The sequence below is a fragment of the Dipodomys merriami genome, unplaced genomic scaffold (genome assembly GCF_024711535.1).
Source record: "Dipodomys merriami isolate MVZ:Mamm:240054 unplaced genomic scaffold, mDipMer1.0.p SCAF_17, whole genome shotgun sequence".
NCBI classification, from domain to species: domain Eukaryota; kingdom Metazoa; phylum Chordata; class Mammalia; order Rodentia; family Heteromyidae; genus Dipodomys; species Dipodomys merriami.
Genome location: NW_027203048.1, coordinates 9455938 through 9507052, shown reverse-complemented (window position 1 = coordinate 9507052; position 51115 = coordinate 9455938). Strand labels below are relative to the sequence as shown.

At 46.5% G+C, this 51115-nt stretch overlaps 2 protein-coding genes and 1 pseudogene across 3 annotated transcripts; all 3 read right to left on the bottom strand.

Annotated features, from left to right (window-relative positions):
• Positions 1 to 3191: 3191 nt before the first annotated feature.
• On the bottom strand, positions 3192 to 11616 carry Cenpa (centromere protein A). 2 transcript variants are annotated; one of them, XM_070025189.1, is made up of 5 exons: positions 11228 to 11616; positions 6106 to 6203; positions 5307 to 5384; positions 4895 to 5045; positions 3192 to 4585 (listed from the first exon to the last, which is right to left on the bottom strand). In XM_070025189.1, the coding sequence occupies exons 1-4, from the start codon at positions 11316 to 11318 to the stop codon at positions 4911 to 4913; spliced, it is 402 nt and encodes a 133-aa protein (XP_069881290.1). In that variant the 5' UTR covers positions 11319 to 11616; the 3' UTR covers positions 3192 to 4585; positions 4895 to 4910. The 2 variants fall into 2 exon arrangements, with proteins under 2 accessions (XP_069881290.1, XP_069881291.1); XM_070025190.1 differs by having other exon boundaries at positions 4895 to 4988.
• A 1066-nt stretch (positions 11617 to 12682) lies between these two features.
• On the bottom strand, positions 12683 to 36464 carry Slc35f6 (solute carrier family 35 member F6). Its single transcript, XM_070025188.1, has 6 exons — positions 36305 to 36464; positions 25080 to 25152; positions 24208 to 24379; positions 23686 to 23898; positions 22896 to 23006; positions 12683 to 21063 (listed from the first exon to the last, which is right to left on the bottom strand). The coding sequence occupies exons 1-6, from the start codon at positions 36379 to 36381 to the stop codon at positions 20594 to 20596; spliced, it is 1116 nt and encodes a 371-aa protein (XP_069881289.1). The 5' UTR covers positions 36382 to 36464; the 3' UTR covers positions 12683 to 20593.
• LOC138829052 (DNA replication complex GINS protein PSF2 pseudogene) lies at positions 28123 to 30854 on the bottom strand (annotated as a pseudogene).
• Positions 36465 to 51115: the final 14651 nt, after the last annotated feature.

Genomic DNA, 51115 nt, shown 5'->3' with positions numbered 1-51115 from the left:
ATCATAATGATGCTGCAGAATGCCAGGAACAAGGGCAAATCTTTTAAGATTAGATAAATCAGAGAAATAATATTAGTTTCAAAGGAGTAACAGTGGGACCAACATTTCAATAACAAAACCAGAGCCCAACAAATCATGGAATCAGCTTTCTCATGTGAAGAAAGAAAATTGCCAATATACAATTTTGTACAGAGTAAGAAAATCAGCATAAATTCACAAAATTGAGATGTATGAGAGGCAAAAGCAGCAACAATTTTTTTGAAAGTTAAAATGCAGTTGGACAAGTAGACACTGATTCAGACCTAAGTTAGCAGTGAGAAAAACTCAGCACCATTGCAATCTACACTGAACAATTTTCACACAGTTCAGAAACCAACACCAAATACTTGTGTAACTCAGGGGATGGGCACTGGCTAAAATACATGGCTGCTTGCAAGCTATCTAGGAAAAAAACAAATCCTTAGATGGTTCTCTCACTGATGGCCACCTTTCCCATCCCAACATTTACTTATTCTTGGCAGAACACAATGGAGGATTATGTTGTCCTGAGGGCAAAGCTAAGGATTTTGAACAGTCTTGTGCATATGCAATTTTGGATCTGGGTATCCATAGATCTCATAGAAGTAAGCTAGGTGACTGTCTTTACGGCATGTGTCTAGCCTGAGAAGGCTAGCCCTTAAAAGGCTTGTTTGACCATTGTGCTGAAAAGTTCAGTATCTTTAGAATTGAAGCTCTTTGGTCTCCCCCTTAAATATAAGGATTGGAAAAAAACCTCAGCAGTCAGACTAGAACAATCGCTGGGCGCAGAAAACAATCTGGAGAAAAGTTAATTAATTATACAATCATATAGTACAGAACATTTTAATGACTATCCTTAAAATATTGCAGCTGGAGATATGGCTTAGTGGTAGTGTGCCTGCCCAGCAAACAGAAGGCTCTGAATTCAAACCCCAGTACTGACAAAAAAAACACGAAGGAAAAAAAAAACACCCCAAAACAACATAGAGGGCACCAGTGGCTTATGCTTGTAATCTTAGCTACTCAGGAGGTCAAGATCTGAGGATCGCAGTTGGAAGCTAGCCCAAGCAGGAAAGTCCATGAGCCTCTTCTCTCCAATTAACTTCAAAAACACCAGTAGTGGAGCTGTGGCCCAAGTGGTAGAATACTAGCCTTGAACAAAAGCTCAGGGACAGTGCCCAGGTCCTGAGTTCAAGCCCTAGAAAACCAGCACCACACACACACACACACACACACACACACACACACACACAGATCCTGAGTTCAAGCCCTAGAAAACCAGCAACACACACACACACACACACACACACACACACACACACACACACACACACACACACACACACACACACACACACACACACACACACACACACACACACACACACACACACACACACACACACACGCTTTGAACAAAAGCTCAGGGACAGTACCCAGGTCCTGAGTTCAAGCCCTAGAAAACCAGCACACCCCCCCCCCCCACACACACACCCATGAAACAAGGCTGGGACATATGCTGATTCTATTGGCCCCAGACTCCAATAGACAACTCTTTTTAAGTTCTCTGGAACACAAGGGGTTTAAAAGCCCACCAGTCACATTCCTAGACTCCCTTGCAGTTGTTTTTGGTTGGGTTCTGCCTCTGGTAGCAGAAGCAGCAGTGGGTGATGGTGTTTTCAGCTTTGGCCAAAACAGCATTGACAGTTGAGTGCAATGAGGGCAGGGCCAGGATTCCTGCAGAGTTGCAATGAGGATGGTTCAGCCAGCCCTCCTGATGTGGTTCTAGCCAAACACCCATCAACGCCCCCTGTGCTTGAAATAGCTGGAGGTTTCCAGCTATTTTTGAATAAACACTGCAACACTGTAAAATATAGAAATATTTTTTTAAAAAAACAAGAAAAATTTCCTGCATATTAAAAACAGAAATAAAAAAATTGAATGGAAAGGTTAAAAAACAGTATTGACTGTACCAATGTTGACTGAATTAGAGAAAGGCGAAGTTCAGACAGGGAAGGTAGTATAAACCTGAAATTCCAGCACTTGGAAGACAGAAGCAGGAGAATTAGGAATTTGGATTCTTGGATATGGCAAAACTAAAAAATGGAAAAACAAAACCAAAAACCTAGATACAAAAGCAAAAAAAAAAGCGTAAACACCATTAAGTGCTCAGAATTTAGTTACCAAGAGGAGGTAACTCATGGGCATCTGGCCTGGCATTTGCATGTAACTCACATGCATTGTAGCGATTGTACTGGGAAGTTTTTTGTTTGTTTGTTTTTAAGAAAGTAACTAAAAGGTACATGTATTTAGGATTATAAAATTAAACTTCCTTTAGATTCATGGCATAATCTGGTTCTTTCCAGTAAGGCAAGTACTTAAGATAGTTAACAAAAGCTGGGAGTCAGTGGCTCAGGTCTGTAATCCTAGCCACTCAGGAGGCTGAGATCTGAGGATCACAGTTCAAAGCCAGCCCAGGATGACAGGAAAGTCCATGAGACTTTTTTTTTTGTCAGTTGTGAGGCTTGAACTCTGGGCTTGGATGCTGTCCTTGCGCTCTTCAGCTCAAGGCGAGTGCTCTACCCCTTGAGCCACAGTGCCACTTCTGGTTTTCTAGTGGTTTATTGGAGATAAGAGTCTCACGGACTTTACTGCCCGGGCTGGCTTTGAATAGTGATCCTCAGATCTCAGCCTCCTGAGTAGCTAGCATTACAGGCATGAGCCACTGGTGCCCGGCTTTCTATGAGACTCGTATCTCCAATAAACCACCAGAAAACCAGAAGTGGCACTGTGGCTCAAGTGGTAGAGCTCTGGCCTTGAGCTGAAGAGCTGAGGGACAGCGCCCAGGCCCAGAGTTCAAGCCCCACCACCACCACCAAAAAATAGTTAACAAAAGCTTCATCTTTGAAGTTACCTCTTTGGGCAAGAAAATTTAGATAATCTGGGTTGGCTAAACAAGGTACAAATTCCAACTCCAACTAAAACCGAAGTCCAGTTCCAGCATCATCTGTCTCCTTCATGATGGTGGTGGCCATAACCAGTGAGGACACCAGCCCCACACAACAGATACCCAAAGTGGTTAAAACAGCTTTCAGAGAAATAAGTACCCATTTGGAGAAAACTAGAGAAAGACTATGACCTTCTTATTAATGACACTCTGAGAACACTAAACATATTCATAGGATAAGCTTTATTTAAACATCTACAGAAATACAACTTGATGTCAAAATGCAAGTGTTTCCAAAGTGTTAAAATGATTATTCAATGCTAGAACTCGGCTCTTTCCTTTAGTCTGTCTCTGAATTTGGTAGTGGACATCATTGTGAAGGGTCTCTTTTCCCTGCTCATTTTCATTGTCTTCCTCTCTCTGGTCTTTGAGCGGCATGTTCCAGTTCTCTGGAAACTTCTCACATTGTTTTCATTTCCAACAGAGGGCAAGGGCATTTATCTCTACTCTATCATGGGAATCTATACCCCTCAATTCTCTTGTTCAAATTGTGGCTGTATAAACAGTGTCATGAGGAACTTCACATTACCAAAAAAAAACCACTTATTATTTCTTTTTTTTTTTTTTGGTCGGTCGTGGGCTTGCACTCTGGGCTTGGGCACTGTCCCTGTGCTTTTCAGCTCAAGGTGAGCACTCTACCACTTGAGCCACAGTGCCACTTCCGGTTTTCTAGTAGTTTATTAGAGATAAGAATCTCACAGACTTTCTTGCCCAGGCTGGCTTTGAACCGTGATCCTCAGATCTCGGCCTCCTGAGTAGCTAGGATTATAGGTGTGAGCCACCCGAGCCCGGCTTATAATTTCTTTATGCTGTAACAGTAACCTTGTTTTTAATTAAAAAATGTTTTTATTACTTCTCTACAAAGCTATAAAATATTTTAAAAGATAAAATATTTTAAAAAACACTGAAAAAGCACTTTATAATCCTAAACTGACATGATATACCTTGTATGATTTACAACTAAGAAATAAGATAGCATACCCTCTGCATTTAAATTTCTGTATGATTTCAATAGGAATTTGTAAGATGGAGCTGGAAAGACTTAAAAAAAAAGATTTTCAATTTCAACTCCAATTAAGTTTTGAAAAGCTACACACTTGCTGATAAGCACTAATGACAAGAAGAATCTGGAAGATTCATACCTAAGATTTGTATGCTAGGCATGCCAAGCGCTTCCCTGTAACTGATTGAAGTATTTTTCCCTCATTTTCCCCTTATATTTTAAATAAAAGTAGAAATATACATATGGTAAAAAAAAATGCACATAGTACAGAGAGATCTAAAGGAACAATATGCTTCTCCCATAGCAGATTTATGCCTTCAGTCATATGAGTAATTCACAAAATATTGGCTTTGGAGTCTTCTATCTGCACATACTTTTCAAGCTGTTGGAACTGTCTTGACTTGTCTTCTCTTATACCTCTCTTATAGAGGCAAGTCCTGCAGTCTTCCCCTTCATAAAGAAAGTTTAAAAGGCAACATGCACACGGCTGAGTTCACACAGCACTTCTGACACCACTGGATCTAGTCACATCTCCACAATGTCCCAGGGGATCATTCCTAAAATTCAGGAATAACGTTTACTAGCAAGGCATTTCCAGCAACAAGAAAACCTTCTCTCCAACTAAATGAGGGGATCTGATCCTTGTAAAATAGAGAGACTTGCTCTCTGTTAGACATTTGGGGACATGATAATAGAAAATCTTTAAAAATTTAAAATTGTACCTGAAGAAAAAAAAAAACAAACCCTAGCCAGCAGCCAGGTGAAGGTCAAATCTTCACAGGGGAGCAAAGGGCAGGGGAGATGACACTGGAGTCTCTAGCTAAGACTACTCTAGCTGTCCCGAGAGGCTGGCGGGAGAGACTTACAGACATACTGTAGCACTCAGCCGAGTCCTTCCTGAATGCCGCGGATCCTTCTGGCCAGCTGCACATCCTTGGGGAAGAGAGTGACTCGGCCAGCATGTAAAGAGAGGAGATAGGCATCTTCAAAAAGGTGAACCAGAAATGCTTCTGCCGCCTGGGACAGAAAGAGAAAAACACTGACACAGAGGAAGAGCAGACACTGCATTTTCTTGGAGACATGGTAACTTTAATCTGAGGCCTCAAAGGACTGAAGGGAAGTGTTAAGGAACCAGGTTGAACTCTGTCACCACACAGAAGCTCTTTATAAATGCTCACCTGGTGCTTTTCAGGGGCCCAGATCCAGCCGCACACTCCTCAGGTAGCCCCGGAATCCTAAAATTCCACCCACTCTGTCTCCAACCTCACTGTACCTTACCTCTTGAAGGGCCAACAGGGCCTGTGCTTGCCAACTGAAGTCAAAACCTCGAGTGAATTTACTGCATATTTCTCTTGCCTGGTGGAGAATGGGGTTGGGCAGGGGGTGAGTAGAGAACAATATTCAACCGAGATGGACCCTCCAAAGTTCTTCAGAAATCTTCCTGTCATCATTCCATCCAGGCCCTGCATCTTAGGGTACGGCAGGGAGCCAGTGTCACCTCCTGTGAGCTTTGGGACTGACATCTCTCTTGGGAACAGCAATGATGAGGAGGCAAATTCCAGGGTAGGAAAAGGGATCAAAGGGTGGAGTCATGAGGGGTTTTACTTATGCAAACAAAGGGCACCATTGCAAAGGAAATGGGAGAAACCAATTCCATAAAGAATTTCAAGGTGCTTCTGGAGAGCTCATGTTTTCAGAAAAGGAAGAGCTCCCTCTCGGTTAGAGATGTCCCTCAGCCATATGGATCATAGTAGGTAGGGAACCTTTCTCTGGGAGATTTAAAGAAAGGGGGGGCCGGGAGCCGGTGGCTCATGACTGTTATTCTAGCTACTCTGGAGATCTGAGGATTGTAGTTCAGAGCCAGCCGAGGCAGGAAAAGTCCATGAGACTCTTATCTCCAATTAACCACCAGAAAACCAGAAGTGGCACTGTGGCTCAAGTGGTAGAGTGTTCGCCCTGAGCTGAAATGCTGAGGGACAGGGCCCAGACCCAGAGTCCAAGACTCACGACCAGCAATAAAATAAAAAACAAAACAAAGGAGAGAAGCATGGGTGACAGAAAATTCTCTGGAGCTTACCAGGCGAGCAAAGGGTGCCTTCCTTAACAAGAGGTATGTGCTCTTCTGCAGCTTCCGGACCTCTTTAAGCCAGGCGTATCTCCGCCGGAGGGTAGTGCCTGAGCACAAGAGAATTGGCTCATGAAGAGACAGTGCAGTGTATAGGTGGTGCCTTGCAGCTTGGGTCAGATGAAGATAGCTAGACACTCAAGTCATTAGACTTGACTTGTAATGGCTTTTCCATTATTTCCATTGGCTGGCACTCAATCACTTGGAGCCACATCTCCAGTTCTGGATATTTTTCTGGTTCACTTGAGATGGTCCAATCCAATCAGATCTCAGTCTCCTGAGTAGCTAGGATTACAGGTATGAGCCACTGGCACCCAGCAAAAGCAAGGAATTTTCTCTACTGTATTCATTGTTATTTGCAGGAACTAGAAAATGATAGATAAGATCTAAAGAAATATTTGTTCGGGCTGGGAAGGTGGCTCAGTGGTAGAGCGCTTGCCTTGCATGCCTGAGGCCCTGGGTTCGATTCCTCAGCACCACATAAGCAAAAAGAAAAAAAGCCGGAAGTGGCGCTGTGACTCAAGTGGTAGAGCGCTAGCCTTGAGCTGAAGAGCTGAGGGACAGCGCCCAGGCCCAGAGTTCAGGCCCCACGACTGGACCCAAAAAAAAAAAAGAAATATTTGTTCAATGAACGGATGAGCCTTTGAGGTTTTATGTGTTAATTCATCAGTCAGGGGCTGGGAAGGTGGCTCAGTGGTAGAGCGTTCCTTGCATGCATGAGGCCCTGGGTTCAATTCCTCAGCACCACATAAGCAAAAAGAAAAAAGCCAGAAGTGGCGCTGTGGCTCAAGTGGTAGAGCACTAGCCTTGAGCTGAAGAGCTGAGGGACAGAGCCCAGGCCCAGAGTTCAGGCCCCATGACCGGACCCAAAAACAAACAAACAAACTCATCAATGAGTCCTTCCTTTCCCCACACACCTCCCTACTGACAAGTTGCACCCCTCCACTGGGCCCCATAGTACCAGTCTATCTCTTATCTTTCTCATTTATACTGCAAACTTGTTATCTAGCACAATCCCCTTGTCTTGATTATTCTAGGGTGCAGAGAAGTAAAGGCAAGTTTGATACAGTTTACCACAGACCAAGGTGGGACACTGCAAGTAGAATAACTCAGTGCTAGTGCTATGAGATTACAGTTTTTGGTTCAAATTCTAGTTTCAACAGCAAAAGAAAAACAAAATCCTTAAAAATAGAAAATATCTAGAAGTAAAAAGTTAAGGCCAGGTGCTAGAGGTTCATGCCTGTAATCTTTGCTACTCAAGAGGCTAAAATCTGAGGATTGAGGGTCTAAGCTAGTCTGGGCAGAAAATCTGAGTTTTTTTTTTTTTTTTTGTCGGCCGTGGGGCTTGAACTCTGGGCCTGGGCACTGTCCCTCAGCTCTTCAGCTCAAGGCGAGCGCTCTACCACTTGAGCTACAGCGCCATTTCCGGTTTTCTGGTGGTTTATTGGAGATAGGAATCTCACGGTCTCTCTTGCCCGGGCTGGCTTTGAACCGCAATCCTCAGATCTCAGCCTCCGAGTAGCTAGGATTACAGGCGTGAGCCACCAGCGCCCGGCTGGGGTTTTTTTGCAGGTCATGGAGCTTGAACTCAGGGCCTGGGTGTTGTCTCTGAGCTCTTCAGCTCAACTTGAGCCACAGAGCTCTTTCATGCCTGGGCTGACTTGAACAGCAATCCTTGTATCTCAGCCTCCTGCTGTAGTTAGGATTACAGGCGTGAGCCACCAGCGCCTGGTCTGAGGCTCTTATCCCCAGTTTACTAGCAAAAAGCTGTGTGGCTCAAATGGTAGGGCGCTGCCTTGAGCAGAAAAAAAAAATCTCTGCTAAATTGAACACAAGGCTCAAAAAGGGAAAAACCCCATACAACGATTGAAGAATTAAATGAGCTACAGCTATTCAAAGGTCAGCCAAGAGAACAGAATTCTCACTAAGCAGCAGAAAGAAAAGCCAAGAGTTTCGGGGAAAGGGAGGCAACCCAGAAATGGCTGGGGCCGGGCAGCTGGCAGTACAGACTTTATCCTGGATGATGTGAGGCAGCAGAGCCAAAGACACATGGTAGTATCCAGGGGACTAGTGGCATTTAAGAGAGGAGGCAGTACTGACTTAGGAGATAAGCTATGGGTATGGGCTGCAATCTCCCTTCCCATATCCAGTTGTCAACCCCAGTCTCTGGAGGCCACAGCGCCACTTCTGGTTTTCTGGTGGTTTATTGGAGATAAGAGTCTCACAGACTTTCCTGCCTGGGCTGGCTTTGAACCGTGATCCTCAGATCTCAGCCTCCTGAGTAGCTTGGGTTATAGGCGTGAGTCACTGGTGCCCGGCTGGTTTTTTCTTTTTAAATCTCTTGCCTTTCTAGGGTATTATCTATGTTTCAGTCTATGTCCCTTCCCTCTGTTAATTCAAATTCCTCTGATCCAGGTTATTTTGATACTTGAATTTGGTTCCTTTCTTTTGTGGTATTGGTCTTGTTTCTGGTAATTAATTGTACTCATTTTTACATTTTCTGTGACTGCTTATCAAGGGTGGTCTCCACACCACACGCACAGTCATTCCAGGCTTAGTGGCTGGTTAGGACGCTCCAACTCTGTGTGTGGGAATGGGTGTATGAAAGAGGTTTGTGAGGAAGAGATGTCAATGGCACATTAAGTATGCAATCTGGAAATAGGATTGTATAAATTTGCATTTGGTTGATATTGAGTTATGGAAAAGGAACTTAGTTCTGGCTCCAACAGTGGTGTTCAAGGCTGTAACATTTACTGAAATGGGGAGTAGAGAAAAAGAAGTTGGAGGAAAGCAATCAGAGGTTCAGTTTGGGAAGTGCTAGTCTGACAAACCCAAAAGATTCATATACACAGTCAACTGGCAGAGGAGAGGTCTGGGTACATACAGAAAATATTGAGCTGTCAGGGCTGGGAAGGTGGCTCAGTGGTAGAGCGCTTGCCTTGCATGCTCAAGGCCCTGGGTTCGATTCCTCAGCACCACATAAGCAAAAAGAAAAAGCCGGAAGTGGCGCTGTGGGCTCAAGTGGTAGAGCGCTAGCCTTGAGCTGAAGAGCTGAGGGACAGCACCCAGGCCCAGAGTTCAGGCCCCACGACCGGACCCAAAAAAAAAGAAAAAGAAAAAAAAAATATTGAGCTGTCAATATGAGTGGTATTTAAGACACAAGGATGGAAAAAATCCCTTCAAAGGGGGTAGAAGGGATAAGGACACCAAGGAAGTTCAACATCATTGAGCAGGAGAGATGACACAGCAGTCAAAACCATCAAGCAGGAACTGCCCAGATACATGGTACCAGGAAAGCCAAGAGCAAAGCACTGTTCCAAACAGAGAAAGTGGCTCATGGTTTAACATGTTTCTCAGAGGCAGAGAAAAATAAGACTACAATCCCACCTATTGGATTCAACAACATGAAATTTGTTGACAGGAGTAATTCAAATAAGGATAGTGACTGCAAGAGTAGGATTGGAATGGATGGGCAACTGGAAGTGAGGAATAGACAGTATGTATAGACTTAACAATTCTGGCTGGGTGTAGTGGCCTTCTGTGAACCCAGCTACTCAGGAGGCTAAGGAAAGAAGATAGAGTTTGAAGCTACCCTGGTGAAGCCCATTCACTTAAAATAGGATTTAGGTGATAATGGAAGGCATCACATTGATCAAGAAGTATTGTATTCAAGACCTGAGTTAAGTTGTAATCTCTTTGTATAACTACTTAATAATAACAATAATAAAGAGGAGTCAAGAAAGAAAATAGGGAGATGGCCATGTGGAGTCAAGGAAACACACCTGCTTTTCATTTTGTCGTTGTGAGGCTGGAACTCAAAGCTTGGGCACAGTCTCTGAGTCTGTGCTCAAGATTAGTGATCAACCACTTTGAGCCACAGCTCCACTTCTGGTTTTGTGATGGTTAACTGGAGAAAAGAGTCTTACAGACTTTCCTGTGTGGCTGGCTTCGAATCATGATCCTCAGATCTCACTCTCCTAAACTGCTAGGATTACAGAAATAAGAAACTAGTATCTGGCTTTTTTTTTGTTTTTTTGTTTTTTGCTTATAAATACTGGAGCACATTTGCTCTACTTTGGATTTTTTGCTAACTGCAGCAGAAAGGGGAAAAAAGCATATGACTCAGCCCACATTAAAGAGAGTGGGGGCTGGGAAGGTGGCTCAGTGCTAGAGCGCTTGCCTTGCATGCATGAAGCCCTGGGTTCGATTCCTCAGCACCACATAAGCAAAAATAAAAATGCCGGAAGTGGCACTGTGGCTCAAGTGGTAGAATGCTAGCCTTGAGCTGAAGAGCTGAGGGACAGCGCCCAGGCCCAGAGTTCAGGCCCCACGACAGGACCCCCAACAACAACAAAAAAAGAGAGTGGCTTTTGATAGGAAAGGGGGTATCAGTGGCTCAAACCTGTAATCTTAGCTACCGAGGAGGCTGTGATCTGAGTATTGAAGTTCGAAGCCAGCCTAGACAGGAAAGTCTGTGAGATTCTGATCTCCAATTAACCACCAAAAGGCCAGGGTGGAGGTATTGCTCAAGTGGTAGAGTGCTAACTTTGAGCAAAAAAGCTAGGGACAGGACCCAGGCCCTAAGTTCAAGTCTCAGGACCATCATAAATAAATGCTAATAAGCCATGTGCAGTTCAGGCACCTGCCACCTCCAGTCTCCATTCAGAGATTCAGTTTCTGCACCACAAGCTCTTCCCTCTTCCCCCGAGGACCAGAACCTCAGGAAAGCAGGATGGCCAACCCAGACACCCACTGAAGAGAACGAGCCTGGAAAGACACCTCTTAAAGAGTAGGATTGTCTTTTGAAATCATCATAAAAAGGCAGGCAATAATGAACAATTAAATAGAAAAAAAAAGACACAAATAATGCTGTTTTTATCCCCTGCAGGTTCCAGAATCTGTCACAGGACTTTGCTCCTAGGACCGGCCAGTCTGGGCCTCAGTTTCTCACTGCTGCATGATACAAAGTGGCGAGAGTGCAGCAGGTTCAACACCAGGCCGAACGACGGCCAGCCCTTCCCCTGCCGGCGCCCTGGCTCTGCAGAGCCGCAGGTTCGCGCCGCGGACACATTACCTCGGGAGGAGCTGCGCCCGGACGTGCTGCGGGTCCGGGTCGGGCTCGCGCTGCGCCTCCTCGGGGTCTCGGGCTTGCGGCGCGGGCCCATGGCGGGCCGCGAGGGTCCCGGCGTCCGATCCTAGGGACCAGAGGCCGGCGGCCGGAAGGCAGGGAGCGCGACCCCACCTCGTGCTCCGGAGAAGCGCAGGCTAGCGTTCAAACCGCCCGCGTTGACTGCTCAGTCGCCAGCGTTTTTTAAAACCCCAATGCAGAGGCTTCTAGTGGTTGACTCTGATGCCAGAGCGAAGAGCGATCGCGGGCAGGACCAATGACATAACAGACTAAGAGACAGACGGCGGCGGTGATACGGCGAGAGTCAGGAGAGGGCGTAGCCACCGCGGAATCAGCCAATGAGCACCTGTAGGCGGAAGGAAACTATCTTAGCTTGCGATTGGGAGATGGGGAGCTCCGGGGAAGGGGAGCTCCCGGGAAGGGGGAACTCCGGGGAGGGGGAGCTCCCGGGCTGGGGGCGTGGCGCACTCAGGTGGTACCCAGCCAGCCTAGTAAGCTTCAGGCTCTGAGTTCAAACCTCATAAGGAAAGAAGAGGAAAAAAAATAAGGAAAGCTAAGTTATGAAGCTGTGGATGGTGCATTTGTATTGGCAAATCACGTCCCTCATTTTGTTGCCCCAACAACTCAGAAGGGGCTTTAAAGATGAGGAAACAGACCCATATAGGGCCTGGGGGAGGGGGATGTTACACTTTCGAAGACAACCCACAAATATTCTAGAATCTGTTAAGTGTTTACAGACGATTAGGGGCGTGGGAACAGCCAGGATGGAGGGTTCTAAAGAGAAATCCCAGGGAGGGTAGGCATTGTGGATTATGCTGTCAAGTATAAGTTTAAGAAATTGCCCCGAGGGCTGGGAAGGTGGCTCTGTTGTAGAGTGCTTGCCCCTCACGCATGAGGCCCTGGGTTCGATTCCTCAGCACCACATAGACAGAAAAAGACAGAATAATATGGATTCAGGTCATGTCTGGGGACTGACCTGATCATTTAGTAAATATTCTACTTGAATTTGTACTGTAATCAGGAAAATCCTTAATTACAAAATCAGTGATTTCAAGGAATGGATTGTGCAGGGCTGAGGGGAATGTAATATAGTACAGCTGCTAACAAAAAAAAAAAAATGGTTTGGATCTGAAATGTTTTCCCCAAAGCTCTAATGTTCAGAGGGGGGACGGGGGCTTCAGGAGGTGATTAGTTCTCTGTCCTGATGTTTATCCATTAAGGAATTCACACCTTGAAGGGTTTGGGGGCTGAGCTTTGTTAGAAAAGGCAAAACTTTATGATTCTTGGTCTCCAGAGGTAAGTAGCTTTTCCCTACACCTCCCAGCCAAGATGTTCTGCTCAAACAGCCTAGGTGAGCTTGAACTAAAATGTATGAGGCAAAAAAATAAATAAAAATAAAAATTTCCACTAAATTGAGTTTATTATGGGCCCAGGGCACCTGGAGAACATCTTGGCCTGGAAACGGATGGCAAAAGATACATAGTTTCAAAAGAAATTGCAACAAGAAACAAAACATCCTGCTTCTATCCTTCCATGCTTCTCAAGTTAATTACCTTGGAGAGAGGCACTTCAGGGCATGGACCTGATTGAGAATTCACAAGCAAAAAAGCATTGAAGGAACTGATCAATAAATGTAACATTCCAAACACCTAATAGTGTGGAAAAGCCACATCCAAATTAAGATTAGTCTGTTGTACTGTGCCTCATCTGCATAGAGGCAACCAATCAGAGAACAGCCCTGTGTATAACCAACCCCCTTCCCCAGACTCAGCTGATTTAGAGACATCAGGTGAAAATGTTCTATCAAGATACTTCTGAATAAAGTTTATCACACTAACACTTCCTCTGTGTGTGTACACTTTGTGAGACAAGAATCCAAGAAGACAATTGTAGGAGCAGTCACCAGTAAAACTGCAACACTAACCACGGTTGACTGCTAGTATTCTCACTGCTAAGAGATTCAAAAGGAACCACAAAGGTTCTAACTCAAAGGAGCTGCCCAGTGAGAAGAGCCAAGGAAATCCCTATCAATTCATTCTACTTTAGACAGCCCTTTGTTCAAAAACAAATACCAAAAGAAGCCGAAGTTCATAAGAAATAGGAATGGCTCCCTATGAAGTAGTAGGTGGATGGAGACAGAGGAGGGAATAGTGTTTATGGACGTATACATTTTTATGTATCTTTTTTTTCAGTGTGGTGCATGTTAGGCAATCACTCTAACACGGAGACAAATCTTCTGCCCTCCTATTATTTATTGTACTAGGCTTGAACTCAGGGCCTGGAGCTCCCTCAGCTTGCATGGTTGGCAGGTACTTTTTCACTTGAGCCACAACTTCTAGCCTGGCTTTTTGGATCTTATGTTGGCGGTGGAGTTTAGTAGACTTTTTTTTTTTTTTTGGTCTGGGCAGATTTTGAACTGTGATCCTACAGATCTCAGCTTCATAAGTGACTAGGATTAGAGGTGTAGGCCACTGGTGCCAGGCTAAATTTTGATTTTTGATCCAGTTGAATTGGTAACCTGTTTTACAAATGAAATGAAATAAATTTTTAAATGGGTTGAGGAAGTTGAAGGAAAATACTAAACCTCCTTGGAGTGCCAGAAGATTTGAATGGAAAATGATAGATCCTGGGGCAATGGGTAGCCCAATATAGGAGAAAGAGAAGGAAGATTAGTTGTTGTGCCATCATGTCTGAGAGACCTCAGCAAAGTCCTGATGGAACTATTCCAAGGTCTTCTTGAAAAGCAAAATTAGAGTTTAGAAGAGACATACCTGAGTTTTCTTGCAGGCTCTGAACCTGAAATTCTAGTGCAATTCTAGCATCCTTGCTGCAATTCTAGCATCCTTGATTTTTTTTTTTTTGTTCCTGTCCTGGGGTTTGAACTCAGGGACTTAGGACTGTCTCTGAGCTTTCTGGTTCAAGGTGAGTGCTCTACCATTTGAACCAAAGCTTTACTTCTGGCTTTTTTTTTTGGGGGGGGGAGTAATTTATTGGAGATAAGAATCTCACAAACTTTCCTTCTCCAGGCTGGCTTTGAACCTTTATCCTCAGAGCTCAGCCTTCTGAGTAACTGGGTACAGGGCATGAACTACCGATGCCTAGCTTATCCATGATTTTTATAAGATTCTTTGGCATACCTGTGTTTAAGGCCATATCCACAGAGATGAAAATGAAAACTAGAAGAGAAATTGAAACATAAAATGGAAATAGATTCTGTCTTGGGTGACCTAGCAGCCCACTCTGCTGTCTTGGATGAATGCAATGTCCTTTCTGACTCAGGAGAATCTAGATGGTTCCTAGTAAATATGTTTCTCCTGGCTCCCCAGCCAGCCTTTGCACAATGGTTCACAACTTCTGTTCTGCTTGGCAAATGAATGACAGAGAAATGAGAGATGAAAATGGTCAGGGCAATTAATTCTGCTGGTTTCTGGGCCTGAAGACAAGCAGAGCTCCAGAAACTCATCTGACCCTGGATTTTTGGAGGAGATTTTGTGGTAACTTTAGCTCCATGCAAGCCATAAAATGAAGTCTCCTACTTTCTGCCAGTGGTTTGCAGGCATGTCTCTTCAGAGCTGTCTATAGGGAAGTGAATGGCTTTCTGTTCTGTCTTGCTTCTCCCCCATGACTTATTGCTGGTACTGGCACTATGTCTGTGGCCTCTTGGCTTTGTACACACAACCCTTAAGGAGACCTAGAAGAAGAAGAGGATGATAATGCGAGGTGTCAGAATTCAGAAGAGGCCTGATAAGAACAAGAAAAATAGATTCTTTCCATTCAATGACTGCTCAGACTGCCACCCTCGGGGCTAAAGAAAGCACTGCCCCCTCTGAATTCTTATTCTCTCTGATTGCCTTTATCTTTTAACCAATATCCCATTTTGGTTTGCTATCTTCTGTCCAGCCTCCCACAATCCAATCTATTTCCCCCTAATGATTATAGAGGTCTTCTATGAATCTTCATCCTTCCTTTTCTGTTACGTTCTTGGAAATGTCCTTATTAGTTAACCTGAGCTCATTTTTTTGTGTGTGTGTGTGGGGGTCTGTCATAGGGCTCGAACTATGGGCCTGGGTGCTATCAGCTCAAGGGGAGTACTCTACCACTTGAGCCACAGTGCTACTTCCAGTTTTCTGGGGGTTAATTGGAAATAAGAGTCTCATAGACTTTCCTGTCCTGGCTGGCTTTCAACAGCAATCCTCAGATATCAGCCGCCTGAGTTGCTAGGATTACAGGTGTGAGCCACCAGTGCCAGGCTTTCATTGTGTGTGTGTGAGTGATGAGGCTTGAACTCAGCCTGGTCACTATCCCTAAGCTCTTCTGCTCAAGGCTAGTGCTCTAACACTTTGAGCTATAGCACCACTTCTGGGTTTTTTGGTGGTTAATTGAAGAGTCTCATGGACTTTCCTCCCAGGGCTGGCTTTGAACCTCGATCCTCAGATCTCAGCTTCCTCTGCAACTAGGATTATAGGCATTAGCCACCAGCAACTGGTGTTGAGCTTCTTTTTTTTTTTGTCGGTCGTGGGCTTGAACTCTGGGCCTGGGCGCTGTCCCTCAGCTCTTCAGCTCAAGGCGAGCGCTCTACCACTTGAGCTACAGCGCTACTTCTGGTTTTCTGGTGGTTTATTGGAGATAGGAGTCTCACGGTCTCTCCTGCCCGGGCTGGCTTTGAACCGCGATCCTCAGATCTCAGCCTCCTGAGTGGCTAGGATTACAGGCGTGAGCCACCAGCGCCCAGCAGCTTTTTTTTTTTTTTTAAAGCTTTACTTCCTGTTTATTGTTGCCTGCTGTTTTTCATTTCTCTCTTAAAACTTAAGAAGGGAAACTATGTTTCCTCTGAAACCTGAGTGACAGGAAATTTGGGGGACTGCTTTTGTGTGTTTTGGATTCATCACTGGCAAGTCTTTTTTTTTTAATCAGTCATGGGGCTTGAACCCTGGGCCTAGGCGCTGTCCCTGAGCTCTTCAGCTCAAGGCAAGCACTCTACCATTTGAGCTACAGAGCCACTTCCGGTTATCTGGTAGTTAATTGGAGGTAAGAGTCTCACAGACTTTCCTGACCAGGCTGGCTTTGAACTGCGATCCTCAGGTCTCAGCCTCCTGAGTAGCTAGGATTACAGGCATGAGCCACTGGTGCCAGCCATCATTGGTAAGTCTTGATGGTGTGGGGATCCTTACTCTTCTACAGCCATTGACGGGATGATTGGGGGATGGAAATGATGTCCCAGTAAGTAGAGAGGCTGGGGTGTGGTGTATGGTGTGGTGTATGTGTGTGTGTTGGTAAGCCAGCAGCTGGAGGACATAGACAGTGAGGAGGTAGGCACAACATTTTACTGGATGGAGCAGATTGAAGGAGCTGAGCCTGGGTTCTGGGACGGGTGGTGGTGGTAGTGGTGGTGATGACTCTTTCCTACTAAGGCTAACAGCAAGAAAACAAGGAGTATATGAAGAATTCCACCAACAGAAATTCTCCCCTTCACCTTGAGGATGATAATGCATCTGACACAGCAGGGACAGCAAGATGTGGCTTGATATTCCAGCACAGGGGACAATTCCAGGTTAGTCTAAGGCTTGGAACTAACTTCCATCTGCTCTAGCCCTCCAGTTGGCGTGGGCCCACTCAACTGAATTTTTAGTTGATCACCTGCCCTCTTTTTCCTGTTTTTTTTCTTTTTCTTTTTTTTTTTGGGGGGGGGGGTCCGGTCGTGGGGCCTGAACTCTGGGCCTGGGCACGGTCCCTCAGCTCTTCAGCTCAAGGCTAGCGATCTACCACTTGAGCCACAGCACCACTTCTTTTTGCTTATGTGGTGCTGAGGAATCGAACCCAGGGCCTCAGGCATGCAAGGCAAGCGCTCTACCATTGAGCCACCTTCCCAGCCCCTTTTTCCTGTTTGATCTTTTTTGGTTTGTCTATCTGCAGTGCTAGGGACCAAACTCAGGGCCTTGCTGATGCTAGCTCACTGCACCACAGAGCTGTATTCCTAGCTAAAGTGATACTTAATGACTACAGCAAAATTCAAAACCAGAATCTCTGCACTTAATGGGAGGAAGCACGTTGATAGCTAATTTATAAGGCTATCTATGAAAACCCGTGCATTCAACTGGTTGAGAGCACATTGAACACCTGTTATGAAAGGAACCAGAGGTGAGTGGAGGCTTAAGGTGTGGCTCCCTATCCTCTTCAGTTTGGGGAAAACATGCCATATACATGTCATATACACATATATATCCTATATTCCAGTATAGAGTACGGAGCTAATCAGAGTTAACATGTTCTTTTCTAAGTACTTCAGATAGAATTAACTCATCTAATCCTCTCAACAACCCTGAGGTAACACATATGTCTGTTTTACAAATAAGGAAAACAAGGCCCCAGGTAGTCAATCAGGTAGGAAGTAGGTGAGTCAGGACTTGAACCTACCATCTGGCTGTAGAGTCTATGCATCCGTGGTGGAATGGAATGGGCAAGGAAATCTACTATGCCTGTAACTGGCTGTGACTGTGGAGAAATTCCTTCCACTCTTTGCACTCTAGGGTCTTCATCTGAATGAGTGGGGGAGTAGGAAATCTTTACGCATTTAGATGATACTCCCACATGCCCTCTTGTGCCTCTGCCACTAAAAAAGAAACGAAGCAAGGAAGTCCAATACTGCCAACTTTTCATTTCTTCTTTAAAAAATAAAGTACAAACAATATTTTTATGCAAGGCAACTGTCACATTGTCTCCACCATCCTCCACAAATGACCATTACTTCCTTCTGGTTCTTGGCATTTTTTTTGTTGTTGTTGGTGGTGGGGTTTTTTTTGGGTCCGGTCGTGGGGCCTGAACTCTGGGCCTGGGCGCTGTCCCTCAACTCTTCAGCTCAAGGCTAGTGCTCTACCACTTGAGCCACAGCGACACTTCCGGCTTTTTTCTTTTTTGCTTATGTGGTTCTGAGGAATCGAACCCAGGGCCTCAGGCATGCAAGGCAAGTGCTCTATCACTGTGCCACCTTCCCAGCCCCCAACTTGGCATTTTTGTGTGTGTGTTTTGTTTTTTGTTGGTCGTAGGGCTTGAACTCTGGGCTTGGGTGCTGTCTCTGAGCTCTTCAGCTCAAGGCCAGCCACAGAGCCACTTCTGGTTTTCTGGTGGTTTATTATAGATAAGAGTCTCATGGACTTCCCTGCCTGGGCTGGCTTTGAATCATGATCCTCGTATCTCAGCCTCCTGAGTAGCTAGGATTACAGGTGTGAGCCACCAGCACCTGGCCTGGTTCTTGTTTCCAGACAGATTCTCAATATATGGTCGAGGCTGGCCTCAAACTCATCTCCTGACTGCTGGGATTGCCAGCATGCACTGCCATACATAGCTTTCTTTTGCACTCTAGTAGAGGGGAGAGGTCCCTCTCTTGACACCCTGTAATAACCCATTGGAATCAAACGCAACTTGAGGTCTCCCTCTTCAAAGGCCTCCTTCCCACACATTCTACTTTAAGGAAGGTATTAGGTGTCTTATGACTGAGCTGTTGCTCAATCAATCCAGTGAGCAAAACTGGAATTAAGGCTGCCAGTGCCCTGCCATTCTAGATGTCGCTTCTCCATATCAGGGTGAGGGCACAAGCCATAGAGCCAGCTACAGAAACACATCCTGAAAATTCCAGAGGCCCAAATGGTAGGTGGAGCTCCAGGTCTGGAATGAGTCAAACCTGAGCTCCAGGAGGAAGGCACTGAGCCGCCTTCTCCAGGCCTTGTTTTTTCTATCCACCTCTGAAGCTATTATGGGAAAAAGAAAGCACCTCACCCAATGCCCAAGATGCTGGAGTCACTCTTAAGTGAAAGAATGGTGGCAAATCCATTATCCCGGAGGCTTTGTGAAGTCAGGAGCCAGAGGTGTTTTAGGTCTCATCCAGCAGTCATGAAGCTGCCTAGATTGGGAGGGTCTTCCAGATTCTCAGCCAGAGCTGATCGTAGCAGACCCCTCTTTTCAACCAACCTGTAACTCTGTGTCTATCTTCTCACGTTTAAAACAACAGAAGTTCAGCTGGGTGCCAGTGGCTCAGGAGAATGAGATGAGGATTGTGGTTCAAAGTCAGTCCAGGCAGGAAAGTTCATGAGACTCTTATCTCCAACTAACCAACAACAACAAAAAAAGCTAGAAGTGGAGCTGTGACTCACATGGGATAGCACTAGCTTTGAGAAAAAACGTAAGGGATAGAGCCCAGGCCCCGAGTTCAAGCCTCAGGACATGCATTAAAAAAAAGTTCTGCCAGTCATCTTAATGCTTGCTTGTAATCCTAGCAGCTGGGAGGCAGGAGGTATGAGTTTGAAGCCAGCTGGCTACCATGTCTCAAAACGTAAGACAGAAAGAGAAGAGAGATGAAGAGGAGAGAGAGAAGAGAGAAGAGAACAGAAAGAGTAGAAAGGAGAGAGAGATTCATAGAAAGATGATTCCAGGATGCCTGGAACTCCGTTTACAGTCTCTCAGGCAGGGAGGTCTTGCGAATGAGGATGATACTATGAGCATGAGGAGGGAGGCTTACAGAGCTGCTCTTCTTTTCTCACATGGGTCACAACCAGAGGCACACAGAATGCTGGATTGGAAGGTATCCAGACCATAGTATGGTCTCATATGTTCCAGAGCAGACAGATGGAAGACACATGGAGTTTGCAGGGGAGTCTGGGAGGACAGCCAGGTCTTCTGCCAGGTTTACGGAATATCTTCTAGGTTTTAGAAAATACAATGACTGCCGTGTGCCGTGCCTCCTACCTGAAATTCTAGCTACTCAGGAGGCTAAGACCTGGAAGAACACAGCTTGAAGCCAAACCAGGCAGAAAAGTTCAAGAGACTATCTCCAATTAACCTGCAAAAAGATGCCATACTGGAAGCTTGGCTCAAGTGGTAGTGCAAGCCAGGAGTAAGGAAGCTCAGAACTAGTACAAGACCCTGAGTTCAAGTCCTGGTACTGAAAATAAAAAAAACAAACCAACCAGTGGTTAGCTCTGGTTTAAATCTGCACACTGATTCAATGACTTTTCTTCTGGAAGCTTATAGTTCATAAACTAGATAATCTATCATGGCAGTCTAGTTTATGATTCAGACATATTAGGATTGTAGAGCTGAGGGGAGTCACTATGCACAGGCTTGTGGGGGCTGGGTCCCACACCTGTGGTCCCTGGGGACAAAAAAGGACCTGGGTGTTATCTTCTCTGACAGCAGCTGCCCTGGGAGGAGGGCAGTAAGCGGGAGCAGGGTGAGGCCTTGGGGATGGGGCACTAAAGCCCACCAGTCCTCATGGCCTCAGCCTTCAGGCGAAGGAGCAGCAGAGGCCCAAAGGGAGGCTCAGCTGGCTTCATTGATGGGAGTCCGGCTGTCACCCAGCAGTCTCTCATGTTCACCCTCTTGGGTGGGGCGCCAGCCCCTGGACAGGCAGGATAGCAGTGGGCGGTGCAGCCCATTGTAGAGGGCAGTGCCGGTGAGGAGGATGAGGAAGCCAAGGATCTGCAGTGGGTGGAAGGTCTCCCAGCCCAGTGCCAGGCTCACGGCCCAGATGACCACGGTGCGCAAGCTGTCCAGCACCATGCGGGTAGTGGCGCTCATTTCCTTGGTGACGCTGATGCCGGCAAAGTTGAAGAAGGCAATGCTGCTGATGTTGCCCAGCAATGCCACAGCGATTAGAGGTTGCCGGCCCACCTGGCAGAAGGCATCCAGAGCGTCCTCCAGCGTCCCTTGAGGGTTTCCACTGAAGGAGCCAGCGGGGATGTAGTACATGGGGACCAGGCACAAGGAGAGGATCACGAAGCCAAAGAAGCCTGGGGGAGTGAAGAAGCTAGTCAACGTCTACCCCGCCCCCCTCCTCACAGCACAGCCCGCAGGCCCAGCATCTTTGACCTCAGGCTACTCTTGACTGGTATCCACAATCTACTTGGGATCCATCCTCTACCTCTCCAGGACCCTTGGGCCTGAGCAATGGACTCTGACTGTTCTCTCTACCTCAACCAGAAGCTTTTTGTTGTTATTGTTGTTGTTGGTGGTGTTGGGGCTTGAACACAAGACCTTGTGCTCTTCACTTATTAGTTTTTCACAGAAGGCTAGCCCTCTACCACTTGGGCCATAACTCCAGTTTCATAAGTGGCTCATTACTTTCTTTTTTAATTGGAGATTAAGAGTCTCTCACATTTGTCTGCCTGGGCTGGCTTTGAACCATGATCCTCAGGTCTTAGCCTCCTGAGTATCTAGGATTAAAGGCATGAGCCATCACTTTCTGACTTAGAAGTTTTTGACTGGATCACAAGTAGGCAATACATTTTAGGTTGTGACCTAGTATAGCGTGCATTCACTCCCAAGACAACAGTTACCCTTACAATGTACCATACTTGCTCACATTTAAATTCTGTGCTTCAGGAAAAAGCAAAAAGAAACCCCCCAAACCCCACAGCCCTGCTGGTTCCAGCTCACTGCATTGTTTTCACCAAGTAGGAAAACAGCTCTCTAGTCCAGCACATGGCTGGTCTGAGATAAGAAGTCTGTGCTAGGATGTAAGTCAATACACTGTTTCACACAGTTCTGCTAGAAGAAGAAAATGAATGGCAACCAGGGGTTGGTGGATCATATCTATTACCTTAGTTATGCAGGAAGCTAAGATCTGAGAAATGAGGCTTGATGGAAGCCAGCCAGGAAGGACAATTCTAAGAGACTCTTATCTCTGATTAAGCTGCAAAAAAAGCCAAGGGAGAGCATGTGGCCTAGAGTTCAAATCCCAGTAATAGCACCAAAACCTGGTGCTCACGCTTATAATCCTAGCAACTCGGGAGGCTGAGATCTGAAGACCACAGTTCAAAGCCAGCCCGGGCAGGAAAATCTGTGATCTCCAATTAAGTAATTAATTAATCTCCAATTAATCACAGAAAAAGCTGGACGAAGTGCTGAAGAGAGTGCTAGCCTTAAGCAAAAGGAGCGTAGGGACAGTGCCCAGGTCAAGGTCAAGGTCAAGGCCCAGGACCAGCAAAAAAAAAAAAAAAGTAAATAAAAGGGAGCGGACTTGTTTTATTTACGTTCAGTTGCCAGTCTCTGTTTACTGGGTCAGATACAATCTCTAACAGGTACTTGTCTCTGGGCCACTCTGGCAGCACAGCTGTAATCTATATTGCTAATCCTTTATTTTTCAAGCAAAATTTTGATGGTTGCTTGCCTAGTAACAACCTTCATTGGCTCCTCTTGTTACCTAGTTTAAGTCTACTTACCTAAGGTTCTCCATCAAACTTCATTCCTCATTATTTCCCCACAGCAAGCCTATACTGTATATTATTTCTATTTTGCTCCCCAGGCTTTTGGTTCTGTTTTGAGGTCCCTCCTTTCCATTCTTGCCTGTTGGAAATGTGGCTCTGACATCACTTTCAAGACATCACTTGAAGACATTACTTGAACGTTAGTGGTCCAAGCCCAGTGTACTGCCTGGCCCTTGCCACCTGCTGCCTCCCCAGCCTGACCTACCAGCTGTCAGGACCTGTCAGCTCCTATTTGGGAAAAAAGGAAGGTGTGGATTGGACAGTTTAACTTCCTGTAGGGCTGCTAGCACCTGCCCTGTGTGTGGCCGATACAGTTCACACCCCTTGCTGCCCCTGGTCCCTGTGACAAGATGTACCTTCAGTGCCCACTGCCCGAAGTGGGTGCACGTTGTGTTTGTAGATGAACTTCTCCTCAAGCACCATCTGGATGGCAACGATGATCTGGGCCATGATGATCAACAGGTCCCCTGAGGAAAGGAGGTCCAGGTGAAACCAGGGCTGCACTATGAATAGGGGTTGGTGACAGGAAGGCCCCAGGAACACAAGAACTGCCAGCTTATAACTTTTTGGGATACCACATGGCAGTTACAATTCCATTCCCTGGCTCCCTGGCCTGAGGGGCAGGTGGAGGCTCCAGAAGGTCTAGCGACCTGTGTGGACTGGAGAGTTGCGCAACTGGCCAAGCAGGTCGTGTAAAGAGCAACAGGCTTAAAACAAGCCATCTCTGGCTTAATCTTGACTGAGTGACCGAGGGCAGTCATCCCATTATAAAGTGGTTCCTTTGGGAAGGCTACTGTGATGGGGAACACACAGACCTGAGCTCGAGGCTAGGCCTGAGGCAAGTGCTCCATAATGTTCTTCCCACCTCTTACCCAGACCAGCAATTTGCATGTACATTTATGAATCACAACACCAAACAGCCTCTTCCTTGGACCTTCCATTCTTTACCTACTCTTCTCATGCTGTGCCTCTTCTTTGGCCATCATGCCCCTCTTTGCTCTCCCTTACTTTCTCCATCCCTTTAAGAACAGGTGTGTGCCCTTATCCTGTACTACATAGGGCAGAGGTTGTCTAAATCTATGGGACAAATCTGGGCAAGATCCCTAGGGAGGGGACAGGACAGGACAGGCAGCCTGGGATACCTACCTGTGATCACTTCACTGAGCTTGTGCTGACTGTCGTCCTTGCTCAGAAGGTCAGCCAGGCCCACGACAACTAGACCTGCGATAGTGGCCAGGATACCCAGCCACTGGCTTGGTGCCAGCCTCCTGCCCAAGAAAGCCACTGAAAACAGGCCGGTAAAGATGATCACAGCACCTCGTAACATCTGGAAGCTGGAGGCACTGGTCATGTTCAGGGCTAGGAGAGGAAAGACAGGATAGTTAGGTTTGGAGGGCAAAGGCTGGCTGCTACTGAGGGCTCTGCAGGACTGAAGACAAATTCAGCACACAGGAAACCTGTGTGTGTGTGTGTGTGGTGTGTGTGACAAATCCAGCACACAGGAAACCTCTGTGTGTGTGTGTGTGTGTGTGTGTGTGTGTGTGTGTGCGCGTGTGTGCACGTGTGCGTGGTGGCTCCATGTGCAGTGTCTGTGGGGGGATGGTTTCAATGGTGGCCCTTTCATGCATCGGCCTCATTGGCCCTTGTTCAGCCTGGCTGGCTACTTACCCACATACATGAGGCTGGTCCCTGTCATGTCACAGAGGGCTGGGGGCAGGAAAATAAGGGAATTGAAGGGTTGCTGAACGTCCACATTGGAGTCTGACTGCCCTGTGGATCTGCACCGGAGCAGGAAGAAGGCAGCGAGACAGGAGAACTCTCCCAGGAACATGCCCACAGCCTGCAGGCACAAGAAGCCCCCCCATTCCATGCTGAAGGGATCCTGGGATCATCCTTAGCAGTACTGTTTGTTAATGAAACCTTTCTTCAGACCATAACTCACCCAGAACCCTGACATGTTAAACACACAAAAGCAGAGCTGCAGTAGAAGGCCAGATAGTCTCCTGGATCTGCCCAGAAGCCTCCAAACCATTCCAGTGGAAGCTCTAAGGGGGTGTGACCCTGTGTGAAGACCCCCATTTAGGCCAACTTCTCACCATGGTCCACATGAAGAAACTGAGGCTCAGAGAGGTTCAAAGTCTCATGAAAGGTTACAAAGAAGGTGATGGCTGATGGGGAAATCTGTTTTTGCAAACTCCAGTCCAGTAAAAGTGTATCTTTTATTGATGGGATCTGCCCCACCCTGCTGGAGGTCTGGTCTCAAGGTGGATGGAGAATAGGCCTTTGCTGCTGGGGCTGGCACTTTCTGCATGCCTTATGATTAGTGGGGGCAGATTCCCAGCTAGGACTTGTGCAGACAGGCCTCCCCTATGTCCATGGCCCTTTTCCAAGGGCACTCTCAGATCCCTTGACTTTGTTCTGGGAGAAAGGCGGACAGTTTTTCTGGGATCAAGGCATCTCTGTCCCTAAGCTAGAAAGCAGCCTAATGTCAGGGTCCCTGTGTGAGCTTTGGGAGACAGGTGGGAGAGCAGGGCCAGTACCTGGAGGAAGGGGTGCTTGAAGGGGTGCTCCTTGCTCCCTCCGCAGCCCTCTGCTGTGAAGTTGTCTGCCCACCTGCATCAGAGAGAGGGAAGGTCAGCCTGGCAGCACACAACAGGTGCTCTGTTTTGCCTGGTTTTAGAGCCCGAGCCCCAGCCCTGTTCCTTCTCAGAAGGTCCAGTCTCTATGATGTGGAGTCAGTATGTTCTGTTTTCTTTTTTTAGTGTATGTGTATGCTGGTCCTAGGGCTTAAACTCTGAGTCTCGTGTTTTCCCTTGGCCTTTTCTGCTCAGAGGTAATGCTCTACCACTTGCACCACAACTCTAGCTCCTTGTTTTATTTTTGAGATAGGGTTCCATAATGTAACTGGGCTGGCTTTGAACTTGTGGTGTTCCTATTTCTCAGAGATAGGTATGTACCAGCACTTCTGGCAGCAAATTTTTTTTGGGGGGTCATGGGGCTTGAACTCTGGGCTTGGGAGTTGTCCCTGCGCTCTTTAGCTCAAGGTGAGTGCTCTACCGCTTGAGCCACCATGCCACTTCTGGTTTTCTAGTGGTTTATTGGAGATAAGATTCTCATGGACTTTCCTCCCCGGGCTGGCTTTGAACGGTGATCCTCATATCTCAGCTTCCTGAGTAGCTAGGATTACAGGCGTAAGCCACCAGCACCCAGCTAGCAAATTTACTTTTAAATGTTTAATAACTTTGTTTCAACTTAATTGGCTTCTGAAATCTCTGGTCTTTTATTTGTATACACTTAAAAACATTACTCTAAAAAAATTACTCTAAAAGAACCATAGGTCACACCAGCCTGCCAAAAGGACCAATGGCCCAGTGTTAAAAGCTTCCGGCCTAGCCCAGAGCTGATGGCTCATGCCTGTAATCACAGAGACTCAGGAGGCTGAGATCTGATTGTGGTTTTAAGCCGGCTGGGACAAAATAGTCCATGACATTCTTATTTCCAGTCAACTAGCAAAAAGCCAGAAGTAGAGCTGTGGTTCAATGGTAGAGTGCCTGCCTTGAGTTCACACACACACACACACACACACACGCACACACACACACGCGCGCGCGCGCATTACCTCTGGTTATCTCTAGGGCCAGAGATGACTGCCAGGTTGTTTTCAGAGACTGAATGGCCCTTCTAATGCTGACTTTAAAGCAGGTGGCGATGCACTGCAGTCATGAAGCAACAGGCCAGTGACAACTGCAGCAGATGGCCAGATCTGCAGCACTGGGCCCCACACAGCCCAGAACTCTTCAGAGGACACCACTTCCCGTAGCTCCACTGGTCATTCCAAATCATCTGTTACCTGGCATGAAAGCTCCTCTCCTCAATTTCACTTTTGCTGACTATTCTGTCTCCAGAATTGTAGTACAATTTTTCATTTAAAGACCTTTTGGACATTTGGAGATTTTCTGACTTTATTATTCTTGTTCCTATCTAAACGGTCCCAGCTTTTGCTAGTCTTTTGCTCTTCAGGCTGCTGACTTCTGGAAATGCTCTGGAAGATTATGACCTGAGCCTCAGATGAGATTTGACTTGGACACTGGCAAGAAAATGGTGGTTCCCTTGCAATGGACATCATGGGTCAGCTCACACAGCTCTACTGCACTAGCCATGTCACCTGACGACTCGTCAACACACATCTAGAGCTGTTTGCTTTGGGCCAGGATCTGCTCCCACCATAGCACCTTGTACCAGCCAGTGGATGGGTTTAAAGTGCAAGACTTTGGATTTTTTTTTTCCAGTGTTGGGGATTGAACCCAGGGCCTGTGTATCCTAGGCAGGCTCTCTAACACTATAACCCCAGCTCAAGGCATTCCTTTGTGAAACACCTCCTTGAAATGTCTTGCCAGGACTGGGTGCCAGTGGCTCATGTCTGTAATCCTAGATACTCAGGAGGCTGAGATCCAGAGATGTGGCTTGAAGCCATCCCAGGGATTCAAGGAGCTTCTGTCTCCAAAATAACCAGCAAAAAGCTGGGCTAGAGGCATGACTCAAGTGGTGAGTGCCAGGTGAGAAAGCCAGCTGAACCAATGGAAGGCCTTGAGTTCAAACCCCATTACTGAAAGACAAAAAAATATAGACTGTCTTGCTAGAGCAACCATGTGATGGTACACTGCCCATGCTGCTGTCTTACCTGAAACAAGCTCTAGCTCCTAAAGTAAATGGGAATGGGATTAAGGAAAGAAGTTCTGACATGACTACTTAGGTCACAGACAGAACCCTGGACCCCTGTACAGGCCAGAGTGCCAGGCAGTAACCAGTCCTAGTACAACAGAGCAAAGAAGGTGTACACTACTGGACATAACCTTCTAATTTCCAGGGCCTGATCTCTCATTCTGGCCTTTGGGTCTTCACGCAGGACAGGACATGGGACATGGACAGGTGTCCCAGTCAACAAGTATGGGTTGCCAGGCAGGCCTGCTTCAAACCCAGGCTTGGCAGAAAAAATCCCTTGCGATGGCCCTGGAAGAGTCAATGGAGTAAAAGGGAGAAGGAAGCGTGAAGGAGTCAAACTTTATGGAGGGCATGGGGCCTACTGCCTCCAGAAAGCCATAGTCACACAGGAACTAGCAGGGTTGGACAAGGGAGGTGCTGCCCAGTCCAGGAAAGTCCCTCAGGAGCTTTGGGACAAGGACCTGTCTTCTTTAGGGGGTATGGCAGGAATAGAAGCCTGTTTTTTTTTTTTTTTTATACCATCACTGTGGTGTCACAGCTAGACCACAGGCTGGCAGCTCAAGAAGTCTCTCCTGATCTAATAGGACAACAGCAAAACTCATCCTGGGCCACTGTCTGTGCAGCTGATGGCTGTGGTCTATTCTGGTTCCACATTCATTGTGGTTTGAGCGAGCTTAGCAGCCAGTCCTATACTCTCAGTCCCTGCTCTGGGTATACTACTATAATGAACCAACCTTTTTTGGAGAACGAGGGCTGGTTGCATTTTTATTAGATACACATTAATCAGGCCAACATCACCAGCTACTTCACCTGCCATTCTGTGTGAGCAACCTGCACATCTACACTTAGTCCAAGAAATGAGAATCAAGAAGGGACAAGGGCCCTAGCACTCACCACTCCTGCTGTATCTGTTCCTGAATTCAATATGCATGACATCCAGGAGAACTTACTTTTCTGAACCCCAAAGGAAAAGCTGGCTTCTAGAATTACCTGGGGAAATGAGAACTCAGGAGCTGAGTTTGAGGACTAACCACAAACCAGTATTAAAAATCAATTCTTTGTACCATTACATGTTCTTCACATATCTGGAAATATTTCCACTGGCTCCCTAGCATCACAAAAAGAAGTCTCCAGGACTCCAGAAACATGAGTATCTTTTCCAAGTCCTGAGCACTCGTACATCACCCAGAAAGTCTGCCAGCAGGTACCAGGCTTCTAGAAGTCACATTCTGAAGGCTGCAGGTTTGTGCGGAGCCTGTACATGTGACTGAGTGCTTGTATGAGGAAAGCCACTCTAGTGTTAATCTCCATCAAGGTCAGGTTATACAGCTTGGTGTGTGCCTCCTGCTGCTGCATAAAGCTGTCAGCAGATACCCAGAGCTTGGCCATGCATGGGGTCTCTCAGATCCTTGAGGAGGGTCTGGATTGCCTCTGCTTTGGTGAGGTTGTCTGAAGTGTGATTCAACAGGAGTTTAGTGAGCTCCATGTAGTAAGGGCTGGGCATGTGGGTAAATGTTTCCTCCTTTCCTTCATGATCCTTTGGCTTCTGCCACCTTTTCACATCATTCCAGGCTGGAGGCAGCATGCAGCGTTTCTGCCTCTATTTTAGGTTGACAGCCAGCCACAATGGCATGTCCATGGGAAGGCCCCCCAGCCAGTGAGGTAGATCTTGTCCAAATTGAAATTAGGGATGGTGGTAACCAACTCTTTCTTGGCCAGAAACTACCTCAGCCATGACAGTCTCAGCGGCCGGTGAGGGAACTGAGTCTCCACAAGAAAACCAGGTGTCTGGGGCTGGGAAGGTGGCTCAGTGGTAGAGCGCTTGCCTCACATGCTTGAGGCCCTGGGTTCGATTCCTCAGCACCACATAAGCAAAAAGAAAAAAGCCAGAAGTGGCGCTGTGGCTCAAGTGGTAGAGCACTAGCCTTGAGCTGAAGAGCTGAGGGACAACGCCCAGGCCCAGAGTTCAGGCCCCACGACCGGACCCCCCCCCCCAAAAAAAAAGAAAAAGAAAACCAGGTGTCTGGGAAGAAATGCCCACTTCAGAACCATTTTTGTTGAGCAAATGAGAGTTTCAGATCCCACCCAGGAATGCAATAGGGCTGAGGCCCAGAGGCTGCATCTTCAGGAGTCTGAGGTGCCCCTGATGGGGACCAAGTTGAGCCAGAGGTGAGACTTGGCTGGGGGGGGGGGGTCAGAAGGGAGTTTCTGCTTCAGGGTGGGGTACTTCATAGGAAGATGACTGCCAGCTCAGCTGAGCTCCCTTCTCCCCATCAAAGGGGTAGGTGTCTTGGCTTTCCCCACCATGCAGGTCTGTTGGGACAGGCCTCGCTGGCTGCCTTCCCGCTAGGGAAATGCAATCTCTTTGTATCTAAGAGCCCAGCAGACTTGGGGACTAGGTGTCAGCATGAAAGGACACCTTGCTCAGAGTTATTTCTTCTTGTCAGGGAGCGACACTCAGGCCTACAGGTACCCCAGGATGTGCATCAGGCTTTGGTTCACTGTGCAGGCTTAGGACTTGGGGTCTTACAACCAAGAATCAAAATTCAGCTTCTGTTTGAGAAGAGCCATGACACCCATGCAGGGCGGCACACTTCGTGTTTACCAATGCTTCAGAGACACTCTTCATTGAGTACTGCCTTGGTTCCTGGTCTGTGTTGGACACAACCTGTGGGCTGTCCTGGATAAGCCTTCAAAGATGCACCATTTCAGAGGGGAACTCCAAGGTTCAGGGTGTAGACAGCTGCTTAGATCTATTCATTTAACACTCTGCAGCCCTGGGGTCAGAAAAGCAGCAGAAGCTGGGTATAGTGGTTCGCCCTTCTATTCCTCCCTACATGGGAGAGAGTGATCAGGAGAACGGCAGCTGAAGGCCTGGCAAGGCAAAAGTTTGCAAGACCCCACCTAAACCAATAAAAATGTGGATTGGTGGCATGTACTTGTCATCCTTGCTATGCAGAAAATGAAAATAGGACTGTGGTCCACGTCAGCCTAGACATAAATACCAGACCTTATTTGAAAAATAACTGAAGTAAAGTCCCAGTTCAAACTCCAGTATTGAAGAAAAAAAAGCAACAGAGTATCTGGCAAGTTCAGTCTTGCACTGCACGTGACATAGTGTATATTGACTTTTAGACAACAGTACTAAAATACCTGGGACAGGACAGCGATTCAGGAGGATAGAACTCTTTTTTGAGCATTTTTCCTTTTTTCTCATGCAGCAGATGCCACCTCTCCATGTATTGGGGTAAGTGTAGCCCCAACTTTGTCCCAGCCTGCAAGCTCCTGAGCCAGCCCAGGAATGTTCATTCTCTAGAACCCGCGCTGCTGGCTGAGATAGAGGCGGCTATTGTCCTTGCACTTCCACAGCCACAAAATGAGGAACCAGAAAAAAAAAAATCAGCCATTATCTCCTGAACCTCCTTGACAAATGACCAACCCAGGACTGGGGTTAGTTTGAGGGGCTAGGGCTTATCAGGTGCTCAACCAGGGCTAGGCACCAGGAACAGCAAGCATTCCATGCCTTTTTCCTATCACCTTCTTGCACCAGACTCTGCTTACTGCCTTACTGAGGCATTCTCTGTAGACTCCATATTCTGGGAGACAGGCTGAAGCCCAAGATGACAGTTATCTGCTGGCATGAGGCTAGCTTCTTTCAACATTCCTGGAGTGTAGGCAGGCAGACAATCTTGCTGGGTGGTGAGTCATCCCCAGCAGGCCCTAACCACACTCAAAAGCTCAGCATTCTGGGTGGTATGTGTCCATGTATGACCAGGGTCTGATGCAGAGACGGAGGAAGTAGCTAATGTATCTAGGCTGCTTAGTTATGCGTCCTGCTGCATCTCTGTATTTCCTTTCCCCAACTAGTCAAGCCAGTGAGTCAGCTTCAAGGTCTCTCCAATTCTGGGGTGTTTAGCAGTTATTATAGCTTATGAGAGGACAAATATCAATTATATTTCTCATCTCCACAGATGAGAAAATCCTCCTCAGCAGATTGTACAGTGCCTGGGAAGAAGGCAGTGTCCAAATTATCATGCCCATTTTACAGATGGAGAGACTGAGGCTCAGAGAGGCCGGGTGACTCATCTCATCCCACAGCTTCCAAGCCTCATGCTATTTCCCTTTTACTGCACTGCCTTAGCCTTCTTGCAGCTGGCCCTGTAATCTCTTTGAAGCAAACCATGGAACCTGAGGGTGGGGGCAAAAGTTGGACGAGGCATGGAAAGGACAGTGAGAGCTTCTTTAACAGAGAGGCCTGGTACCAGGCAGGCTCCCTGGCCCAGGAATAAAGGGGTATCAGGCCTATATGCCCTCCATTGCCTAGAAGGCCCTATGGCCTGCACAAAGTCAGAAGGGAATTGCACCTAACTTAGGTATCTCCTTAATCCTACACCAATGCAGAACCTCCTAGCCAGGAGTGTGATGTGGTCATGCTGGGGTCTCAGACAAGGGATGAGGAAGGGTATTTGATTCAGGAGAATGGGGCTCTGAAAGTCTGGCATCAGTCTGGCAGAAAAAAAAGGTCTCAAGTCGATGATCAACAGCCATGGAAAAGAGAAGCAGCTACTTCCCAGCCAGTGGCAAAGGGCTAGCCCAGACTGGTAGCTTTTCTTCTCATGGGCATGTGACCCTCTCCCCACAGCCTTCTATAACCTGCTGAGTAAGCAGTGGAGAGTAGATCTGTGGTCATCCCTTCCTCATCCCCTGCTCTGAGTCTTCCTGAGACTCCAAGGTGACTTACATTATACTCCTGCTGCTCAAGACACTGCCTGAGCAGTAGGCTGATGTCAAGATTCCTGGGTCCAAGCACAGATTCAAGGGGAGAGCACCCTGAGGACTGGAGGGGAGCATGGCACCTTCTGGACACACGTTGGCCTATCCAGTATTGGGGAGATGAAAGGAGGTAGGGCTTTGGGGTGCTACAGTCCTAAAAAAAGGGTGGGACTATGTGGAGCACATGGGCAGCAAAGATGGCGCTGAGAGGGGGTTGAGTGGGGAGAGCCTAATTTACTGTAGAGCACATGGGCAGCCAAGATGGCGCTGGGAGAGAGTAGAGTGGGCAGAGCCCAATTGATCTGCCGATCAGTGCCTAACCAGTCCGTGAAGGCTCAGGTGAATGATAGGGTGTGACCTTGACAGTGATTGGTTCCTCTTCCTCCCTTGCCATGCCACCCGCCCTTTTTGTCTTTAAAAGGGGCTGCTCTGTTAATAAACGAGTTTTCTACCTGCTGGATTTGGCTCCCTGCTGTGTCTGATTGTCTCCCAGGCTGAGGGAGGCTGGGGAGCGCCGCACTTATCTTTCCTCAGACCCTGTCCGTCTTTTGTGGGACGGACAAAGACCCAACAGGACTATAGTCCCCAAGACTTGGTTGCTAGTAGCCCCCATCTCCTTATCAGCAAACTGGGCCACAAAATAAATTTCTTGTGGAGCCTCCCCTGTGAATTGTGGAGATTAGACTGGATGATTTCTAACAGTTATAAAACACCCATAAGTTGGACATGACGGTTCAGGAGAATGGTGAGTTTAAAGCCAGCCTAGGCTACATAGTAAGAACCTGTCTCAAAGGAAAAACAAATAAATAAACAGATGCCCCCAAATGACTGGAGAAACCCCTAGCCTCTTTCCCATTGGCACTTGACAGCATGAATTCTACTTGGGGTGTAGTACTGTGGTAGAAACTTGCCTAGTATGAGTGAGGTCTTAGATTTGCCCCAAGCACCATAAAAAAAAATAAATAAGGAACATATGCTTGAGCCAGGCATGGTAATACACGCTGGTAATGCCAGCACTTAAGAGGCTGGGTCAACAGAAGGATCATGTGTTCAAACATAGCAAGATCTGGTCTTTAAAAAAATAAATCATGGGGGCTGGGAAGGTGGCTCAGTGATAGAGCGCTTGCCTTGCATGCATGAGGCCCTGGCTTTGATTCCTCAGCACCACATAAGCAAAAAGAAAAAAGCCAGAAGTGGCGCTGTGGCTCAAGTGGTAGAGTGCTAGCCTTGAGCTGAAATGCTGAGGGACAGCGCCCAGGCCCAGAGTTCAGGGCCCATGACCGGACTCAAAAAAAAAATAAATAAATAAATCATGGATTTAGAGTCAGGCTATGTTGTTTCAAATAGAATGTCTAGCACCTGGTAGGTGAGTTGAACTTGGTAATGAACTTAATCTTTTTATAATTCAATTGGCTTATCCAGGGAAAATGAACTTGTCTACCTAGCTGGGTGGTTGTGCCAATTTTGGGCTCACACAGAAGGTAGCCAGAGCAGAGCCTGGCATGTGGTAGACTGGGTGCTCTCTAGGTACTGGCTGCAATGCCAACTGTGATCACATGCTGTCCCACACCTGATGGAAACTGCAGGCCAGTAGTGCCTTTCCAATCATAGTTAGATCAGGGTGTCTATGCTGCTCGCCTGCGTTCTTTCTCTAAGAGCATCCTTCTCATGGTCTGGATATTTTAATTTTCACTTTTGATGGTACTAGAGGATTGAATGCAAGGCCTTAACACATGCTATGCAAGCACTTAAGCCACACCCCTAGTCCTTTTTTTTTTTTTTTTTGGTTGGTCATGAGGCTTGAACTCTGGGCTTGGGCGCTTGTGCTGTCTCTACCTCTTGAGCCACAGTGCCACAGTGCCACTTCCAGCTTTCTAATGGTTAATCAGAGTTAAGAGTCTCATGGACTTTCCTGCCCAGGCTGGCTTTGAACCGTAATCCTCAGATCTCAGCCTCTTGAGTAGCCAGGATTACAGGCGTGAGCTACCAGCGCCCAGCTTTTGTTTTGTTTTTGAGATAGGGTCTTACCAGCTTTGCCTGGGCTGGCTTCAACTTCTCAATTCTCCTGCATCCACCTCCTGAAGACATGGGATTACATGTTATCATGCTTGGCCTACGTTTGGCTTGAGAGTATTGTTTAGGATCCAACTCTGGAGCCTGTCTCAGGATGGGAGGTTCCAAGAGGCCCCATACTAGGCTATAGGGCAGAGGACAGAACCAAAGGTTAGGCTTCTCACCTGAGAGCCTTCTTCCTGACTCACAGATAGTCTCTGATCTGGAGCCTTCTGGATTTGAGGAGTCCCTCAGTTCCAGTTTGGAGTTTTTAAAGGAAAGAGCTGAGTTAGTAGTTTACCCCAGAAATAAGTGACCATTTGGACTCTCTCAGAAGACAGCAACCTCTGCAGACTTACAGTTACTCTCTCTCCTGAGTGCTTAACCAGGCCTTGGGTTGTTGGATAGCTGAACCCAGTTCAGATCAGTTCAGATCCTGACTTGAGATGAGGGCCCTTGGTTAGGGACTCCTTTATAACCAAGGGCTCAGCACAAGGAGTAACCTCCAGGTGACCAGCAGTTCTCTCCACAAGTCATAGCTAGTCAGAGGGAAATGCAAGACAGGAGAGCCATACCCAGAGCGCCAAGGACTGTGCCTTCCTTCAGGGGATGGTGGACATTGTGTACACATCTGTTTCCTCCATCTGAGATTCTAAGCATCTCAAAGGCAGGAACCTCCTCTTGGTCACTTTGCCTCTTTTTCTTCCATATATTCTAGATACTTTAAAACCATGTGATGAGGTGAATACTGTCTCCCGGGCTCTCCTTTGAAGCACCTCACATCACTGACCAAGTATGCTAGACACATATGTCTCAGATGTGAGTAAGAAATGGCCTTGTCTCTCAGCAGGCTGGCAAGTAAGTTCCTCAAAGTGCAGAGATGGATAAAAATAAATAAATAAATAACCCCAGAGCTGGTGGCTCAACCTGTAATCCTAGCTACTCAGGAGACTGAAATCTGAGGATTGCAGTTCAAAGTCAGCCTGGGCAGGAAAGTATGTGAGACTTCGTCTCCAATTAACCACCAGAAAACCAGAAGTGGCGCTGTGGCTCAAGTGGTAGAGCACTAGCCTTGAGCTGAAGAGCTCAGGGACAGCGTCTAGGCCCAGAGTTCAAGCTCCACAACTGACCAAAAACAAAACAAAACAAAAAACAAACAATAACAACCTGGGTGCCTATGGCCCAGTGCAAAAGGTTAGCTTCCACAAGTTACCACACTGAAGCCTGGTAGGGCCCAGACAGAAGCGAGGCCTGGCCAGAAGAGGACACTGTCCACTGTCTGTGCGCACTGGGAATCAGTTTGGCCAAGGGTCAGTCTCAGGGCACTGCTGGGGCTGTTGATAGTGAATGGAAAGGGAAGGAAAGCCCTGCAGAGGTGGAGCTGGAGAAACTAACAAAAGACACAATGACAGAAAGGAGGCTATGCCCAGTGCCTCAGCCTCCTGAGTAGGCTGGCTCACTGTACAAGGTGTGTCCTCATTGTCACCCCTAAGCCCCAGAGCTGAAGAACTTACTTGTCCTCACTGTGTGGGTTAAGAATCCTTCTCTTCTCCCAGAAGGAAACTCCAGCCTGCCTCTACTTTACCTGCCCCACTGACACCTTCCAGGTTCCCTCATCTGCTAGTGGGATTCCCTGTTCAAAGGACTCTTCAAGTGACTCACATAGCTTCCTTCAGACCACTTTCAACATGTCCCTTCCCAGCTCAATATCCTCTCTGGTGCTGGTGACAAGCCACCTTCAAGCTGGCCTTTCTGTTCCCTGCCTCCATGTCTCAGCCATACAGACAATCTGATTCATCCAAAGTCAGATGTGGTGGTGCATGCCTGTAATCCCTGCTCTGAGGGCCAGAGTTATTGAGACTCTATCTTAAAAACAATGACATAAGGCGGGGCAGCTGAGGACGTAGCTCAAGTGATCCTGGGTTTAGTTCCCAGTACCTTTTTTTTTTTTTTTTTTTAAGAATCCAACCTAAGAATCAAAATGTAATTCGAATCCCTCCTCTCCAGGGCCGCCCCACGTCTCATGCATTGATCACTAGGCCCACCCAGCTGGGCCCCACAGCGGCCGGGATGCCCACGCCCTGGGAAGGAAACTGAGGCCTCGCGCCCCTTCGGGTGGTCCATAAACTGAATCAAGACAGAGCCCGCCAATGGGCGAGCCCAGGGAAGCCAGAAAACAGAGCGGAGGGGCGCCCGCGGGCCCCGTCCGGACACTCACTTGGCCGACAGCGTGTTGATGGAGCCAGTGATGAGCATGAGCCCGGCCAGGAACAGCTGGTACTTGGTCCAGGCCATGGTGGTCCATGCACGGCCCGCGGGAGTCCGCAAAACCCTGTCTAGGGTCAATCCGGGTGGGAAGGGGGCGAGGGCGGGGTCTCTGTTTCAAGAGCTTCCGGGCCGTGACTCACGTGACCCGAGCAGCCCCGCCCCACGCCCGGGCGCCCCGCCCCCAGGACGCGCAATGCGTGGGCCGGCGTTCGGCTGTTCGGGAGCGTGCTTGCGGGACGGCTTTGGTGCGTCTCGTCCCGGGCTCTCTTCTTGCTTTTGGAGGTGCTGTTGATTGGACGCACGGGAGTCCTACAAGTTAGACAAGCCCTCTACCACTGAACTACATTCCCCCTCCCCGGCCTCCCCGTTTGTAATGGAACGTGTGTGTGTGTGTGTGTGTGTGTGTGTGTGTGTGTGTGTGTGTGTGTGTGTGTGTGTGTGTGTGTGTGTGTGTGCGCTTGAACTCGGTCTGGGCGCTGTCCTGCAGCTTTTTCACTCAAGGCTGGCGCTCTACCCCTTGAGCCACAGCTCCACTTTCTGGTGATTTAATTAGAAGAGTCTCCTGGACTGTTCATTGCTTCACTGTTTACAACGCCCTAGCTATAAAAACAGCCCAGATGCCCCACAATTGATGAGTGGATCCAAAAAGATGTGGAACCTATACACAATGGAATTTTACACAGCCGTTAGAAGTAATAATGTCATTTGCAGGGAAATGGATAGAACTAGAACAAATCACATTAAGTGAGGTAAGCCAAGTTCAGAGAGACAAACAGCGCATGTTCTCTCTGATATGCGGAAATTAGATCCAAAATACACTGGGCTATGATAAATTGTGCAGAATTCTACATATAGTGAGACCAAAAGAGTATATTTTTAGGAAAGAAACACAAAGGCACAGTGCCCAAGTGCCTCTTCGTATTTATATTAAAAATATACATACTAAAACAAGCTCCAAGATAGGGAAAACAGAGACCTCTTCCCCCACCCTGTTTTCTTAGTTTTTAATTTTTGATAATTTTGTCTTCTTTACATTGTGTATATTGTATTCAAAAGTACATGTTCAGAAGGGTTGGGGGAAGGTTACAGAACTCAAGAGAAAAAGGGTGAAAAAGCTCAGCAGTGGAGCTCACTGGACACTGATGAAAGTGAGCTATACAACTTGTGGATGGAGATAGGAAGAAGGGACTGGGAGAGAATGAGGGAACAGAACACACTGTATGAAAGGAAGTATACTCATTACCTGACTCATGTAGTTGTAATCCCTCTGTACATCACCACTATAATAACAATAAAGTAAATGCATAAAAAGCCAGCCTGGGCTGGCTTCCAGTGGTGATCATCAGATCTCAGCCTACTGAATAGCAAGGATTACAGGTGTGGGCCACTGGTGCCTGGCTTTGTGAGAGCCTTGTGAGAGGTTGAGCTGAATGATGTCCGAGACTAGTTTTGATGGGGAAACATTCAGTCTTAGAATCTCTTTCCAGGGTCCCCAGGGAATTCCCCAGAGACCAAGGAGTTGTACCTAGGGACCCTACACTACTGAATCGCTCACATTTTTAAGCAAATTGGTATAGAAATCTGGTTCTAGTTGCCAGGGAGGCTACTTTATAGCAAAACGGAGGGATTTGCTTAAGATCAAGCTTATGAGTAGACTGGAGGGTTCAGATTCTTCAATCTCTGAAACCTAGTACAGTGGACTTTGGACCCAGTCCCTGCCTCAAATCTTCCCCAGTGCTCCTTTGTGGAACCTCTGTTGCTACTCAGAGGATTCGAGGCAAAGACTGGCTCTAGACCGTCTGCATAGGATTTATAATCCTACTCCTGATTCTCACAGCTGCCTGCTTTCCTCTTCTCTAGAACGCTAGTCGGTACCCAGGCCCTGTCATACCAGAGGTTAGACCCTTTGGGGAGCTGCTTTGACCCTGCACACACATTTCCTCTGCTTCTGCAATCTTGTTACTGGAAGTACGGAGATCAGACCTGACTACTACTTCTTCCTGCTTCTCCTACGACTGCCTTGAACTTATGAATATGACTAATGTAGAATGAGACCCCCCCCCCCAAGAGATTTCACCAAGACCTCTTTATTGTGGAAAGACTCCATGAGATCGTATTCTAAGTAGGGTCTTAGTAGGAGGCCACTATCTAGGGGAAGAGCTTTCCTTTAGGAAGGAATGGTATGTTCAATGGCACAGAGGCATGGTTTAAGTGTGAATGGTATCTAAGATGGGTAGATCATTCTAGAACTTTCTTTCCCTGAAGCTTGCATTTTTTTCAGTCAATAGGGAATAGGAGACCCAGAGGAGGTTTCTTATGACCTTGTTCCCTATAGTACCTTAGTTTTGTGTGATTTCAAAGATGGCCAGAAATTTACTGAAATTCGGGACAATGGATGGCTGGAGGAGCCACACCAGGTGATAGCTCCCTCCCTGCAGGAAATAGTTCCTTAGACCCAAGTGACTCACTCAGTGGGGCTCTGGGTCATTTTCCTACATGTGTCCAGGCCAAGGGTATTGTCTTGAAGTAAACATTACTAATATTATTGGTGTCACCAGCCCGACATGATGTCAGTAGCAGCACAGTCTCTGTCTGTCTTTATAACCACATCATAAAATGAATTTTAATTTAACATGATGTTCTAACCATTCATCAAACAACTGTCTGGAGTCTGGCACACAGGACGATTTATTGACAAGTACACATGGTGCCCACTAAGTATAAGGCCGGGAGCTAGGTATGGGGCCCTCAGGAATAGCCAGACAAGGTCATTGTCCTCAAGGAGTTCAGATTTCAATGGAGAAGGGGGTGAGCATGTCATTCACCACGTGGCCATGCTAGAGCCTGTGAGAGGCAGAGAGATTTGGGTGAAGGAATGGATTCCTCAAGGAGACAGGCAGCGAGGGAGTGACAGTGGTAATTATAACTAGCTTGGACTGGATGGCCAGTTGTGTTGGGTCTGTGCCTGCAGCTTGACCTTTGTGTGTCTCAGTTTTCATGGCAGCCCTATTACTGAACTAGGCCTGCTTTCCTTACACACAGTATGCCCAGCACTGAAACAATGAGTTTTTCAAGAGAGACAATGAATTTATTTGCAAAGTAGCCAATCATGGAAGAAGGAGATCCAAGTCTTAACTTGGTCTTTCCAAGGATTGAGCTTGTGGATATCTGTGGGATAAAGAAGTAGAGAAGGGCTAGTCACTGGTGGCTAACACTTGTAATCCTAGCTACTCAAGAAGCTGAGATCTAGGCCCAGGCAGGAAAGGCTATGATTTTTTTTTTTGTCGGTTGTGGGGCCTGAACTCTGGGCCTGGGCACTGTCCCTCAGCTCTTCAGCTCAAGGCTAGCACTATACCACTTGAGCCACAGCGCCACTTCTGGCTTTTTCTGCTCATGTGGTGCTAAGAAATCAAACCCAGGGCCTCATGCATGCAAGGCAAGCACTCTACCACTGAGCCACCTTCCCAGCCTTGGCTATGAGACTCTTATCTACAATTAACGACCAGAAAGCCAGAAGTGGTGCTGTGGCTCAAAGTGGCAGAGTACACCAAAAAAAGTGCCATTGAGTACAAAAGCTCAGGGACAGCGCCCAGGCCATAAGTTCAAGCCCCAATGCTGAAAAAAAAAAAAAAAAGCAGAGGAGGCATGGTTTATACCTGTAAAGATTGCAAAGATTGAAGTTTGAGGGTAGCAAAGAGAAAAGGCCAGATTTGATCTGAAGGCCTGCCAAAGTAGTGAGATACATTTCAGTCACTAAGCTGGGCATGGTGGCATTGCCCCAGTCATCCCAGCCATATAGAAGTTATAAATTGGAGAATCAAGGTGCAAGCTTGCTTGGGCAAAATTGTGAGACTCTATTCAAAGAATTAACTAAGACAAAAAGGGCTGGAGCTATGGTTAAAGTGCAAGTTCAAATCCCAGTACCACCAAAAAGAAAGAAAAGTTGGTCTGGGGTGAGCAAAGGTCATTGGAGCACACATGTGTTATCAAATGTCATAGTTCTTCATTGGATGTATGTTCTGTTAGCAAGATCTGAAGGTAGATGTTTTGGCCTTCTGACCTCACCAAGTCACATTGGACACCTGTGTGGGTCCAAGCAAAGAGTTGGCAGATTCAACAAAAATGGCCATCTAGTGCTTGAAAAAATAACCTAGGCAGCTGTTATGGTATAAGCCATACATCAGAGATGCTACCTAGCATCAGAGCTAGTGGGAAGCTTATAACATAAAGCTTATCTGCATGACCTCCAGAATTAGTGCTTTTTAAAGCTAACTAGAAGAAAGTAACTAAGGGGGAAGCACAAGGGCTCAGAGTCAAAGAAGTAAACACTTCTAAAGATTGTTTATAGGGGCTGGGAAGGTGGCTCAGTGGTAGAGCGCTTGCCTTGCATGCCTGAGGCCCTGGGTTCGATTCCTCAGTACCACATAAGCAAAAAGAAAAAAGCCGGAAGTGGTGCTGTGGCTCAAGTGGTAGAGCGCTAGCCTTGAGCTGAAGAGCTGAGGGACAGCGCCCAGGCTCAGAGTTCAGGCCCCATGATCGGACCAAAAAAAAATTGTCTATAAAGGATACAAGGCCTTCTGTGTTTGTTGGCTAGCAATCAGGAAAGTTCAGATCTGTCCTCCCATTGAGTCTTACTTAGAGACTTATTCTTTAAAAAAATTTTTTTTAATTGTAAAAATGTTGTACAGAGGGGTTACAGTTACATAGCAAGCATTGTTACTCCTCCTTTATTTTCCCCCTACCATCACTTCCCTCCCCTAGAGACTTATTCTGTTGATAGTTCTCATCCTTGAAAGATGCTTGTGAGCTTTCAAAGGTACAAATTTACCATTGAAAGCTCTTCTACTAAATGCCCAGAACACAGCTGTGGGCAATCATACAAAGGTTTTAGCTCTGTGAAACTGGAGTTCAGGGGAGATTTGAGAAGGAACTTGAAGGGGGAGAGCAGGATTGCTCCAGAGAAGTTGAGGTATCACATAACCACATGGACACTATGGGAATGGCTGGCTAGCCCTCACTCTGAGTCTCAGCAGGTGAAACAAGGATTGCCCTTACTGCCCACAGGTAGCTGTGTGGCTGGGGCTAAAACTAGGGCTTCCAGAGACAGAAATTCTGAGAAAAACCAGAGTAGCTATATTTACATATGGGCTTTGCAAAATCCATCAGATTGCTTGATGAAATTCAGGGATAAAACTCAATTTCTACATTGAATTACACATTTGCCTCATAACTTTTAGAAGACCTGATGTTTTGAAATAAATATCTACAAACTAGCCTTTCTTTCTCTTCTTCTTCCACCCTCCTTCCTTTCCTTCCTTCCTTTCTTCCTTTTCCTTTCCTCCCTCCCTTCTTTCAATCCACCAATTAGTTATATCCCCAATAGTAGTTATTAATCTTTAACTTAGGAGATCTACTGTCCTAGATGCCTGGAAAGATATGACATCCTTAAGAACACTGCCCAGGGAAGCCAGTGAGGACTTTAGTATCTAGGAACAGGATCGCTCTTCCTTCAATTCTGAGCCTTACAGGGGTGGAAAACATCTGGCCCATGGGCCATATAAGGTCTAAGAAATCATTTGGTAAATGATGGGACAGACATGTATGCTTCTCCTCGGCTTCTCTTGGCCCTTCTACCTGTATGGTCCCTGAATGATGTCATGATATCCAACTGGCCCTTGACACTGCTCCCCCCCAGTTTTCCCCCCACTAAAGGGGGTGAACCTTGCCTTGTTTATAAGGGACCAGTCTTATAATTGCTTAGGTTTCATAGATGAAAGCTGAATAAGCCAACAACTGTATGAAGTTCCAAGTTACAAAAGAGAGCAGTTTTAGCACATTTTTTAGCCAAGCAAGGATAGTTACTAAGAGTTAGGGGTATCCTTTTCACGTAACCCTGCACTGGGATGGGACACTGGGAAAAGATAGGATTTGTTTCACGTACCCTGTTTAAAGGGTACATCACAACAGCTTTAGCTATAGATCTAGTTGGCTCTATTCCTACAGATGTAACAGAAGAGTGCATTTTGTCAAATAGGGAAAAGGAAACAGACTAGGAAACACCTGGTTGTCTTCAGTTTACTTTTATTGTGGTAAAGGTAGAAGAAGGGGCTTATTTTGCTGATTCTGTAGACTGGAATCTCCTTTTTTCAGAGAAACATGTTTTGTTTAGAGCTCTGTCTGTTTCCATTTGACTATGTGTCATTTAGCATGAGTGCCTATTTAACAATTTAAAAATTTATTTTTAATACTTTTTTTAGTGCTGGTACTGGGCTCCCTACTTGCTTTTTGAGGTGTTGATAAGGGAACTCAGGGGTTCATAGACATTAGACAAGAGCTCTACCATTGACCTATATTCCTCATACCTGGCCTCTTCCTTTGTATAAGGGGCGAATCACACTTTGCAATGAAGATGTGCCAATATTAGAATGAGTTTTATCTTGTTTTGTGCCAGTACTGAGGCCTGAACTCAGGGCCTGGGCACTGTCCTTTAGCTTGCTTGCTTTTCTCTCTTTCCTTCTCTCTCTCTCTCTCTCTCTCTCTCTCTCTCTCTCTCTCTCTCTTTCTTTCTTTCTCTCTCTCTTTTTCTTTCTTTCCTTCCTTCCTTCTCTCTCCCTTCCTTCTCTCTCTCTCTCTCTCTCTCTCTCTCTCTCTCTCTCTCTTTCTTTCTTTCTCTCTTTCCTCCTCCTCCTCCTCCTCCTCTTCCTCCTTCTTCCTCAAAGCTGGTGCCTATACTTTCATTTCTGGCTTTTTGCTGGTTAATTGGAGATAAGAGTCTCACAGATTTTCCTGCCCAGTTTGGCTTTGAATAGTGATCCTCAGATCTCAACCTCTTGAAGACCTGGAATTACAGTGTGGATCACCAGTGTCCAGTTAGTGACTCCATTTTGATCTTGTCAGGCTTGATCTGTTACAGCTTATTGCAGGAGTTCAGTTCAAAACAAGGGCTTCCTTATTTTTTGTGTAAGAGACAAAATCTTCAGGTGTGGAATGACATAGATGTGAATTATCCCTGACTAAAGAAGGATAGATGGGCTTCAGTCTGGATCTACTACTTGGAGTGAGAGAAAGAGCAGGATTCATGATGGATTATATAGGGAGAAGCAGGAGGCAGGACCAGAGTGGATGTAGAAGTGATGCCTGGCGAACCTCTCACTGTCTGAGGAAAGCCAGTGCAGGGTGGTTCAGGAAATGACCTCAGTGAATGAGGAAGTGACTACAAAGCCTGGGATCCTTTGCTGACTCACGGTCAGGTGATTGACAGGTGATCACTGATTTCAAGCAGGTGAAGAGGAAGGGGGGCGGGGCTGTTCTCCTGGGCAGACCTCACAGAAGTGACTTGCATTTGATCATTCAAGCACTGAAAGGTTCACTTTCCTATCTGTAAAATGGAAACCATATTTCAATGTATGGAGGGGAAGAGAGATGTCAAAGGGTACTGCAAGAGAGAATCAAAACAGCTGCTATAAGATCAGGGCCTGTCCACCAGCTGGAAGTACAGAGATCCCATGCTGTGCCTTTCAGAGCACTTTTCTTGCTTTGCGTAAACTGAATCCAGTCTTCTGGCCTGGTCTTCCAAAGTCAGCCATGTTTTGAACCAATTTGCATGCTACCTTTCAAAAGCCTCTAATTTCTAGAGTCAAATAAAATGCTTAGTGCAAATCCTGCTTTTGTATTCAAAGCTGGCTGCCTGTGGCTTGTCTGAAGGACTGAACATTTTCTCAATTAATTTAATCACAGTCGGGATTAAGAGAATTACTGTGCTCTGGGAAGGACAGGGATCTGTGTACAAACAGGCCATGTTAGACTTGAGGTTTTCAGTAACTTTTTGCTGCATAACCGTGGGCCATTTTTCTTTCATGGCTAGCCTGTCTAATGGTTAGACTGTGACCTCTGTCAGGCTAGGACTGGGTGTCCTGCCTTCCCCTCCCCCCCAGGATGACACTGGAGGACAGCCATCCAAGGAGGTTTTGGCTGCACACGGGGGCAAGAGGCTTGGGAGGAAAGGGGCTGGGATAGGTCCTGAGAGAGAATTGAGACAAGCAAACCAGGCCTGGGGAGGTCATGGAGGAAGGGAGTGGGGACTGTACACAAGCAGAGAGGCATGAACACTGGCTCATCCAGCTCCTCCAGGCTGACTTTCCAGCTGGTTTCTATGGTGACCACAGATGATTAGATTAGGAGTCACCTGTTCCTTCCAGCTTCAGGTTTGATTCTCAAACCTTTTCTTAATTTTTTTTTTTCTTATCTTCTCTATTCCTCAACCTCACATCCCCTCCCTTCTTAATCAGAGCTGACCACTAGCTACGGGGTGAGTCATTAGTTTCTAGAAGTTAGTGTTTGGCTCGAATCTCTGGGAGAAGGATGGAGGTAGATCCAGATAAAATGAAGTCTCCCAGTTAAATCTATTTCAGATAAGGAATCATGTTTAGAAGACAGTCTCATGCCACTTAAATAACAGAGACACATTCTGAGATCTGTGTTATTAGGTTAGCTTGTCATTGTGCACATGTCCTAGACTGCTTGGGAACAGGGATTAGAAGCTGCTTTTGCTGGAAAGCACAAACTTATTCTGCAGCCACTTTGGAACCTAGGAAGGTCAGAGCTGATGGGTAAACATCCTGTGAGGAGATTAAGCTTTTCTCTGCCAGGCAACAGGGCCTTTCTTATTGTAACAAAACCCTACCTGACCAATCCTGAAATAAAGAGCCACCTAACCTATTGGACCACACCTGTGGCCAGGACTGCTTAATAATCATTAACAGTTATTTGTAACCTGCTTCCAAGTCTTCTCTGTTTAAAACTTAACTCAGCTGGGAGCTGGTGGCTCAAGACTTTAATCCTAGTTACTCAGGAGGATTGCAGTTTGAAGCCAACCTGGGCAGAAAAGCCTGTAAGACTCTATGCTGCAACAAAAATCAGAAGTGGAGGTGTGGCTCAAGTGGTAGAGTACCAGCGGTAAGCCAAAAGCTTAGCACAGCCAGTACTGACTCCCAAAGAACAACAAATACCAATATAATCTCTAAAGCTCAAGTCTATACCATAAAGATAGGCTGAAGTGTTCACTTTGCCTTTCCCTATAGTGTGCTTGTTTTAAATGAGTAAATCTCCTTTTTCTGCCCTTCATCACACCTGTCTTTTTATTTGGCATTTTGAGGGGAGTGGCTGGACTTGAAACCTTGGAATTGGGCCTGGGGCCTAGAACTTTAGTTACATGTGTACACAAATTAAGATGGTTATAAAAGCATTTGGAAATATCTGTTCCTAGGCTATATACTCTTCAGCCCCTTGTGGGGACTGTGAAGTTACTCATTTTGCAGCATGTGGCTATGTAAGAATGTCTCTAATGCTGCTTGGGACATAATAATAGTAAAAGATTATCTGTTATTGTTCTGAAATTAAAATTTCCTTAGGCATTCTGCATGTCATTTCTCAGTTTGCCAACCCAACAAATCAAGTTTCCAAATTTGGTCATTCACCCCCAGAACAGAAAAAGAACTTTAATCAGTATAATTACACCAGTAAGATAAGGGGATTTGGGTCCTTAGCTCTGCCTTGAGGGAACTGAAATGAACTCCCAGATTCTAATACAGGGAAAGGAGAGGCAAGAATTCAGAGTCAATAAATCTCAGTCTAGAGGTGGCCTTGTAGATCATTATCTTAGGATTAGTGGAGGAACCTTGTTCTCAGTAAGAAAGTTGTGATTGCTCTTGTCACAAGATATTTACCCATCAGACCTATTGTTCTTGGAATTCAAGGTGCCTTCAGGAACAAAGGAGACAGGTAGAAAATGAAGGCAGATATAGATTCAAGCTTTTCTCTTACTTTTAGTTACCTGTTGGGAATGAAGAATCAGTTTGTTTAGCAAAAGCAATCTCTTAAGTCCTTGTTACAGGCCAAGCAGGCAAGTGACTTGTCCAGGTCAACAACAAGTAACTTGTAGCCTGGTATAGTTGTATATACCTGGAATCTTAACACTTGGAAGGTTGGAGCAGAAGTGTGAGTTCAAAGCCAGCCTGGGTTGCCTAAGAAACTTAGCCTCAGAATAAACATCCAACAAACCCAACCCAAACCAAACCAGCCAATCAACATGCAACAAAACAAAAGCACCATCACTTCTACAAAACGAACAGTGGCTGGGAATGTAGTTCAGCGGTAGAACACTGGTCTAGCATATACAAGCATGTTTATCCTCAGCACTCACAAACAAAATAAGACTTGTGGTGACTTGTGAGCTGTTTGACTCTGTATTTATTTATTTGAATCCAGTTTTACTTACTTAGTTTAAAACAGCAATTGTTATACAAGCCTGTAAATATATTGAAACTATGAGTTGTACAGTGTTTATGGGAAAATTTATGGTATGCCTTAGTAAAACTAACCATACCCCGATACAAAAAATAAACACAAAAGGAGAAAAGCTAGGGTATATAACTGGACAATTTGTGGAAAAGAAAGGACTTCTTAGGCCCATGAAAAGATGCTCAGCATTGCTTATAATAAGAAAAATGCAAATTAAATGTACAATGAACATCATTTTACTTGTCTAAATGAGCAATGTTAAAGTATGACAGTGCTGTGTGCACTCATGGTGGAGATTGAGACAATACAACTTTATGAAGAGAGTGATCTGGTAATATCTACAAAACTTACATGTGTACACCCTGGCATGGAGCTGTTGTGTGCCTCTGCACTATCTGCTGCTAGACTTGTTTAACATGAGATAATCAGGCCACATATATATGTGTGTGTGTGTGTATATATGCATATGTATGCATATATAATGTATATATATATATATATATGTATATGTGTGTGCACCAGTACTGAGGGCCAAAATTCAGGGCCTAGGTACTATCTGTAAGCTTTTTTTTACTCAAGACTGGTCCTGTACCACTTGAGCCACAACTCCACTTCTGGCTGTTTGATGGTTAATTGCAGATAAGAGTTTCCCACTTTCCTACCCAGCTTTGTGTGGTATGTGTGTGTGGTGTGTGTGTGGGGTATTGTGCCAGTTCTGGGGCTTCAATTCAGGGCCTGGGTGCTATTCCTGAGAGCTTCTTTTGCTCAAGGCTAGTGCTCTACCACTTGAACCACAGAGCCACTTCTGGCCTTTGCTGAGTAGTTTATTGGAGATAAGTCTCAAGGACTTTTCTGCCTGGGCTGCCTTCGATCGTAAATGCTCAAATCTCAGCTTTCTGAGTATCTAGGATTATAGGTGTGAGTCACTGCACCCCGCTGCCCCAGATTGGTTTTGAACCTTGATCCTCATATCTCAGTCTCCTGAGTAGCTAGAATGACAGGCATTAGTCACTGGTGCCTGGCTAGGCCCTTCATATTGAAACTTATGTTGAGTTTTCTGGCATATAAGACCAAAGTGAATTCTAACTGGTATTCCCAGCAAGTTCACTTCTGGGAATTCATTCTGATATGTGTTCCAACAAATGCTTGTTATAGCAATGGATATTGGGAACCACACACTGTCCACTTAAAACATTGGGGACCAACAGTCATCAGTAAGAGAGTGATCAAATAAATGATGGCCCCTCCATATATGGCCACATCAGGAGGCTGGGGGGGGGGGTACAGTGTCACTTAACAAAGGGATGGGGAGATTCTTCATGGGCCGATGTACAGTGATGTCCTTAATAGGATGTTAAGATGCTATCATATGTATAAAAAGTACTTGTATGCACTTGTAAATACACAAAATCTGGCTGGATGTGAAAACGCTGCTAATTGGGTGGTGGAGGGCTGGGGATGAGAGAGAGAGACTTATTTTCACTGCATGGTTTTTTGCATCTCTTATACTTTATAGCATGTACAAATGTACCCATTCAAGATGAGAAACAGAATAGAGGGTGCAGGGCCAGGAAGATGGGCTCCCTGTGAAATGGGACATTTTCCTCATGTTACAGCTACCAGAACCAGCAGCCGGCTCTAGATAAGCAGCTTCTCCAGAACCAGGGACATTAAGGAAGCATGGTCCTGCTACCTAAGAGCTGGGCTGTGTTTGGCCCTGGAGATTGGATTCTACTTAGGTTGGCCACTTCACTTCTCACAACCTCAGTTACATCACTTGTTCTGAGTCTTCCAGCTCTCTGGCTTGATCCTGCAGTTGGCCACAATGAGGTTCACTGCAGCCACTAGGTGGCGCGCTGATCCTGTGTGTAGAGGAGATGCTGCTGAGGCCCAACCAGCTTTAACAGTTGATTGTGGGTCACCTGAGGGAAATTTAACACTAGGAAACAACTCCCTAGGGATGGCCATACCCTGGACATTAGAAGGTGAGGGGCTCAGAGAGATGCAAAAAAACCCCAAACAGTGCTGAGGGTTCAGCTTTTCTAGGGGTGAGAAGTGGGAGAACACTGTCAAGTACCCTCCATCAAGATGGCAGGGAGGTCCCACTTAGGAGGTTGGGTAGTCACCAGGCCTGGTGGTTGGCTTCAGAGTCTGTGCCAGCTTCGATGTCTTCCATGGGGGAGACCGAGAGGCTGGAGGGGCATGCGCTATGGAATCAGAGATGATGTGGAGATTTGTTGGCCTCATGGAACCTTTGTTTTCCATCTGTAAAATGTGTGTAACAGTTATAGCTACTTTATGGGGTTAACTGTCAAATATGTAGTTCTTTAGTAGTTTTTGTTCTGGACACTGTAATATAGCTGTCGTGCTTCTAAATCATGAGGATGTCCCTTCCAGGGGATTGATGCCCACAGCTCACAGGGAAGGAAGGCCGAGGGCTTCTGGGAAGAGGAATCCCAGACTGGGGCCAGCAGCTTCTTACGCTGCTCAGGGCTCCAGAGCAAGTCCCTGGCTGGCGATGTAGATGTTCCCCAGATTTTTCTTTTTATAGGGACATGTCAGGAAAGTAGTGCATATCTTAGCTTAAAAGCAGTTCTGTTTAAATGCTATAAAACATAAAATGCTATGGAATAAGGAAGGAGGATGGCCTTTTAAAGAAATTTTTGGGCCAAAGCCTGAATCTGAAACTGTTGGAAACCTCTAGGACTGTTAATGTAGGGTGCTTAGTGACTTTGGGCAAAATGACCTCTTCTCCACTCAGCTTTAGCCTAGAGGAGTCAGGCAGAAAGATGCGTCTGTGTGCCCTTGCCTGAGGGAAGAGTAAGATGTTCAGGCCTGCTGTGTGGGTGAGGCGTCAGCTGAGAGCCTCTGACTTCTTCCCTCTCCTCTCTCTAGCTAAGCACAGCGTTGCGGGGGGGGGGGGGGGGGGGGAGGGGCGGTGCGTGAGGAAGGAACACCTTATTTTCCTACAAAAGAGGTGGTTTAGTCTCTACTGAGGTTGTGCCACTTGTAGGGGTCTCTTCCGAATTCCATGGCTTGCTTTATTCCTGGTAGACGGGAGTGGCAATTATTTTTCTTTCTCTAAAATAGACCCAAACCCTTTCTTAAGTCAGTATCTATTTCTTGAAGGATCTGAGTATTTCTCTAAATGAGTGCTTCTAGAATATTACTGTTAAAATGCCGTTTCCCAGGGGCTCTCCAGAGTGGGTCTGGCTGGCTGGTCTTGGCAGGGGAGGGGGGTCAGTTAGCTGCCTCTCCTCTCTGGGGATGGCCATCCTGTCATGAGGGGACCGAGTAGCAGCTGCAGGGACAGCACTGAAGTAGAGAGCTGGCCGAGGGCCCATGGTGCTGGCCGTGCCATGGGTGAAGGGAGGCAGAGGGGAGGGAAGGACATTGCACTTTCATTCTGGGCTCTGCTCTGTCCTACCTAGGCAAGTCACTCAATTCTCCTAAGCCATGTGCCACCTGGAAAATGGGAACAGCAACTCCTGCCTTGCTTGGTGCCTGGCTTCTGGCAGGTGCAATGACAGCATTTCTCCTCTGTGTTACAGCATTTGCACCTGAGCCCTCTGGGCCTCCTGGGGCACAGGTTTTGGGAATTTCTTCAGTAAATCTTTTGTTAAGTTTTCTGAAGATCTGTTTTTTTAATTTTGTATTTTGTATTTTTTGTCAGTTGTGGGGCTTGAACTCTGGGCCTGGGCGCTGTCCCTGAGCTCCTCAGCTCAAGGCAAGCACGCTACCACTTCAGCCACAGGGCCACTTTCAGTTTTCTGGTGGTTAATTGGAGATAAGAGTCTCACAGACTTTCCTGCCCAGACTAGCTTTGAATCACAATCCTCAGATCTCAGCCTCCTGAGTAGCTAGGATTACAGGCTTGAGCCACTGGCTCACGTTTCTTACATGTTTTTTTAAAAAAAAAATATATATATATACATATATATATATATATTTTTTTCAGTACTAGATCTGAACTCACTCTTGTTAGGCAAAGGCTCTACCTCGAGCACTTCTAACCCCCGTACCCCTTTTTTTTTGTTTTGGCTTTAGTTGTGTTGTTGGATAAAGTCTGGCATTTTTGTCTAGGGTGAATCTCCAGACAACTGTCCTACCTATCTGATCTCTGCCTTCCAAGTAGCTGGGGATTCAGACATGAGCTACTGTGCTAGGTCCACTCTGAATGGTTTTTTGCTTGTTTGTTTGTTTTGTTTTGTTTGCCAGTCCTGGGGCTTGAACTTGGGTCCTAGGCTCTGGTCTGAGCTTCTTTGTGCTCAAGGCTAGCACTCTACCACTTGAGCCACAACACTACTTGCGGCTTTTTCTGAATAGTTTCTGGAGATAAGAGTCTCAGGGACTTTGCTGCCTGGGCTGGCTTTGAACCACGATCCTCAGATCTCAGCCTCCTAAGTAGCTAAGATTTCAGGCGTGAGCCACTGGTGCCTGGCTCCTTATGGGTTTTTGAGGG

Coding starts and splice junctions, on each gene's coding strand:
- Cenpa (XM_070025189.1), bottom strand. CDS start 11,318: ATGGGCCCGCGCCGCAAGCCCGAGACCCCGAGGAGGCGCAGCGCGAGC. Junction 5,385..6,105: donor AGGCACCCTTTGCTCGCCTG/GTAAGCTCCAGA, acceptor ATTCTCCACCAG/GCAAGAGAAATATGCAGTAA. Junction 5,046..5,306: donor CCCTGTTGGCCCTTCAAGAG/GTAAGGTACAGT, acceptor TTTCTGTCCCAG/GCGGCAGAAGCATTTCTGGT.
- Slc35f6 (XM_070025188.1), bottom strand. CDS start 36,381: ATGGCCTGGACCAAGTACCAGCTGTTCCTGGCCGGGCTCATGCTCATC. Junction 24,380..25,079: donor TCAAGCACCCCTTCCTCCAG/GTACTGGCCCTG, acceptor TTGTGCCTGCAG/GCTGTGGGCATGTTCCTGGG. Junction 21,064..22,895: donor TCGGGCAGTGGGCACTGAAG/GTACATCTTGTC, acceptor TCACTCCCCCAG/GCTTCTTTGGCTTCGTGATC.